This window comes from Salvelinus sp. IW2-2015, linkage group LG20 (assembly GCF_002910315.2).
Source record: "Salvelinus sp. IW2-2015 linkage group LG20, ASM291031v2, whole genome shotgun sequence".
In the NCBI taxonomy this organism is placed as follows: domain Eukaryota; kingdom Metazoa; phylum Chordata; class Actinopteri; order Salmoniformes; family Salmonidae; genus Salvelinus; species Salvelinus sp. IW2-2015.
The window spans coordinates 20,269,188-20,330,135 of record NC_036860.1 but is presented as its reverse complement, the minus strand read 5'-3'; the positions used below and the strand labels follow the sequence as shown (position 1 = coordinate 20,330,135).

Below are 60,948 nucleotides of genomic sequence, written 5' to 3'. Positions count from 1 at the left end.
AAGCCTTCAACTGTATTTTATGGGTGGAGACTTCTTACTCTGTTATAGAACATCGCCAACAGAGACGGACACACAATCAGTGATACAGAGTGGGGTGGTGATGTCAAAGAGAGAGGGAGGGGAGGGCAAGAGGACAATTCAAGGAGAGAGAGCAGACAGGATATCAGGAAGCCCAAAACCTCCTGACAGGAAACCAGTGACGTATTGGAAGGAACAAACAATTGTGCACATGCAAAGACACGCACACACAGGAATCAAATAGGTCTACCCTTGACTGATTAAACAGTCACACCAGCAGCCAATAAGTGCAATAACCCTCTAAAATAAACACAAGGCACAATTCTCTCGTTTCAATACCCATTTTTATTATCATATCAACAAACTGCAGCAGTAACAAACAAAAAAAGGTGAGAAGTTAAAATGACATTGCAAGACACAGTCCAAGATGATAATTTAATGTGAAGATACAGTCCCTTCAGATTGTATAACTTAAGTAACAGGGCAGATGTTACAGTACTAGCACAGAAGCCAGAAAACCTCAGACTCCATGTGGACAACAGCACCTGCTTGGTCAGTTATTAAGGGTTACTGTAGCCGGATATAACATACACAAATTATAAATCAGAGGGGAGTCACAAATTAGCGAAAGTGTGCGTTTGTACTGGTGTTTYTATCTCACTGGGCCCTCCTGGACATGAGCATTTCTCTGATGTTGTCCTCAGCATCCTTCACAGTGCGCTCCAGGTACGTCTTCTTTTGCTGCAGAGAGGACAAAAGGACAGATTCAGTCAACCACTCATTTACCCATCATGACCTCAGAGGGATATTTTCCTTTTTCATTTCTGGAGATGGCAGATGTCTTCACAATACTGGGGAACACATGAAATCGATACATGTCTACACAAAGATACCTACATACAGAAACACGTTCTAAATAGKATTTCCTGAAATTCAAGTGAAATCGATGGGCATACCATTTAAACCTTTCTGTACAAAGAGCTATCCAAATATCCACTCCTGGAGACAGTTTCAATGAAAAGTTACTCTACATGAAGTTCTAAATGCTGTAGGGAAAAGGCCACATGTGCCACGGACACCTGGTGAGCGAGTCGGAGAATGTGGCCATAAAGGGACTTACAGCACCTTTCACAGATAGTTTAGGATCAATTCAATACACATCACTGACACTGAAAACGCTATAAACCAGGCACATCATTTCTGTTAATAAGAATTTATAGGCCTACAGTCAGTCAAGTAATAATTAAGAGTGCTATTACTACCCAGTCAGTCTTGCTCCACAGAATATATGGGCCTATAACAGAGAATAGGGGGATGTACACTACATGACCAAAAGTATATGGACACATGCTCGTCAAACATCTCATTCCAAAATCATGGGTATTGATGTGGAGTTGGTCCACCCTTTGCTGCTATAACAGCCTCCACGCTTCTGGGAAGGCTTTCCACTAGATGTTGGAACATTGCTGCGGGGACTTCCTTCCATTCAGCCACAAGGGCATTAGTGAGATTGGGCACTGATGTTGGGTGATTGGGCTCGCAGTCGGGAGTTCAAATTCATTCCAAAGGTGAACGATGAGGTTGAAGTGAGGGCTCAAGTTCTTCCACACCGATCTTGATACACCATTTCTGTATGGACCTCACTTTGTGCACGGGGGCATTGTCATGCTGAAATAGGAAAGGGCCTTCCCCAAACTGTTGCTACAAAGTTGAAAGCACAGAATCATCTAGAATGTAATTGTACAGTGGCGAGAAAAAGTATGTTAGCCCGTTAAATACCTGTMTTTCTGCATAAATTGGTCAGAAAATTTGATCTGATCTTCAGCTAGGTCACAACAAGACAAACAGTCTGCTTAAACTAATAAAACAAACAATTATACGTTTTCATGTCTTTATTGAACACACCATGTAAACATTCACAGCACAGGTTGTAAAAAGTATGTGAACCCTTGGATTTAATAACTGGTTGACCCTCGTTTGGCAGCAAGAACCTCAACCAAATGTTTCTGTAGTTGTGGATCAGACCTACACAACGGTCAGGAGAAATGTTGGACCATTCCTCTTTACAAAACTGTTTCAGTTCAGCAAAAGTCTTGGGATGTCTGGKGTGAACTGCTCTCTTTGRGGTCATGCCACAGCATCTCAATCGGGTTGAGGTCAGSAYTCTGACTGGGCCACTCCAGAAGGCGTATTTTCTTCTGTTGGAGCCATTCTGTTGATTTACTTCTGTGTTTTGGATCATTGTCCTGTTGCATCACCCATCTTCTGTTCAGCTTCAATTGGTGCACAGATAGCCTAACATTCTCCTGCAAATGTTTTGATAAACTTGGGAATTCATTTTTCCGTCGATGATAGCAAGCTGTCCAGGCCCTGAGGCAGCCTCAAACCATGATGCTCCCTCCACCATACTTTACAGTTGGGATGAGGTTTTGATGTTGGTGTGCTGTGCCTTTTTCTCTCAACTTTAGTTAAATCTGTCCACAGAATATTTGCCAGTAGTGCTGTGGAACATCCACGTGCAGTTTTGCAAACTTCAGACATGCAGCAATGTTTTTTTTGGACAGCAGTGGCTTCTTCCGTGGTGTCCTCCCATGAACACCATTCTTGTTTAGTGTTTTACGTATCGTAGACTCGTCAACAGAGATGTTAGCATGTTTCAGAGATTTCTGTAAGGCTTTAGCTGACACTCTAGGATTCTTCTTAACCTCATTGAGCATTCTGCRCTGTGCTCKTGCAGTCATCTTTGCAGGACGGCCACTCCTAGGGAGAGTAGCAACAGTTATGGACAATTTGTCTTACCGTGGACTGATGAACATCAAGGCGTTTAGAAATACTTTTGTAACCCTTTCCAGCTTTATGCTAGTCAACAATTCTTAATCTTAGGTCTTCTGAGATCTCTTTTGTTCAAGGCATGGCTCACATCAGGCAATGCTTCTTGTGATTAGCAAACTCAAATTTTGTGAGTGTTTTTTTTTAATAGGGCAAGGCAGCTCTAACCAACATCTCTAATCTTGTCTCATTGATTGGACTCCAGGTTAGCTGACTCCTGACTCCAATCAACTTTTGGATTAGCCATTAGCCTTTTCCAACCTATACTGTGAGTGTTAAAATGATGTATTCAATATAGACAAGAGAAATACAATAATTTGTGTGTTATTAGTTTAAACACACTGTTTGTCTATTGTTGTGAGTTAGATGAAGATCAGATCAAATTTGATGACCAATTTATGCAGACATCCAGGTAATTCCCTTCACCCGAACTAAGGTGCCCGAACCATGAAAAACAGCCCTAGACCATTATCCCTCCTCCACCAAACTTTACATTTGGCACTATGCATTGGGGCAGGTAGTGTTCTCCTGGCATCCGCCAAACCGAGATTTGTCTGTCGGACTGCCAGATGGTGAAGCGTGATTCATCACTCCAGAGGACATTTCCACTGCTCCAGAGTCCAATGGCAGCGAGCTTTACACCACTCCAGCCGACGCTTGGCWTTGTGCATGGTAATCTTAGGCTTGTGTATCAAACATCTCTGGAGAGACCTGAAAATAACTGTGCAGCGATGCTCCCCATCAAACCTGGCAGAGCTTGAGAGGATCTGCAGAGAAGAATGGGGGACACTCCAACATTTTTGCTTTGTCATTATGGGGTATTTTGTAGATCGATGATGGAAAAAAAATCTATTTAATCAATTTTAGAATAAGGCTAACAAAATATGGAAAAAGTTGAGGGGTCTGAATACTTTCCGAATGCACTGTAGTGTGTATAATTTTCCTTGTTAAAACACGTGCCCTCTCACCAGTGTGGAATGCAGGAAATGTTGAGCCTTTTGTTTATTCACAGATTTATGTTACGGTCAAAAACGAACGTAGCCGAGTGACGAAGCCAAGGGGCCATCCCATTAAACAAGAATCGTTAAGAACGCCCTATTGACCTCAAAACAGGCAGTGTCATGGAGTCAATATACCCTCATCTAATGTTGAGCTTATGGAATCAATGCTGGTCCTCTTGCATTTGTGAGTGGCTGTCAGGTCAGTGAGTCTTGTTGTACAGTGCATGGATCCTCTCATGTATGCGATGACCAGCTCTGAGGACTTCAGCCAGGGCAACAATGACAAGGTAGAAAGACTGCACACAGACGGAACAACAAATAGACCCGTTGTCATGTTGGGTCCCCGCAACAGATGCAGAGGAAGCCTATTCTGAACTAATGCACGCTTGATGTTATCGAAGTTTCTAACAAATGTCAACAGAACAATTCTGCCAATGATTACTTGACATTTACTGATGACTCATATCCCTATTTACTGTGCCTTAAGAACGTATTCATACGCCTTGACCTATTCAACATTTTGTTGTGTTTCAGCCTGAATTCAAAATGGATTAAATAGACTTGTTCTCTCACCCAATACCACATAATGACCAAGTGAAAACATATTTTTAGAAATTGTTGCAAAATGAAATACAGAAACATGTCATATATTTTTCTTTCATGAGACCACGCCCAAATCCCATCATTCGCCTAAAGAAAAGACGGAGATACAGGGGGCGGAGGTCGCGGTGCCTTGTGAGAATTTGTTGGCGAGTGGGTAAACTGCATCTACCATCCATCCTATTGGCCAACATGCAATCGCTGGAAACTGAACTGGATGTTCTATGATCAAGACTATCCTACCAACGGGACTTTAAAAACTAATATTTTATGTTTCACCGAGTCGTGGCTGAACGACGACATGGATAATATAGAGCTGGCTGGGTTTTCCGTGCATTAGCAGGACAGAGCAGCTACGTCTGKTAAGAYGAGGGGCAGGGGTGCGTGTCTATTTGTCAATAACAACTAGTGTGCGATGTCTAATATTAAAGAAGTCTCGAGGTATTGCTCGCCTGAGGCCGAGTACCTCATGATAAACTGTAGACCACACTATCTATCAAGAGAGTTCTCATCTATATTATTCATAGTCGTCTATTTACCACCACAAACCAATGCTGGCACGAGGACCGCTCTCAACGAGCTGTATAAGGCCAAAAACAAACAAGAAAATGCTCATCCAAAAGAGGCACTCCTGGTGGCCAGGGACTTTAATACAGGCAAACTTAAATCCGTTTAACCTCATTTCTATCAGCATGTTAAATGTGCAACTAGAGGGGRRAAAAAATCAACTTTAAACCACCTTTACTCCACACACAGAGACGCGTACAAAGCTCTCCCTTGCCCTCCATTTGGCAAATCTGACAATAACAAAACTAAAGAAGGAAGTACCAGTGACTTGCTCAATACGGAAGTGGTCAGATGAAGGGGGATGCTACGCTACAGGACTGGAATATGTTTCCGGGATTCATCCAATTGCATTGAGGAGTATACCACCTCAGTCACCGGCTTCATCAATGAGTGCATCGACGACGTCGTCCCCACAGTGACCGTACGGACATATCCCAACCAGAAGCCATGGATTATAGACAACATCCGAACCGAGCTAAACGCTAAAGCTGCCGCTTCAAGGAGCTGGACACTAATCCGGACGCTTACAAGAAATCCCGCTATGCCATCAGACGAACCATAAAAACAGGCAAAGCGTCAATACAGGACTAAGATTGAATCCTACTACACTGGTACTGACGCTCGTCRGATGTGGCAGGGATTGCAAACTACTACAGACTACAAAGGGAAACACAGCCGAGAGCTGCCCAGTGACGTGAGCCTACCAGACGAGCTAAATGCCTTTTATGCTCGCTCGAGGCAAGCAACACTGAAGCATGCATGAGAGGACCAGCTGTTCTGGACAATTGTGTGATTACGCTCTCCATAGCCGATGTGAGCAAGACCTTTAAACAGGTCAACATTCACAAAGCTGCGGGGCCAGACTTATTACCAGGACGTGTACTCAAAGCACGCACGGACCAACTGGCAAGTGTCTTCACTGACATTTTCAACCTGTCCCTGGCCAAGTCTGTAATACCTACATGTTTCAAGCAGACCACCATAGTCCCTGTGCCCAAGAAAGTGAAGGTAACCTGCCTAAATGACTACCGCCCTGTAGCACTCACGTCGGTAGCCATGAAGTGCATTGAAAGGCTGGTTATGGCTCAAATCAACACCATCATCCCGGAAACCCTAGACCCATTTCAATTTGCATACCGCATATGTCAATTGTACTCCACTCTGCCCTTTTACACCCRGACAAAAGGAACACAAATGTGAGAATGCTGTTCATTGACTACAGCTCAGCGTTCAACACCATAGTGCCCTCAAAGCTCATCACTAAGCTTAGGACCCTGGGACTAAACACCCTCTGCAACTGGATCCTGGACTTCCTGACAGAGGTGGTAAGGGTAGGCAGCAACACATCTGACACGCTGATCCTCAACACGGGGGCCCCTCAGGGGTGCGTGCTTAGTCCCCAACTATACCTGTCTCTTATACACATCTAGATGTGTATAAGAGACAGGCATCCGACCACAAGGCCCAACAGAAGGTAGTGTGTACGGCCCAGTACATCACTGGGACCAAGCTTCCTGCCATCAAGGACCTATACACTAGGCGATGTCTGAGGAAGGCCAAAAAAGACTCCAGTCACTCAGGTCATAGACTGTTCTCTCTGCTACCGCACGGCAAGCGGTACCGGAGCGCCAAGTCCAGCTCCAAAAGGCTCCTTCAATTTCAAGCCATAAGACTGATGAACAATCAAACGGCTACTTGGACTATTTACATTGACCCCTCCCCATTTTTTTTAACGCTGCTGCTACTCACTGTTTATTATCTATGCATAGTSACTWCACCTCTACCTACATGTACAAATTTCCTYGAGTAACCTGTACCCTTGCACATTGACTCGGTACCAGTACCCACTGTACATACCCTCGTTATTGTTGTTTTGTGTTACTTTTTACTTTAGTTTATTGAGTAAACTCCATTTCTTGATCTGCATTGTTGGTTAAGGGCTTGTAAGTCAGCATTTCTCTGTAAGTTCTACACCCGTTGTATTCGGCGCATGTGACAAATACATTTTTATTTGATATMATTTACWTAAGTATTCACACCCCTTTTCTATGAAACTCCAAATTGAGCTCAKKSRMMTCCAATTTCCTTTGATCATCCTTGAAAATGTCACTACAACTTGGAGTCCACCTGTGGCCAATTAAATTGTTTGTAAATTATTTAGAAAGAAACACACCTGTCTATATAAGGTCCCACAGTTGACAGTGCATGTCAGAGCAGAAACTATGCCAAGGAACTGTCTGTAGATCTCCGAGATATAATTGTGATGAGGCATAAAGCTGAGGAAGAATATAAATATGCTATTCATCGGCAGGGACTGGGAGACTAATAAGGATAGAGGGAACAATGAATGGAGCCAAACGCAGGCAAATCCTTGATGAGAACCTGCTTTCAGAGTGCAAATGACATGCTGAGGTTAAGTTTTACGTTCCCAAGTACCCCTTACTTTATTATTATGCATTGTACTGACTCTTGCACAGGCTCGATGTACACTCACTGGACTCTAACCACACACTCACACATACTGACACTCCAACACACACGCATATTGTTGCCACACAGGTTCCTTCACACACGCTGCTGCTACTGTTTAATTATCTATGCATAGTCACTATACCCCCTACCTACATGTACATATGACGTCAATTACATCAACTAACCCGTATCCCTGCACATTGACTCGGTACCGGTACCCCTTGTATGCAGCCTCGTTATTGTTATTTTATTGGCAGTACTATTTTTCCTTAGGTTTATTGAAAATCTGTGGAAAGTAGAGGTCAACCGATTATGATTTTTCCAACGCCGATACCGATTATTGGAGGACCAAAAAAGCCGATACCGATTAAATCGGCCGATTTTATTTGTAATAATGACAATTACAACAATACTGAATGAACACTTTTATTTTAACTTAATATAATACATCAATAAAATCTATTTAGCCTCAAATAAATAATGAAACATGTTCAATTTGGTTTAAATAATGCAAAAACAAAGTTTTGGAGAAGAAAGTAAAAGTGCAATATGTCCCATGTAAGAAAGCTAACGTTTAAGTTCCTTGCTCAGAACATGAGAACATATGAAAGCTGGTGGTTCCTTTTAACATGAGTCTTCAATATTCCCAGGTAAGAAGTTTTAGGTTGTAGTTATTACAGGACTATTTCTCTCTATACCATTTGTATTTCATATACCTTTGACTATTGGATGTTCTTATAGGCACTTTAGTATTGCCAGTGTAACAGTATAGTTTCCATCCCTCTCCTCGCCGCTACCTGGGCTCGAACCAGGCCGAACCAGACCACACCGACAACAGCCACCCTCGAAGCAGCGTTACCCATGCAGAGCAAGGGGAACAACTACTCTCAGAGCGAGTGATGTTTGAAACGCTATTAGCGCGCACCCCTCTAACTAGCTAGCCATTTCACATCGGTTACACCAGCCTAATCTCGGGAGTTGATAGGCTTGAATTCATAAACAGCAGAGCTGCTGGCAAAACGCACAAAAGTGCTGTTTGAATGAATGCTTACGAGCCTGCTGGTGCCCACCATCGCTCAGTCAGACTGCTCTATCAAATCATATACTTAATTATAACATAATAACACACAGAAATACGAGCCGTAGGTCATTAATATGGTCGAATCCGGAAACTATCATCTCGAAAACAAAACATTTATTATTTCAGTGAAATAAGGAACCGTTCTGTATTTTTCTAAACGGGTGGCATCCATCAGTCTAAATATTCCTGTTACATTGCACAACCTTCAATGTTGTCATAATTACGTAAAATTCTGGCAAATTTGTTCGCAATGAGCCAGGCGGCCCAAACTGTTGCATATACCCCGTGCAATGAACGCAAGAGAAGTGACACAATTTCACCTGGTTAATATTGCCTGCTAACCTGGATTTATTTTAGCTAAATATGCAGGTTTAAAAAGATACTTCTGTGTATTGATTGTAAGAAAGGCATTGATGTTTATGGTTAGGTACACGTTGGAGCAACGACAGTCCTTTTTCGCGAATGCGCACTGCATCGATTATATGCAACGCAGGACACGCTAGATAAACTAGTAATATCATCAACCATGTGTAGTTATAACTAGTGATTATGATTGATTGTTTTTGTAAGATAAGTTTAATGCTAGCTAGCAACTTACCTTGGCTTCTTACTGCATTCGCGTAACAGGCGGGCTCCTCGTGAGGCAGGTGGTTAGAGCGTTGGACTAGTTAACCGTAAGGTTGCAAGATTGAATCCCTGAGCTGACAAGGTAAATATCTGTCGTTCTGCCCCTGAACAAGGCAGTTAACCCACCGTTCCTAGGCCGTCATTGAAAATAAGAATGTGTTCTTAACTTTTTTTTTAAACGGCTAAATCGGCATCCAAAATTACCGATTTCCGATTGTTATGAAAACTTGAAATCGACCCTAATTAAATCGGCCATTCCGATTAATCGGTCGACCTCTAGTGGAAAGACRTGATTGCTTAACAGAGCTTGAGAAAATCTGCAAGGAAGAATGGGAGAAAATCCACAAATCCAGACGTGCAAATCTGATACAAACATACCCAAGTTGACTCAAAGCTGTACTCGTCCCCAAAAGGTGTGACACGGTCGCCAGGTGTACGATGTTTCCTCCGACACATTGGTGCGGCTGGCTTCCGKGTTAAGCGGGCATTGTGTCAAGAAGCAGTATTTGCTCATGGTAAAAGTAGTTTTATATMATTTAAAAGATTACAAACAAGGGTGTAAAAATGGTCTTCTTATTTACCTTTAAAATATATATTTTTTCACTTTCTTAGGGTGTAGATTAGACCCTATTTTACATCATCCGAGGTGTTTGTGTTGTGCCTGCACACTCTTGAATACAGACTGGGTGTCATTTCAAATCGTAGAAATAGAATTCATACAATGGACATATCCCTTCAGACCACTGGCACATCATTGAAATTGAAACTTCAAAATAGTTCCACAAAGATTGCCATTGGTCCACCCACCATTGAATGTCTGTTCTACTATCGATGTTATTATGATTTCAATWGGTTTCCTATGGATGATTGACAGTATATTTTAAAACTGATATTCTCGTTCAAGTCAACATTCTCTGATGTGTGGACCTCCAACCATCTATGTGTTGCCAGTTAATTTCTATTTMATTCCCATTTTAATACATTTATCAGCCAAAACATGGCACCCACGCTGTATTCAAGAGTATGTTGTGTCTCAACCGGTGGCGGGCACAACACAAACACCTCAGATTATGTAAAATAAGGTCTAAGCTACATATGCGTAAATGAAAAGAAATCACGTTGAAGTTTATTTAAAAAAATAATAATTAAAAAATATATATTTTAACAAATTGTTTAAGAATCTATACAATAGTTTGCCAACTCTGTTTGTAAGCTTTTAAATTATATAAAACTCAACAGTTTGTCTTTTCCAGTGATGAAGAAATGGATGGTAGGGTATCCAAGAGGGGCTCAAAGTTGACTCATTTATCTCCTGAATGTTTTGGCATTCAGGTCTAAAAAGTTACTTTCTGACCACTTCTACCATGTGCAAATATGTATGGACATTTGTTAAAATCAAAATGGGTGCGGTCAAAAAGTGATTGAAATCAAATGGAATGACCCCAAAACAAAGGTTTCCATTTCATATGTGGATGCAAATCACATTGGTTCTTTGAACAACATGAGGTTGCTGCTGAAGTGTTAAATGGCTATGCAACCAACATCTCCCCATCCTCCCAAACCCCAGGGGTAATAATAATAAATCACCCCTTAATAACCTGTTGAAAAAGAGAAGAACTATAACAGAGGGCACTGACAGTTGTTTAAAAAGACATGTCATCACCCACCACAGAYGAAGTACAATGACAGTCTGTACAGTGGCCAAAGCAGTGCCTCATTAACGCCATTGTTAGCGCAGTCATCACACATACCTGGGTATCACGAGGGGAAGCAGGCCCACTGGGATACTGATGACATCATGTAACCTCATAAATGACCAGTGGAACCCCTCCGAGATGAGTTCATGCACGGACACGAAATAACTTCCAGGCTGCATCTAAATAGTGTGAATGGGTCCATTGGTGGCAACCCTGGGCTCCCGAGTGGCGCAGCGGTCTAAGGCACTGCATCTCAGTGCTGGAGGCGTCACTACAGACACCCTCGTTCCAATCCAGGCTGTATCACAACCGGCCGTGATTGGGAGTCCCATAGGGCAGCGAACAATTGGCCCAGCGTTGGCCGGTGTAGGCCGTCATTGTAAATAAGAATTTGTTCTTAAGTGACTTGCCTAGTTAAATAAAAAGGTTTAAATAAAACATTTAAATTATTTTTTTTAAATACAAAAATGGGTCTCTGTACACAGGTGTGACAAGAATGAAATGACATCCCAAAGAGTAAAGTGACTCAGGGTCTGAGTTAAGGGTCATTCACTGACGGTGGGAAGCAGTTAGCGTTTACAAACAGAGAGCAGTCTTGTTTTTGGCAACAAACCCACCACGTATATTGAACAAAGAGGACTTTCCAAAAGTTCAAAAACATAAATGTGGTCTGCTATTTGCAGTCTTTCAGCTGACAAGCAATTTGTTTTTGTAGCACTAGCCACACAGTAACCATGGGAAACAGAACAGACTAATGAAACAGAAAACGGCTGGGAGGCGTTAGTTGGCAAAAAAAGGAAAATAACATCTGTTTGACATGCCAGTTTTATTACAAGTGAATGAGGCTATGACCACAATCCTGTACCATAAGAGGGAAACCCTGGGCATCGCTCCAGAGCCACGAGACATAGAGTTGACCAGGGGGATGTCATGGGCTTGTCTGGGATTACACCCCACCACTGGACAAGGCCACATTCAGACCCAGACAATCGAAGACCCTGGGCCAGAAACCATACATACAGAGCTTTCAGAAAGTATTCACATGTTTACAAATTAATTAAAAACGAAAAGCTGAAATGTCTCGAGTCAATAAGTATTTAACCCCTTTGTTAYGGCAAGCCTAAATACAGTGCATTCAGAAAGTATTCAGACCGGTTGACTTTTTCMGATTTTGTTGCGTTACAACCTTATTCGAAAACGGATTAAATTATATACAATTTCCCATCAATCTACACATAGTATCCAATAATGACAAAGCAAAAAGAGGTTTTTGAAATTTTTCGCAAAGGTATAAAATTGTTTTTAAAATGAAATACCTTATTTACATAAGTATTCAGACACTTCGCTATGACACGCAAAATTGAACTCAGGTGCATCCTGTTTCCATTGATCATCCTTGATGTTTCTAGGCACACACCTGTCTATATAAGGCCCCACAGTGGACAGTGCATGTCAGAGCAAAAACCAAGCCATAAAGTCGAAGGAATTGTCCATATAGCTCCGAGACAGGATTGTGTCGAAGCACAAATCTGGGGAGCGGGACCACCCAGGTCACCACAGAAGTTAGACTTCCCTTTGTTTGCATAGAACACAACCGCAGTAGCTCCCTTTGATACACAAGGCCCAATGGAGCACCTGACAACATCCCTTCCCTGAAATATACAGTTATATTCAACTTTGCACTTATGTTACATTGAAGAGTGGAAAGGTGCCTATTGATTCAAACCAACTGCTGATTGATATAACAAAGGGATATCCCACTGAACACAATGCTCGTTTCCACAAGGACGAAACTAGGAACTGCTCTTCTGATTGAATGCAGACAAAAGACCACAGTGAGAAACATTAGTTAAAAATGTAAAAAATCCAGCGGGCGGCATTCTTTGTGACCAATATTTCCTATGATACAGGGTGGTGTATGGGAGTTTTGTCCTTGACTGGTCAGGCTGGAAAGTCATTCTGACATGACACATCTCACGCCGCAGGTTCAATCAAGGTCTTTGACACTAGTTGTTGGGGTAATAAACTCCATGTTATTTKCATTTCTACAGACTTCAGAAGTAGAGAAATAGGAGTGAAACCCCAACTCAACACCCAGGAAAAGCTATTTGTGTCTGCTAAAACTTGAGTCAGGAACAGCTCGTGGAGTTCCACTTAAAGATGCTACAGAGAAGGTGTGGGAGTGTTTAGATATAGAAAGAGACATAAACACATAGGGGAGAAAATTCCATGCTTGCTGCGCTAAAGAGGTGGTTTTCTCAGTCACTTCCGTCATGGCCTGATAACCCAGTGTCACTGTCAAGTTGCTTAAAATAGACACAGGGCCATTCACACAGCCACCGACTTCATAAGGGAACACATTTGTATATTTTAGAAGTGAATAATATATTATTTGCACCATTTGTATTTGGCAAGCATGAGATGCCTGTTTTTTCAGGTATCTGTTTCAATCAAATATAAAAATGCCCTTAAGCCATCATTCATTTGGTCTCAAATATGAATAGCATACATGGTACAGAAAATGCTACAGGCTATATTGGAGACTGCAGAGAGAAAACAAATATCCGTTTCAGATTTTTTTTAAAGAGCGGCTGTGGAAGGAATGCAAGAACTGGTTTTAGGGCGCACAGTGTCTTGACTACAACATCTACAGTAGGGTTTGGRTCAATTCAGAAAGTGACTGGAAATTCAATTCATGAGTTGCATTTCAATTCACTTCCTTAACTGAGGGAATGTAAAAGTGAATTGATCCCCAACACTGAYCTACAGGAAGTCTTAAGCTAAGTGGGAGAGATGTCGAGGACTGAACCTTTGAAATGTTCAAAACTGTCTGGATCCATATGCACACATAGGCRGCAGGTAGCCTAGCGGTTAGAACGTTGGGCCAGTAACCGAAAGGTTCGTGGATCAAATCCCCGAGCTGACAAGATAAAAATCTGTCSTTCTGCCCCTGAACAAGGCAGTTAACCCACTGTTCCTAGGCCGTCATTGTAAATAATATTTTGCTCTTAACTGACTTGCCTAGTTAAATAAAATTTAAAATCTTTGCCAATATTACTGCATACCTCAAGCTCCTTAATTTTCTCATCTGCTGTCTTCTGTTTGTAAGTCAGCTGTGTGTTGATATCTTCTTTAGACTGCAAGATGAACCTGAGAGAGCGAGAGACAGAGAGGAGAGCATGAGGTCAGTGTGTGCGGTGTCTCAAAAACCCAACCCTAGGCAATAGCAGAGACTAGGGTCTGGTTTGTTTCAATGACGGACTCTTAGCATAGAGCAGGGGTCTCCAACAGGTCAATCGCAAGCTACCAGTAGCTCGCAGCCCACATAGGAGTAGCTCGCMAAACAACTCAGAAAGTACATGCAATATTTCATGTTTTCTACTGCAAACTGTCATTAACAAATCTCACACGTATCAGACACCACAAGCTCCCAGCTACTATCTAATCAAAGCAACATTGACATTATCCCACACCTGGTTAAACACTATTGGCGTAAAAAGCCAAACATAACACAATATCTGCCAATTAATTTCCAGCAATATAGCCTGTCTGTGTGGTGCATGCGTTACTCTATCACTCTGTGTGTAACAGAAATACTTTCCCCAAAACCKTTTCRATTAAATGTTAAGTGCAAAGTAGGCTTACCTGGCAGAAGTATATCATGAGTAAGTATATCATTTGTATCTACTATGTTATTTGCTAACTGACATGAAATGAGCAGCAGCCGTACAGAACCATTGCTAGACCGGCACATTTCTCACTTGCTAGATGCACAATTAAAAAGGCCCAGATGCGCAATTACACACACAATTAATTTTTTGTTTTCTTCAAGACCAAAAAAAATGATATAAAGAAAATGTATTTCAGAACAGATTTTTTTTTTAATATATAGTTTTATATATAAAACTATCTGTTCTTCTGAAATACATTTTCTTTATATCATGTTTCTTTAGAACTGACTAAAATAAATAATGGATTTATGGTGATGGTGTATATTTGGCATGACGGTGGTCTTTTGCATGACAATAACTAGTTGACAATTTCATGCCCGCCACAGCCCTAGCTGGGGTCGCAAGAATTTTCAGATATGAAAATGGGGTCGTGGGCAAAAAAGTTTGGGAACCCCTGCATTAGAGTATATGACAAGATAAACAGTCATCTACAACAGTGGTTCGYAAACTGTGGGGCTTGCCCCCTAGAATTGCAAGAAAATATACGTTTTAAAACTGCAAAATGTTCTTTGCACCCCATGACAAAATGTGTAGAATTTAAGGAAATCAGCTTTTAACCTGCAAAATTCTCTCCACCATCAAGAGTGATTTGAACAGTTTGTGTCATAACCAGTGCTTGTCCCCATTGAAATAGACATGGTGAAAGCATGCAGGGGTGGCAGGAAGTTCCCCAATGCTGGAAGGGRGGSCCCCATTATAACAATAAAAATATATAACATTTAATGTCATTACTCATAACTATTTATAACTACTTATGACAAATGTTACATATATATGTATCTGTTATAATTCATATAAAGGCTACATGAATACATACATAAGGATTACCTATGTTTCTTCATGGGAAGTGTTCTATTAGTGAAAACCAATAGTCAACAGCCAGAGAATACTACTCACATGCGTCCTACTCCTTCATACATGCGGGTGTTGTCTGGTAGGGTTTTGATTTCTGCATGTGTCAGGTTGGCATGTTTCTTCATGCGAGTGAGCTGGTCGATCTGAAGATCTGCCAGTTTCGCCTTTTGTTGTGTGTCAATCATTTTCGATTGCAGCTCTGCAAAGGCCTGCATGAACAAATAAGACAGCATTATTTCAAACATCAAAAATCAGACCTGAGTTTCTATACAAGACATATTTGAAATCGCTTGCACAATTGCTTGAACAATTGCTTTAGGCTGCCTGCAGTGCTCGGTGGGTGGGGTTTACACTTTTAGGACTTTTCTATTGCAACAGGCAAGCTCAAGACTAGCATAGTTTTAGTAAGTATTTGAAATGATAGCAAATAGTGAACCTAGGTCTGGTCAAAATGATCCCATTGTCCTATCACTGAGGAACCATCTCTGCTCATTATAGKTAGCGTTAGTTAGCAGGCTAGCTATAACAGCCTTGTGCTTTGACTTGTTTTAGTTTTGTTTGACTAGCTAGGTCTAATATTGGCTGATAAATGTAAGTGATGACTAATCGTGTCAAATCTTTCATCTAGCTAGTATCTACACACTGTTGCTAGATAACTAACCAAACTGCCACGAGCTAGCTAGCTAACTGACAGTGCATGAATTCAGAAACTAACGTTGGCTAGCAAGCTAACGTTAGCGCACTAGCCATGCAGCATGACTCAATCACATCTTAACGCTTTGTTATAAATAACACATACATCATTTTTGAAAACTGTTGAAACATGTCCCCATTACACTTAACTTATTCGACCATTGTATTTGATAGAAAGAATGAAAAGAGGATTAAATGATTTACCTTCTTCAGCTCTAAATCTATGGGGGCCGCCATGTTGAACACGAGAACGTACCAACGAACCACGCCCATAAAAGTAGCCGACAGTTTCTGCCTTGTTCAGCCGGCCCAGAGACGTACTTTTACCATGCATCATTTTATTTGACAGATGGATGGCTGAAAAACATTTAGTTTAATGATTATGGCTGGTATAATGTCATATTTTGCCAGCATCATCAAAGCTGTAATACATGTTCTCTGTATGTGAGAGTACTATGGCCTCTGCCTTGAGGTCTATATGACACATATGGTAGTGAATMAAAWAAAAWAWTATTGGTCACATATTTATTTAGCGGATGTTATTGCGGGTGTAGCGAAATTATTATGTTCCTTGCTCCAACTATGCAGTAATATCTAGCAATACAAGCAAATCTAACAAGTAAAATAATGGAATTAATTCAAATGTAAATATTAGGAGTAGCCAGAATATAAATAGAGTGCAACACTTTTTCCACATTTTCTTACGTTTACAGCCTTATTCTAAAATAGATTAAAACATTTTTCTACACACAAAGCCCCATAATGACAAAGCAAAACATTATTTTTTTAAATTAGCTAATTTATAAAATGAAAAATGAATAAAAATAAAAGTATTCAGACCCTTTACTCAGTACTTTGTTGAAGCACCTTTGGCAGCGATTACAGCCTGGAGTCTTCTTGGGTATGACTCTCCCATTCTTCTCTGCAGATCCTCTCAAGCTCAAGTCAGGTTGGATGGGGAGCGTCGCTGTACAGCTATTTTCAGGTCTCTCTAGAGATGTTCGATCGAATTCAAGTACGGGCTCTGGCTGGGCYACTCAAGGACATTCAGAGACTTGTCCCGAAGACACTCCTGCTTWGTCTTGGCTGTGTGCTTAGGGTCGTTGTCCTGTTGGAAGGTGAACCTTTGCCCCAGTCTGAGGTCCTGAGCGCTCTGKAGCAGGTTTCATCAGGGATTCCTCTGTACTTTGCTCCATTCATCTTTCCTTCGATCCTGACTAGTCTCCCAGTCCCTGCCGCTGAAAAACATCCCCACAGCATAATTCTGCCACCACTATGCTTCACCGTAGGGATGGTGCCAGGTTTCCTCCAGACAGACGTGACACTTGGCATTCAGGCTAAAGAGTTCAATCTTGGTTTCATCAGAACAAAGAATCTTGTTTCTCATTGTTTGAGAGTCCTTTAGGTGCCTTTTGGCAAACTCCAAGTGGGCTGTCATGTGCCTTTGACTGAGGAGTGGCATCCGCCTGGCCACTTTTCCATAAAGGCTTGATTAGTGGAGTGCTGCAGAGATGGTTGTCCTTCTGTAAGGTTCTCCCATCTCCACAGAGGAACTCTGGAGCTCTGTCAGAGTGACCATCAGGTTCTTGGTCACCTCCCTGACCAAGGCCCTTCTCCCCCGATTGCTCAGTTTGGCTGGGTGGACAGCTCTAGGAAGAGTCTTGGTTAATCCAAACTGCTTCCATTTAAGAATGATGGAAGCCACTGTGTTCTCTTCAAATGTTATTTGTCACATGCGCCAAATACAATAGGTGTAGACCTTACAGTGACGTATGGGTGTGAAAAATAACAAATAACTAAAGAGCAACAATAAAATAACAGTAACAAGGCTATATACAGGGGGTACCGGTACAGAGTCAATGTGCGGAGGCACAGGTTAGTCGAGTTAATATGTACAGTACCAGTCAAAAGTTTGGACACACCTACTCATTCAGGGGTTTTCTTTAGTTTTACTATTTTCTACATTTTAGAAAAAGAGATGGCAGAGTGAAGGAAAAGCAGTMAACAACTGCTCAGCATATGTGGGAACTCTTTCAAGATTATTGGAAAAGCATTCCAGGTAAAGCTGGTTGAGAGAATTCCAAGAGTGTGCAAAGCTGTCATCAAGGCAAAGGGTGGCTACTTTGAAGAATCTCAAATATAAATTATATTTGGATTTGTTGAACACTTTTTTGGTTACTTCTTCCATATGTGTTATTTCATAGTTTTGATGTCTTCACTATTATTCGACAATGTAGGAAATAGTAAAAATAAAGAAGAACCTTTGAATGAGTAGGTGTGTCCAAACTTTTGACTGGTACTGTACATGTAGGTAGAGGTAAAGTGACTATGCCTAGATAATAAACAGAGTGTAGCAGCAGCTACAGCAGCTAGTACGGGTAGCCATTTGATAAACTGTTCAGTAGTCTTATGGCTTGGGGGTTCAAGCTGTTTAGRAGCCTTTTGGACCTAGACTTGGTGCACWGGTACCGCTTGCCGTGAGGTAGTAGAGAAAACACTCTATGACTAGGGTGGCTGGAGTCTTCGGCAATTTTTAGGGCCTTCCTCTGACACTGCCTGGTATAGAGGTCCTGGATGGCAGGAAGCTTGGCCCCAGTGATGTACTGGGCCATACRCACTACCCTCTGTAGATCTGAGGACCCATGCCAAATCTTTTCCGTCTCCTGAGAAGGCATTGTCATGCCCTCTTCACAGCCACAACTGTCAGTAAGAGTGTCCATCATTGAGTCTTTGAATGAAGAGATGGAGATAAAACTGTCMAATTTTAGTGTTTTTTGCAGCTCGTTCCAGTCGCTAGCTGCAGCGAACTGAAAAGACGAGCGACCCAGGGATGTGTGTGCTTTGGGGACCTTTAACAGAATGTGACTGGCAGAACAGGTGTTGTATGTGGAGGATGAGGGCTGCAGTAGGAGAGGATCTGCAGAGAAGAATGGGAGAAACTCCCCAAATACAGATGTGCCAAGCTTGTAGCGTCATACCCAAGAAGACTCAAGGCTGTAATCGCTACCAAAGGTGCTTCAACAAAGTACTGAGTAAAGGGTCTGAATACTTAAGTAAATGTGATATCAGTTTTTATTTGTGATAAGTTTGAAAACATTTCTAAAAACCTGATATTTCTTTTTTTATTAATTCCATTATTTTACTTTTTAGATTTGCTTGTGTTGTTAGATATTACTGCACAGTTGGAGCTAGGAACATAATCATTTCGCTACACCCACAATAGCATCTGTTAAATATGTGTATGTGATCAATAACATTTGATTTGATTTGATTCACGGCCCCCGGGGCAAAATGAGTTTGACACCCCTGACGTAAAAGTCTATCAGGCCATTATCATTGTGTAATTGAAAGACACTCTGTCACTAGATTCTCGGGGATGTGCATCCGCCTTCAGTTTGACCTTCTCCTCATTGTCTAAGTTGTATTCACCTTGCTTATGATACCTGATATGACAATGGATAAATACTGTAAATATGTGCCATTCGTGGACAGGACAGGTGCACAGAGTTGGTGATCCTGAAACATCTCAAACCTTCTCAAAGATAGAAACAGGCACTGAGGCACACTGACCTGATGGCCATTACAATGGTCATGACTGTCAGAAACAGAAAGGACAGAACCACTGCTACCACAGTCACTGCTACTGTCCTGTTGTAGCCTTTTGCCTCCTTTGTCATCAGCAGGCTGAAAATGTGACACCGCATACCAGAGTATCCCAGTAGACATCTACACAGAAATACAGTAAACAGTGACTTGAGTCTAGAAATAACACATGCATGATATAACCACACACACAGGGGCATAGTCTAGCCAGCTATCTAAACTTGCAGTAATCATGGTCGAATTACAGACTGGGGGGAGGCCCATTGATTTTGTTAGTAACTCTCACTCAGATATCATATTCAAAACTGCWAAAAATTCTCTTCACCCAAATGGCAAAATATGTAGAATTTTGGGAAATTAGCTGTAAAACTGCACATTTTTCTCTCTGCCCCATGGGAAAATAAGTAGAAAACTCCACCCAAAAACAATATTTTGGTATTTGTTTCATTAGTCCATTGTTGATATYGTCACAAAATGTTTTGCTTGTCAGCAATCAAGTTTTCAAGATATGTAACTTTGAAAATACAGAAAGGATACCCTTATGCTGCGTTTTGCATCATACGGGGATGATTTCTGTATTTTGAACATTACATATTTTGAAAACTTGATCGCTGACAAGCAAAACATTTTGGGACTATGCCAACAATGGACAAATTAAACAAATAACAAAAGATCATTTTTGGGTGGATTTTTTCTTTAACAGGCAGCATAGAAATAGCACACATAGAACAGATCTACTGCTTTTTAGACTTGCTTTCAATGAGAATGACCCAAAAAGTAACATAATGAGGTATATTAAATTTTTTTACTCCGCTGTCAAGAGGGGGGCGCTAAAATGTTTTGCTCTGACTGCATGAGTAGGTATGGATGTCGTTACACAGACCCAAGAGCCACTGCGGCCCCTCATGATGAGTTCAGATTTTTTTGTGGCCCCCACCCCATCAAAGTTGCCCATTCCTGGTCTAGAGGGCTTATTGCATGTGTTAACTTCATGCAGGAGAGAGGCAGCTGTGATGATATTTTTTTGTTGATAATTGTGTAGCTGGGAGATTGATTAATTTCAGTTTGACCTTTCATGCCTACTTTTTTATCAAAACAGTTTTTAACTATGTATGTTGCTGGTTATTATTACAGTATAATAACTATTATAAATTGAAAATATTATGTTAAGTTTCAAACCATACAGTATGTAGWGCAGCAGTAGTAAGAACCTGACATAGGGGAATTGAGAAAAATACTAGGAAATATATTATGCAGTAGCAGAAAAAGAGTACAAAGTGGTTGTTTAATTGAATATATCCACATTAACAGTCACACTGGTATTCAGTACAGTATGAATGGTCATGGCCCTAAGACTGATTGGACTGTATCAGAGCAAGTGCCCCTCTGCAAGGCCCCCCTTAGCAGTGTACATTTGCCTATTTCTAAGTTAATAKTTGTCTATATCCTTTTCTCGAAAGGTACTAGAAATGAGCATTTAAAAATTTGGGGGCATACACCCAGACCCGAGTAGCAAAATGTGTCATCCCCCAATGTCAGAGTCACTCATAAACCCCTGCGCACACACAGATGCAATGATGGGTGTCTAACAAAATACAGATAATGCGCTAAATGAGGGGATGGGGCTCACATGCATGATGGCTCTCGTAGTTCTCTCAGGTATTGGCAGACCCCATGAATCAGTGTCTTATATTTCCTCTGACAGTGGTTCCTCTTCTTACCATTGCCCTTTCTCTTGCCCTCCCTTCTCCTGTCTGTGAAGGGAGCCACGGGCAGATCTTTCGGTTTGGTGGAAAATGCCACTGGAGATTAGCGGGAGAGGAAAGTAAAATAATGTACAATGTATTTATACAATATAATATACACAGAGCATACAAAACATTAAGAACACCTGCTCTTTCCATAACATAGACTGACCAGGTAAATCCAGGTGAAAGCTATGATCCCTTAATGATGTCACTTGTTAAATCCACTTCACTCAGTGTAGATGAGCGGGAGGAGACAGGCTAAAGAAGGATTTTTAAGCCTTGAGACAATTGAGACATGGATTGTGTATGTGTGTCATTCAGAGGGTGAATGGGCAAGACGAAAAATGTAAGCGCCTTTGAACAGGGTATGGTAGTAGGGGTATCAATGGTCCTCCAACCAAAGGACATCCAGCCAACTTGTCGAACGCTTTCGACACCTAGAGTCCATGCCCTGAAAAATTGAGTCTGTTCTGAGAGAAGGGGGGGAGGTGCAACTCAATATTAGAAAGGCGTTCTTTTTGCTTGGTATACTCAGTGTATATGGTCCATTTACATTGTAAATAGGTTTACTACTAAACTATGTGAATCTTTGCAAACAGTTTCCAGTTTCAGAGAGGCTGATGAATACGTACAGTATATATAAACTGTGGTAACCTACTGTACCTCTTGGAAAGTGCATTTCATAATCCCCAGACAGATGGTCATCTTCACCATGTTCATAATAGTATTCCTCCTTCTTGTCATATTCCACCTGTTCGTCTGTTATTTTGTTATCGTTGTGGAGGAGACTGTCCACAGATATCTGGGCAGGGACTTACCTTCGTGCCCGTCAATGGCATTGACAGAGGCACCACTGGATAGCCTGAAAGACACTGGAGACACACATGGGACTTTTATTTGAATACTATTAGGGAATAAGATTGAATGCAGCCACACAAGGTAATACCTCCCGAGTGACAGCAAAAATAGTCAGAGGAAACATATGCTCTGACTCCAGTTAATTTACATTTGAATACTAGAATATACACCTATTTTACAAGCATGTTATGTTTATATTTATCATATATTCCTAGAATATACAGTCGTGGCCAAAAGTTTTAAGAATGACACAGATATAAATGTTCACAAAGTCTGCTGCCTCAGTTTGTATGGTGGCAATTTGCATATACTCCAGAATGTTATGAAGAGTGATCAGATGAATTGCAATTAATTGCAAAGTCCCTCTTTGMCATGCAAATGAACTGAAACCGAAAAAACATTTCCACTGCATTTCAGCCCTGCCACAAAAGGACCAGCTGACATCATGTCAGTGATTCTCTCGTTAGCACAGGTGTGAGTGTTGATGAGGACAAAGCTGGAGATCACTCTGTCATGCTGATTGAGTTCGAAAAACAGACTGGAAGCTTCAAAAGGAGGGTGGTGCTTGGAATCATTGTTCTTYCTCTGTCAACCATGGTTACCTGCAAGGAAACACGTGCCGTCATCATTACTTTGCACAAAAAGGGCTTCACAGGCAAGGATATTGCTGCCAGTAAGATTGCACCTAAATCAACCTTTTATCGATCATCAAGAACTTCAAGGAGAGCGGTTCAATTGTTGTGAAGAAGGCTTCAGGGCGCCAAGAAAGTCCAGCAGAAGCACCAGGACCGTCTCCTAAAGTTGATTCAGCTGCGGATCGGGGCACCACCAGTACAGAGCTTGCTCAGGAATGGCAGCAGGCAGGTGTGAGTGCATCTGCACGCACAGTGAGGTGAAGACTTTAGGAGGATGGCCTGATGTCAAGAAGGGCAGCAAAGAAGCCACGTCTCTCCAGGAAAAACATCAGGGACAGACTGATATTCTGCAAAAGGTACAGGGATTGGACTGCTGAGGACTGGGGTAAAGTCATTTTCTCTGATGAATCCCCTTTCCGATTGTTTGGGGCATCCGGAAAAAAGCTTGTCCGGAGAAGACAAGGTGAGCGCTACCATCAGTCCTGTGTCATGCCAAAAGTAAAGCATCCTGAGACCATTCACGTGGTGTTGCTTCTCAGCCAAGAAGAGATGGGCTCACTCACAATTTTTCCTAAGAACACAGCAATGAATAAAGAATGCTACCAACACATCCTCCGAGAGCAACTTCTCCCAACCATCCAGGAACAGTTTGGTGATGAACAATGCCTTTTCCAGCATGATGGAACACCTTGCCATAAGGCAAAAGTGATAACTAATGGCTTGGGGAACAAAACATCGATATTTTGGTCCATGGCCAGGAAACTCCCCAGACCTAATCCCATTGAGAACTTGTGGTCAAATCCTCAAGAGGCGGGGACAAACAATAACCCACAAATTCTGACAAACTCCAAGCATTGATTATGCAAGAATGGGCTGCCATCAGTCAGGATGTGGCCAGAGTAATTGACAGCATGCCAGGGTGGATTGCAGAGGTCTTGAAAAAGAAGGGTCAACACTGCAAATATTGACTCTTTGCATCAACTTCATGTAATTGTCAATAAAAGCCTTTGACACTTATGAAATTCTTGTAATTATACTTCAGTATTCCAAAGTAACATCTGACAAAAATATCTAAAGACACTGAAGCAGCAAACTTTGTGGAAATTAATATTTGTGTCATTCTCAAAACTTTTGGCCACGACTGTACACCCATGATTCGCCTATACGTTATAACTATAGGCTGGGCTATATAATATAACCTACCCCCAAGATAAACAGACCGCTGCAACATTGTAACAGTCCCAACTCACTCACCTGATCTATGAAAAAGAAAAAGAAAAAGCACAAATCGTCGATATACAATGTTCATTGTTTTTTTTTTGAGCTACTGAAAACAAACTCAATGCACCATAAAACTTTTTAACTCAATTCCACAGCACCATGTATGTCCGGTAAAATGTTTCTATCTCCAGCAAAGGTGTCGCTGCTTCTCAGCTAGTGGCTTCTCTATCACRGTGCTTGGCACAGAATTTGGGAAAAGAACGGTTAATTCCCCAGTGACGCAATAACCCTATGGATGTTGCCGCCCAATGATTCATGGCCACACCTTTCAATAATAGAGGCAGAGCCTAAACTGTAAAGTATGAATTTCATGGCATATACACTACATATACAAAAGTATGTGGAYAGCTCTTGAAATTMGTGGATTCTGCAATTTCAGCCACACCAGTTGCTGACAGGTGTATAACTGCGAGCCAGGCCTAATCGACCTACCTCACTAATGCTCATGGTTGAATAGAAGCAARTCCCTGCAGCAATGTTAGAACATCTAGTGGAAAGCCATCCCAGAAGAATGGAGGCTGTTATAGAAGCAAAGTGGGAACCAACTCCATATTAATGTCAAAGAATTTGGAATGAGATGTTCGACGAGCAGATGTCCACATACTTTTGGTCATGTACTATATCATATAGGCCTATTCATTGAATGGACATTAAAATGTTACTTCTGACATTATGTAGCCTCCACTGTGATGAGAACATATGCTGCATTATCCTATAAAGGAATCCTTTACAGTAGACCTAATAGTCATGACGGATTMAAAAAAAACATTTGAAGACTTTAAATGAGGATGGAAGTTACTAGAATATTATCAAAATACATGGACCAGGATAATGTGTTTACTGAAAAGCAAGGCGAGCACATCAACAGGTTGGCACAAATACTGGTGCGCGTTCTGTAGGCCTTCGCTAGGTTTTCTACAACGCTCTGAGCTCGAGGTTCTGACAGGTGACAGGTGGTATGCACCTTTCACTACTGAATGGTGTTCCTTAACTCTTCAMCATTGCTTAAGATAACACCATAACTTGACACTAGGGTCCCCTGGAATGGATTAGCCTACAAAGCACAACAACTGAGGAAACTGCCAGCCAGTGCTAGAATGGAGCAGATATAGGGACAGCAGTTTTTYTTGCCAATTAAATCTAACAGTATGATGCCAATTGAGCATACTTTKTATTACAGTACTATCCTTTAGCTGCACCTGGGAAACCATTCCATGGAGTTTAATCCCACACAACTATAATGTGCCCCAAAATACACTGCTCAAAAAAATTAAGGGAGCACTTAAACAACACAATGTAACTCCAAGTCAATCACACTTCTGTGAAATCAAACTGTCCACTTAGGAAGCAACACTGATTGACAATAAATTTCACATGCTGTTGTGCAAATGGAATAGACACCCCCAATAAAGGAGTGGTTCTGCAGGTGGTGACCACAGACCACTTCTCAGTTCCTATGCTTCCTGGCTGATGTTTTGGTCACTTTTGAATGCTGGCGGTGCTTTCACTCTAGTGGTAGCATGAGACGGAGTCTACAACCCACACAAGTGGCTCAGGTAGTGCAGCTCATCCAGGATGGCACATCAATGCGAGCTGTGGCAAGAAGGTTTGCTGTGTCTGTCAGCGTAGTGTCCAGAGCATGGAGGCTCTACCAGGAGACAGGCCAGTACATCAGGAGACGTGGAGGAGGCCGTAGGAGGGCAACAACCCAGCAGCAGGACCGCTACCTCCGCCTTTGTGCAAGGAGGAGCACTGCCAGAGCCCTGCAAAATGACCTCCAGCAGGCCACAAATGTGCATGTGTCTGCTCAAACGGTCAGAAACAGACTCCATGAGGGTGGTGTGAGGGCCCGACGTCCACAGGTGGGGGTTGTGCTTACAGCCCAACACCGTGCAGGACGTTTGGCATTTGCCAGAGAACACCAAGATTGGCAAATTCGCCACTGGCGCCCTGTGCTCTTCACAGATGAAAGCAGGTTCACACTGAGCACATGTGACAGACGTGACAGTCTGGAGACGCCGTGGAGAACGTTCTGCTGCCTGCAACATCCTCCAGCATGACCGGTTTGGCGGTGGGTCAGTCATGGTGTGGGGTGGCATTTCTTTGGRGGGCCGCACAGCCCTCCATGGGCTCGCCAGCGGTAGCCTGACTGCCATTAGGTACCGAGATGAGATCCTCAGACCCCTTGTGAGACCATATGCTGGTGCGGTTGGCCCTGGGTTCCTCCTAAYGCAAGACCTCATGTGGCTGGAGTGTGTCAGCAGTTCCTGCAAGAGGAAGGCATTGATGCTATGGACTGGCCCGCCCATTCCCCAGACCTGAATCCAATTGAGCACATCTGGGACATCATCTCGCTCCATCCACCAACGCCACGTTGCACCACAGACTGTCCAGGAGTTGGCGGATGCTTTAGTCCAGGTCTGGGAGGAGATCCCTCAGGAGACCATCCGCCACCTCATCAGGAGCATGCCCAGGCGTTGTAGGGAGGTCATACAGGCACGTGGAGGCCACACACACTACTGAGCCTCATTTTGACTTGTTYTAAGGACATTACATCAAAGTTGGATCAGCCTGTAGTGTGGTTTTCCACTTTAATTTTGAGTGTGACTCCAAATCCAGACCTCCATGGGTTGATAAATTTGATTTCCATTGTTCATTTGTGTGATTTTGTTGTCAGCACATTCAACTATGTAAAGAAAAAAGTATTTAATAAGAATATTTCATTCATTCAGATCTAGGATGTGTTATTTTAGTGTTCCCTTTATTTTTTTGAGCAGTGTATATTGCTTTATAAGGATGAGACAAAAATAAAAATCAGTGAATAAATGTTTATTAATGATGCCCGTTAGCAGAATCAAAACAGTGAGCGGGGATGAGACATCTATTACAAGGTTTAAAACAGCAACCAAAAATAATATCCTGTTTATAAAAAGAAGCAAATTCAACATGCCCTTTTAACATTATAAAAATCCCTCTGGCTCTAACCAAGTTTATAGGAACCATGAAAAAGGAGCAGAACATTTTTGCAGACTCACGAGGAGTAATTACAAGCAGTCATGATTACCATATTTACAAAAGCACACGTGGCTTCACAAACAGCATCCAGTCATTCAGAGTTGAACTACATGTATAACCAGGGKGGAACCAAATCCTTCACCCTGTGCTGTCTCATTCAAAAAACCAAAAAACATAACATACTGGCTCCAATGATAAGGTTAAGAAAGGCCGTGGTAAAAACGTCTTCCCCTCCAGCTTTCATACATTAGAGCTATACCACTCCAATCTGTACAAAATCTGTAACCACCGCGAAAAAAAATTCTCGCCATCAGCGAAGAACCCCCTGGATCTCCTACATGCCCCATCCGGCTCCCATGCTCATGCTGCCATTCATGCCCACGGAGCCACGGCTGCTGCCATAGTAACTGCTGCTCATCCCGCTCTGATTACCTAACAGGAGAAAGAAATATCCACATTAGGACCGATGCAGGCTTACCTTCTCCAAAACAAACTATGCAACAAATACGCATGGATGCACATCACAATGGTAAAATGTAAACAAGATAGCAGACACGTCATTGAGACATGTTGACACAGCGGCACTACTGTAGATCGCAAAATAGTGTAGAAGACATTGGCTAACAAAATGTAAACCATTTTAGCTGGCTAGCTAATCTCCGTTAAACATAGGGCGAAACAATTGTTATTTAACAGTATTTAGTCACTGCAAATCTCTTTGCCAGCAAACATGACACCGTCTCAATAACAGGAAGGTGTCAATGTTTACATTGATGTTCTATGATGTCTCCACTTTCCTAGCGATATATTTTGGTAAGAGATGCAAATAGTGAACTGTGTAGGGCCAAGAGTTATTCTCATCTGATATGGAGTTTGAAAAATAAATAATAATAATAATAATAATAAGGCGTAATAATGTTAACTAGGGCTGTGGCGGTAATTACATTTTGTCAGCCAGAGACTGTCAAGCATTAATAGCTGGCCTCACAGTAATTGACCATTAATTAACAAAAACGTTTTGCATCTCCTGGCTTTCACGCATAGATCTGCGTCACTGGCATCTGGGCTAAGATTTTTGGTTTTGTTTCAAAGTCTAACAAATCCACTTAATACAGCCTACACCATCGCAAACACATTTTAGACAGGTCTAAAGAAGATGTGATCTAGTAGAACAGTATAACACTCTTGAGTTGTCCTTATGCTAGGCCTGATATGGATGTGGGYTACACTAGCTAATTTAGCAGACAMGATTTGCTTAGAATTCAKTGGCATTATTTTATAGTATATAGAATACAATTGAACGTCGCTGAATAAAATAGGATATTTYCTCCAAACGATTCCCAAGAAAGTGAGCACATGCGTCCATTTTGTGTYGCGCAGTTAACAGGTCTTCCTACAGTGCATTCGGAAAGTATTCAGACCTCAACYTTTTCCACATTTTGTTACATTACAGCCTTATTCTAAAATTGATTACATTGTATTCCCTCAATCTACACACAATACCTCATAAATGACTAAGCAAAAACAGGTTTAGAACTGTGCAAATTAAAAAAATAAACTGCTCACATTTACAAAAGTATTCAGACCYTTCACTCAGTACTTTTTTGAAGCACCTTTGGCAGAAATTACATCCTCAAGTCTTCTTGGGTTTGACACTACAAGCTTGGCACACCTGTATTTGGGGAGTTTCTCCCATTCTTCTCCGCAGATCCTCAAGCTGTGTCAGGTTGGATGGGGAGCGTTGCTGCACAGCTATTTTCCGGTCTCTCCAGAGATGTTGATCGGGTTCAAGTCCAGGCTCTGGCTGGGCCACTCAAGGACACCGGGACTTGTCCCAAAGCCACTCCTGCATTGGCTGTGTGCTTTGGGTCATTGTCCTGAAACTTCGCCCCAGTCTGAAGTCCTGAGTGCTCTGGAGCAGGTTTTCATCAAGGATCTCTCTGTACKTTGCTCTGTTCATCTTTCCCTCGATCCTGACTAGTCTCCCAGTCCCTGCTGCTGAAGAACATCTCCACAGCATGATGCTGCCACTGCGCTTCACCGTAGGGATGGTGCCAGGTTTCCTCCAAATGCGACGCTTGGCATCCAGGCCCAATAGTTCAATCTTGGATTCATCAGCCAGAGAATCTCATTTCTCATGGTCTGAGAGTCCTTTAGGTGCCTTTTGGCAAACTCCAAGCAGGCTGTCATGTGCCTTTTACTGAAGAATGGCTTCTGTCTGGCCACTCCACCATAAAGGCCTGATAGGTGGAGTGCTGCAGAGATGGTTGTACTTGTGGAAGGTTCTCCAATCTCCACAAAGGAACTCTGGAGCTCTGTCAGAGGGATCATCGGGGTCTTGGTCACCTCCCTGACCAAAGCCCTTCTCCCTCGATTACTCAGTTTGGTCAGGCGGCCAGCTCTAGGAAGGGTTTCGGTGGTTCTTGGGGACCTTCAATGCAGCAGAAATTKGTTGACTTTTTCAACACAATCTTGTCTCGGAGCTCTACGGACTATTCCTTCAACCTAATGGCTTGGTTTTTTCTCAGACATGCACCATCAACTATGGACCTTATATAGACAGGTGTGAGATTCAAAATCACGTCCAAKCAAATGAATTTACCACACATGGACTCCAAATAAGTTGAAGAAACATCAAGGACGATTAATGGAGTTCAATTTCGAGTCTCACAGCAAAAGGTCTTAATACTTACATAAAAAAAGGCTTATAATTCATTAGCAAAAATTCCTAAAAACCTGTTTTCGCCTTGTCATTGAGRAAAATATTTAATCTAATAGAGAATAAGGCTGTAACGTAACAAAATGTGGAAAGGGGTCTGAATACTTTCCAAATGCRCTGTAGGTCAACTTTTGTACTATGGGGATTGTGTCGAGGAACAGATCTGTGGATGGGTACCAAAAAACCTGAAAATAGCTGTGCAGCAACGCTCCCCATCCAACCTGACACAGTTTGAGGATCTGCAGAGAATAATAGGAGTAACWCCCCAAATACAGGTGTGCCAAGCTTGTAGCGTCAAACCCAAGAAGACTCGAGGCTGTAATCATTGCCAAAGCTGATTCAACATAGTACTGAGTAAAGTGTGAATACTTGTTTTTTTCTTTCATACATTTACAAATGTTAATGGTTTGTCATTATGAGATATTGTGTGTAGATTGAGGGAATACAATGTAATCAACTTTARAATAAAGCTGTAACGCAACAAAATGTGGRAAAAGTAAAGGGGTCTGAATGCACTGTATTCCACTGGTCAACTTATCCTTCTGTGCAAGAAATAAATRTTGCAARYATGCTCTGGGACAGTTGTGGGACGCAATAGATCCCAAATTAATACAACCAAAACGATTAGGCTATTTCTTCACGTAAGCCAGCAATGCGCACACGGCAGTAGGCTGTAAGCAACCAAAAAGCAATCAATTAGCTGGAAAACACWTCAAAGTGACCGCAGATGCAACTATGCATGTAATGCTTTATTATAAAGGTAAAGGTTTTTATGGTGAAAATGTTCTTCCCCAACTTGAACCTCACGTACTGCGTATGTATGCCAGTCGGGCTCTACACCGGTTGTAAAGCGGATTAATGTGCTTAATTTAAGACGTTATTTGGCCACTTTAGTTTTGAAACAAACCTTCTCCAAACATATAGGCCTATGGACTAGACTACATGATGCATGTGACTGATTTGAAAAAAAGCACAAGGCATGAGCTGTTTGCCTTAGTACACACAGTGGGCATCATTTAAAAGTGACAATACATAATTCACAAGTGATAGTCTGATGGGTGACATAAGCCTATTCTTAATTGTGTTGTCTTTACATGGATAAGAGCGTCTGCTAAATGACTTAAATGTAAAATGTAAATGTACATATGCTGCTAAATAATATGTGTGAAATTAGTTTTGATTTAGAATGGATCATTATCATGCACCTGTCAGGAACAGGGGCATGGAAAAAATATACATGTAATCTATGCACTTTAATAGCGAATGGAGGACGCTTTTCCCGTTGTTCATTTTCATACCAGMCAGRTAGSCTATACTCCTGTCTTAAAGCAAAGCAATGKGCTTAATATTAGGAAAGTTGATAAATAGGCCTAGCACAGAGGCTATCAAAACTGTACTCACGCAATTGCATAGCCTATAGAAATGTTGCGCATGTTATCGAAAACATTTGCATTGATGTCAGAGTGATTAGCAGGACAATAGAGTGCCGAGTACCAGGCAGTTAACCAGTTTGTGTAGGCTACTAATGACCATCAGCAGCAGAGCTTGGAGAAGCCTAGTTACCGTGACTAAACAGTCACATGGAATTTGACTGCGGTCATGACTCGTGACCGCCGGTGTGGCAGTAATAAGGTCACCGTAACAGCCCTAGTAACAACCCTCCTGTGACAGGCAGCAGAGAGCTGACACTTACTGTAATCATTGTACCCCCCCATGCTGGACTGGCTGCTGTAACCACCCGTGTAACCAGCGCTCATCTGCTGGCTGCCTCCATAGGAAGATTGGTTGGCTGTGGAAAATAGAACTCTCAAATAAAATAACTTAACAATATGGTGTTCGTCCAATTAATGCCAAATTCTGCACAAAGAACTCTACCCCCGTTGGCCCAGAATATCCACTTTTATACCTTAATCTATCCCCAGCTGAAAATACTCACCTACAGCGCTCATCTGGCCACCATAGCCTCCATTACTGCCCCCTGCTGTTGAGTTGAGGAACAACTCAACATAACGGTGCTCTGATAAGGAAGAGCGAGAGGGCAGAGTTACATCAAACTTCTTAATTGGATTAAGAAGCAATGCAACTATCCAGACAGGAAGGGTAAATAAAGTAAAATCATGTAAAGGGCGATGACACATCAAATTACTGCCGACTCACGCATGTTGGCTTTATCCTTTGACATAGCTGCCACAGCATCCTCATGTGTGGCAAACTCCACATCAGCCTCTCCAGTCATCCTTCCATCTGGACCAACCTCGATGTGCACACGCACTGGGTTCAATGGCGAGAAAAACTACATGGGAGGAAATTGAWACAATTAGCATTTCCAGTCAGTAATTGTTCACCTTTCCATCAGTGACCGTCAACAGATGACTGTATATTATGTAACTAGTTCTGGTGCTCACACTGTAGACATCAGTCTCTGTTGCCCGGTAAGGAAGCCCCCTCATGTGCACACAGTGTCCAGTCGTACTCTGAAAACTTGAACCACCATCGCCATAACGATCTGAACCTATAGTCATTAGGAAAGTCGACAGAGGTAGAAAGCTTACAAATTGTTTCACCTACGAAAACATTAGAAATACACAAACTCAAAATAACTCMAGTATGCTTTCTACCAGGGATTGAAACCCAAATTATTTTTCAATCGTTTCATTCTGTACAGAACCACAATTTTCCCCCCCCACTGTTCCCAACCAGCAAAATAAAGTTTTGAACCGGTTGAGCTAGCTAGCAAGCTTGTGTGCAGACCGGTACCAGAAATAAAAACATTGTATCCTTAACTTGCATTGAAGTTCGTCCAGTAATCTCAAACTAATTAAAAAATCTCTCCCCATCTTCTGAATCAAGCTTGTACAGTAGCCTATGCTTCGGAGGGGCAGTTAGCCAGCACAGGCACAAGTTTGTGTGAGAGTGAGGGCTTTGCATAGGTACTTTGTTGCATTTTGTTGAGGGACTAGAAAAAGTGTCTAGAAGGTAACATTTAGTTTTTAACTGGTTCCTACGCTTCTTTAAATAATGGTTCTGTTTCAGAACAATATGGATCACTTCCGTTCCTGGTTACGTTTCTTGTCCTTTAAAAACATTCTGGTCTTGTTCCCTGAACAGGTTCAAACCCTTGCATTCTAATATCCAATGCGTTCCTCAAAAAACATTTTAAGTTTCCCCTTGCTGCTATGTCCCATCACCACTCACCTGAGATTTCCAAAGAAGATAGAACAGAAACCAGAAAAAAAGTGTAGGAGAAGGATGGAAGGGACAAAGTACTTTATTCTCACATAGCCTTTATTCTCACCAGCCTCACCTCCGCCGTAGCCCCCACGGCGCATCCTGTCAAAGGAGCCTCCGCGGCTCATGCCATTGTAGCCACGGCCGCCACCACCACCACCAGGCCTGTCGTAGGGGCCTGGTCTCTGCATGCCACCCATCGTTTTGCGTGGGGGATCGTAATTTGTCCGCACCTCTGCATCGCTGCTCTTGAATATCTCAATATACCTACAGGCACACAGACAAGCATTAGGCCAGGGTCCTGGACCCAAAAGGTTTAACAGCTACTGAGGAGAATACTGTACATGGAGCAAAAAAATAAATATCTGCCAGTACTAAGGACATAGGTCTGTAGCATGTTCGTCCTGTTGCTCACAGCCATGCATGTCAATCATAGTATCTATAAGCTAATTGATGCCTCTGAAACTATGTATTTTTACTGACTGAACATCGATGTCTCTTAAATGTTAGGGTTAATGATAAACATAGCCCCTGGAACGATAAAGCTATTTTSCTGTTGATGCCTTAAATAAACTAGCACTGAGAAGTCAACAAAAAAAACATAGAGAATAAAACAGAGAATTACACTTGTCAGTGTAGAAATGCCACCATTGACCCCAGACAACCAAAGCTTTCCTTGTGACTGCAGGATCCATGGTCCAAGGAAGACTGGGTCTCAGTTACACATTGTGTGACATGAGAGTCTGTGGATTAGTGCTGAGTGAAAAATTGTAACTTCTAGGGGGGGGGGGACACCATGATATCAAGGTGCATTTTTAAAAAGAGCGATGCCACATTTAAATTACATCCAAAATTAGCATATTGGATTGGTGTGTAGATCAAAAGCATGTGTTTTTATCCGACCCAGTTTAGTGAAATATTGTGAATTCTTTACCTACCAAAAGTGTTTACTGACCACCTTGAGTGGAAGTCAATCGAAAACTCAAAAAAAMCAAGTCCAGGACAATCACTCAGCACTAAAGTATTTTTTGGCAAAAAATAAGCGAATCTCTGAATTCGACGAGGCTATGGTTGATGATCTCAAATGGATACATGTATGAATGTCCTTGTTGAATGTGTAGGTTCTTGACATGTGTCATTACGACAGAAGACGATTGTGGCAACAGATGAATACCATAAGAAAAGCAGCTTAGCCAGCCAACCATCCATCCCCACCTGTGCCCTATTCTTTCCTTGTGTTTCTTTAGAGCCTTTTCAGCTATATCCTGTGAAGCAAACTGCACGAAGGCCTCCCCCGTACTCCTCCCCTGGAAGTCCACCGGCAATGTTATCCCATTTGGCACGATTTCCAACCCTTCAACCCAAGGACAGATAACCCCAGCGGGGGACATATTAAATGACATGCCCATTCAGTGTTGCTCTTTTTCTGCTAAAACAAAATGAAAACACATCAGACACGAGAACCCTATAAAAAGAAAAGCCKTATGAACAGCGAACCAGATGGGTGTCACCATTTTGATCATTAACTTACTTTTTTTGTACTTCATTCTGGGAACATAAAWGAATTAAAGGGATCCATAGAATATTCGGGATATTAAGTTATTATACCAGTTTCAGGTGATGCTACCGCTGAATGTACGACAGTCTGAATTTAAAGTAACTGCCCAGTGTTTCCAGTTATATATAACTAATTACAATATGAGTGAAATAKCCTTCCTTTATGTAAAAATAAATACATTTTGTGTTGAATGGTGTGGGCATAACAACAGCAAAATTGTGTGGGTGTATACCGGTCAATAAAAATAAGTAAACAACTGATTGGCCAGCTCAGCCAGTGAGCCAATGCGACGTCTCGGCCAAAAACATATGAGGAAATCGCAAGCATTTACAAAACGGTCTGTTTGATAGACAAGTTTGAAGTGGGGTTTTTGGAAGTGTTTTTTAAACTCATGTATGCTTTGGCCACAAAAAATGAACACAAGCTTTTAAAAGTGAGATTCTCACTGGACAGTTACTTTAAGATGAATCCAAAACAGAAGTATCCATCTTTAATCTAATCTGTCTCAGCTCTTTTTGACTATCATGGTGAAGTAGGTTTCTATCAAAGAGTTCAGATGCCAATTCAATGTCAAGAGACCTTTGAGATTAGAATTTTCCCTCAGCCAAATCTTGAACTACAGGCAGTGTATTTTCAAAGTCATGTTGATATCAACTACGGGTGATTATCTTAAAGCATGTGTCACATGAAGCAATCGGATGCAATATATGTGGCGTGCAAAACAAGTTGCATCTGTGTTGCTCAGTGTCAGCCTGCAAAAATGGCCTGCATCTTGGTTGCATTGCATGAAATAAAAATCTATCCTATTGTACTTAATGTCCAATCAGTGAGCAGAAAAACGTTTACATGACTTGTCATATCGTTCCATTCGCAACGCCGACCCAGTTGTCATGTCAACAGCTGTCAGTGCTGCTACAATCCGCAAATGAYTGGCAGTCAATAAAATGCAATTTTAATAGTGAATCCAAACTGTTTTGTCCAGTTTCAAATGTAATTGTCCAACATGAACTGCACTAGCTAGCTAATCTCGTTTCCAGCTTGGTTAGCTAGCTAGCGTGGTAAAACATGGTTAGCAAATAGGCTACATTTTGGCTAGCTAGCTAAATTGAACAGCAAGCATTGTCTATATCGTTAACGTTATAATTACCAACCAGTTGGATAAACATATMATTTATGAAACCATGATGTATGACAAGATTGGATGTTGCATGCAATTTCAATTGCRTTTGYTTTGCTTAATGTGACACAGGCTTAAGAATTAATCAGAGTGGAGGGAAAAAGGGCACCAAACACACCTGAGAAGAACTGGACAATCTCCTCCTTGCTACAGCCGAAGGGAAGGCCACGCAGCCGCACAAGCCCATCCCCCTCAGTCTCTGGGCAGTTTGGACCGGTGTGCTTCATGACCCAGTCCATCTCCACATTGTTCGATTTGAATACTGAAGGAAAAAAATGAATGTGAGGATTCTTTGGCATCTAATCCTCCCAGAACATGATGTTGGCACAATCACCTTAACTTCTTGACGCTAGGAGGCAGAATTTTTATGTTTGGAAAAATAACGTTCCCAATGTAAACAGCCTATTTCAGGCCCAGATGCTAGAATATGCATATAATTGACAGATTGGGATAGAAAACACTCTAAAGTTTCCAAAACTGTCAAAATATTGTCTGTGAGTATAACCTGTCTCTTATACACATCTAGATGTGTATAAGAGACAGCCACAAAGGGCACCAAACACACCTGAGAAGAACTGGACAATCTCCTCCTTGCTACAGCCGAAGGGAAGGCCACGCAGCCGCACAAGCCCATCCCCCTCAGTCTCTGGGCAGTTTGGACCGGTGTGCTTCATGACCCAGTCCATCTCCACATTGTTCGATTTGAATACTGAAGGAAAAAAATGAATGTGAGGATTCTTTGGCATCTAATCCTCTCCCAGAACATGTTGGCACAATCACCTTAAAAAGACAAGTCACTATTGGAACAGGGAGACAAAACCTTATTAATACCTTCCACATATCTGTGACCCAGGGTCTCTCGGTCTTTCTTGACTGCAATCTTCAGGTCGTCCTCCGACTCCAGCTCTACGAAGGCCTCTCCGCTTGGCCTGCCCTCACGAGTGTAGGTGAAATGGATGCTTGTGCCGTTGTTTGCAACTTTACAATCTGGAATATTTKATACCAATTTAGTCACCTGTAAATAGGTCAGACTTCCTTACAGGCTCATTTTCATTTAACATTATAAGTAGCCAGGTTCTTACCAGAGAAAAATCTTGACACTTCATCCACAGCGCAAGACCAGGGAAGGCCACGAATACGCACCACAAATCCCTCTCCATCTGCCATGGTTGGTTGATGGTCRGTCAGCCCTTTGAGACAGAATCTACAAGTTACTATACAGTCATCTAGATAGGCCAATATTTAATGAAAATTACCATATTCCAGATGACCATGTAGTTAAAGGTTGTAGCTAAATATAAATTGGCCAGCTGGCAAGAGTGCCAGACTTTGTTCTCCTTAGTAGTCTGTGGTTCAGCAAACGGGTCAGGACTGCACCAYCTGGGTAGCCAAAAGGCCGGCAGATGGTGATACACAACATCCCGAACTAGCAKTAGACACTGTAGCATGGTGGTGGAAAGAAAGTATGCATTGTCTCCCCTATGTTTTCCCGCCTTCTCACCATTATATCGAGTTAATGAGGAAATCGACRGMTTTCAAATKACATTTTATTTGTCACATACACGTTTAGCATATGTTATCGCGGGTGTTGCGAAATGCTTGTATTTGCAGCCTGAATGGAGAATGTTTTATGTACGAACCGGTCCACTGGGGATAATAGCCGGTTGTATACATTACCTTTGGATGATAAGATAAAACGACTCAATATCGCCACCTGCCGGGATTTGGCTTTTAGATGTAAAGCCAGCGCGCATCACTCAATATCTTCAAAGCAGAACTCGAGAAACGCAGAATCTGAATCAATTTAAATTTGGGAAAGACTAGGTACTACGTTTAGAAAATGAAACAATTTATTCAACACTTTCATCAATGGCATAGCCATTTGAGTTGCTAACTAAACAGTAACATTTCATTATTTTAATGGGCTGGCCTAAAAAAAAAACAGCAACTAGGCGGCTCGCGAACATTTTAATGAATGAGTATAGTTAGGGAGTTAATATTACCAGTTGTTAGGCTCTGATATTATTMTCTTGGACGCATGTTATCTAAACTATAAAGTATGTAAGTGCCTGAATCATAATTTACGAAACCAGCAACAATAGTTTGCAATCATTCTTAACTAGTCTTAAACACGTTACTGGCTAGTTAGACAAAGCATGCTATCGGCACGCAGACAAACACGTCGCAGGCCTCAAGGCTTATCCAGTAATCGACGTCAGTCTACAATTAGAAAACTCAAGTATAAATACTTGAATCATGAATAATTACAAATGCATTAACTTAGCCAACCTTTCATGTTTAATATAATGCAACCAAAATGAAAATACCTTGATTTCTCTTTTCTGATTAAGTGGGTGTTCGGCGATAGCTGCTGTCTTGACTTGCGTTCCACTTCTGCACCAGAGCGCATGCGACGTCCACCACCGGAAACGCAAAGCCTACTTCTTTTTTTGGGTTGGCATCCAATATTTTGCATTACCGCCCCCAGCTGGACTATAATAYAAATCCATCATACATTGTGATTCAAAAGGGGAAAAGGAGAAAAAAATAACAATTACACAAAAATACACCCTTCCAACTAACCCTACACTCATTCCACTACCTTGACCTTATCTGCTCCTGCGCCATGCCAATGGCCTGGGAGGACTGGACACCAACACTCAACACACCCTGTAACTCTTCTGAAGTCAAATCTCGAATACCAAAATACTTCTCTGCAGCTGCCAGAGATCTACATTCCATTTCTGAGGTACAGTTGATAACCATTGCCATGAACGCTAAGAAGCCAACCTTATTGAAGTATATATCACTCATTGGCCTATCCCTCTGTGCTGGCACAGATCTACTATTCACATGGATCCTCTCATGATCCCTCACACTTGACCCATCCTCCTCTACTTTCTTCACTGCCTCAGTATACGACACCTTCTGCACAACTACTCTAGCCACCTCAACCTGCCTCTCTCGCACCGGACACTTCCGATCCCCAGCAACATGGGCACCCCTTCAGCTGACAAGCACAACTTTATCCACTGAAACTACACAATCCTCTATCCCATGCCCTCCTACGCACTTCCCTCATCTAGGAATCTCCCTCCTACGAACTGCTGCAGACATGACCATAAACGTTGCACCTGAAACAGCTCAGTAGACTCTGCACAAAAGCTCTAACAGGATAACTGATATATCCTAACACGACGTTGTCAGGTAAAGGCTGACTCAAAAGGACTGTCAGTGCCTCCTCAGTTTCACCACACTCACCACCGGGTCTGCGTTACACCAAAAGGAAAGCAATCTTCAACTTCAATTGCTTAATTTCCCCACTCAACTGCACCCAACTCCTTTCCCACCCACCCAGAAACCACAAATGGATCCGCCAAAAGGCAAGGATCCACTTTCTTCAAAAATCTCACTCCTACTTGACCAGATTGTTCTTTATCATGCCCATTGATGGCAGGCATCGGGTTCCGAGCTCTTCACCACACATTCCACCTGACTTAACTCGCCCTCATTCACTTTCATTTCACCTCCAGAACTCGGTCTGGCGCACTAGTCACTCTGTTGGCGCTTGACACCAATCTTCCCTCGACACCCMATCTCCATTTTTATCTATCTCAAATTCAAATCCAAACTCTGCTTTCCTCATTCTCTTCRACATCTTCTYCCCAACTCCATCTCATAATCATCCTGCTCACCYCGGAAACATGTCTTCTCTGGGCGCCGACATTTTGAGAGCATGAGCAGTGGCCACACAGAAAAAAAAGTATTCTCAAATTCCTCTCCTCACTACTTAGTTAAACGCGGAAGAGCGTTGAATAGCCTATGCAAACCATTTAATTGGGGTTTCCACTAGATAGCGTAGCCAAGGTCAAACTTGGCTAGGCTCTATCGTAAAAACGTATGTAAACAAAAATGTGCTATTTGGTCTTAATTTAAGGTTAGGGTTTACGCATAAGGTTGAGTGTGGTTAAGGTTAGGGTTAAAGTTTAGTTTAAAATCAAATTTTAAGAAGATAAATAGTAGTAATAGACAGGGTTTATTACTTTGTGGCTATGGTAACTACCAACCCAAAGATTGTGCTGTATCGCCTTAGTGGAAACCAAGACTGTTCTTAGGGCAGGKCTGCCGGTTTCAACCAGCAGAAGTGACTTTTCGTACCAGGTTAGGAGGAGCTGGTTCTAGCCTTTTAGGGGCCCTAAGTGAGATTTGGTTGGGGAGCCCCCCCACCTCTCTGAAAAACATGATCACATGWTGACTGAATTGCTCATCGCAAAGTTTTAACCAAGACTTTGAACAAAACTTTTTAAATATCTGGTGTGAATACCCATTGTTGTCTTAGTTAGCATTTACAGGTAAATATYACAAGTTGAAATGTCTTTCCTACCCTACCGGCTACCGATGTAGTTCTATTCTGTAAGCTGCTCCATGCAACAACCAGTTGAGATCTGCTAGCTTTTGYGGCCTTATTCTGCAGAAATTTACAAGGCGTTATACGTGCCTATATCTAGATGTAATATTCAACTAACAACTGATAAGGCAATGCCGCAATTGAGTGATTATTGGAAGAATCAAACCATTCATGCAACGAGAACTGGAAGCACCAACTKCTAGGGGAGCAACCTGGTCTCAGAGCATTTCGTATTATTCTGTACGTAAGTYCGAGCCACTCTATTTAGTAATATGCAGTATGTTACGTTTCGTCTGGTTACACAAGACAGATGATTACTTAAGGCAAAAAACAAAAGGAGGATGGTTGGTCGGTGTATAACGCATACATCTAGCAACCCAAAGGTTGCGAGTTTGAATCTCATCACTGACAACTATAGAATTTTAGATAATTAGCAACTTTTTAACTACTTATAACTTTGTAGCTACTTTGCAACAACTTAGCATGTTAGCTAACCCTTCTCCGAACCGTAACTTGAACCCTTTTAGCTAACCCTAACACTTTAGCCTAACTCTGTCCCACCCTGATTTGTTTCACATGTCTTGTGCCTGTCTCCACCCCCCACCAGGTGTCTACCATTTTTCCCCATTATCTCCTGTTTATCTATACCTGTGTTTTCTGTTTGTCTGTTGCCAGTTCATCTTGTCTTGTCAGGTTGTACCAGCGTGTTTACCGGTTTCCTGTTCTCAAGTTTTGCTTCTGGTCTTCCCGGTTCTGACCTTTCTGCCTGTCCTGACCCTGCCTGCCGTCCTGTACCTGCCTGACTCTGATCTGGTTATGAACCTYTGCCTGCCCCCTGTGTTATAATGAATATCTGAGATTTGAACTATCCRCATCTGGGTCTTACCCTGAGCCGTGATAAACTCATAAACTTCACCCTAACCCCTAGCCTAGCTAGCGTTAGTGCAATGACTAGCCTAGCGTTAGTGCAATGACTGGAAGTCTATGGTATCTACTAGCATGCTAGCAGTTACCATAGACATCCACTCATTGCACTAACGCTAGTTAGCAACTTCCTTGAAACTGCATACAGAGACATAAAAATGGTATCGACAAGTTCATCTGACTCTGGGGAAGTAGATTGCCAAAATCCTGAAATATCCCTTTAAGCAATTTTAGCAGCACCAAATCACAACATCCAACCTCTTACCTTCCATTCCATCCCCTAGACTACACTARCTAGTCACTCCACATAAGCTTCAAATCAACCTTCTTTTTCTGTGGAGTTTAACGGCAGTTGGCATCCAACATGTTTGTCATGGATCCCCCGGTACTGCTGCTCATTCCGTTCACCAGCTCCGGAGGTCTAGGTCACCGGCCTTCTAGGCGTCACTGAACTGGATTCATTACCACCAGCCCCGGACTGTCTTGTCTCATTACGCACACCTGGTTYCCATTCCCCCTGATTAGTATGTGTATATATGTGCCCTCTGTTCTCCATTGTCCTTGTCGGTTATTGTTACCATGTCCGTTGGCCCTGTGAGTACCTGTGCTATTGTATCGGCGTCCATGATACGTGTTATTGTGCACTTGTTTTACGGGTCTCGTCCCCGTGTATTCTTTAAAGTTTTACACCTCGCTCTTTTGTTTTGGTGGAGAAAATAAAACCCCCTATTACGTATTCCTGCTCTTTTCTCCAATCATTAGACAACGTGACAGAATAACCGACCTCCAAAAATARAGACAGCAGAACGACTTAGCTGTCGACCATCGTAGAAACAGTCCAGCATCAAGAGGACTGTCTCTCCAGACTCGGCAGCACCATGGACAACGTGCTSGCAACCATCCTACGTTTGGAGGGGAATGTACAGTCCCTCCAGTCTCCTGCACTGGTTCCGGCACCAGCCCCCACACCACTATCTGCCTCCGTCCCATCTGAGCCGGTCCGTGGAATACCCCTGTCCCTCCTGGAATGCTTTGACGGTGCGTCAGCGAGATGCAAAGGGATTCCTTTATGCAATGCGACCTGTACCTTGCTCGCTACGCCGACACTGTCTCTGGGAGAGTCAGGGTTGCCACTGTCATCTCGGCACTGACTGGACGGGCCCTGGACTGGSGTGCTGGGAAACGGGTGGCCCCGAGGTCGAGTCCTACGAGCGCTTCACCCTCCTCTTCCGCTCTGTGTTTGATCATCCTGTGGAGGGCCGAGAGGGGTGTGAGCTTCTACTCTGACTACGCCATGGATCTAGGACTGCCTCAGAGTTCGCCCTGGAGTTCCGGACCATCGCGGCCTCCACCGAATGGAACGAGTCAGCTCTGGTGTAGATGTAGTTAACCTGCCGTGATGACAACCTGTCACTCGATCAGCTCATAAGCATGGCGATTCGATTGGACAACCTCCTGCAGTCCAGACGAAGAYCTACACGGAATCTGGAGCCCATGGCTACACCTGCTCCGTGGCCAGAGCTTATTGGCCACTGCATTACACATTCCTTTGGTTCCCCTACAGTCACTCATTCCAATTCGAGTCCTAGATAATCGTCAAATAGGGACAGGGCTATCATCACCRTTCCCGTTTCTCTGCTGACCCATGACACTCATTTAGAACACATCACCTTTTTGATYATAGGCACCCAGTTGTTTTAGGTCTCGCCTGGTTCAGTTGGCATAACCCTGTTATTTCCTGGTCTGAGAGGAGACTTCTGGGTTGGTCGCAGGAGTGTCAGGGGAGGTGTCTCGCGGTGTCTGTCAACAACACTATGGTGGAAAGTCCGGACCACGCCCCTCAAGTGGAGTTACCAGGATCTGCACCGGGTTTTCTAAGACCCAGGCTACACGCCTGCCTGCCTCATTGCCCCTGGGACTGTGCCATTGACCTGCTGTCTGACGTAGCCCTTCCGAGAGGATACGTCTATCCCCTCTCCTAGAGACCGAGGCCATGGAGATCTACGTACAGGAGAACCTCCAGCAGGGTTTTATCTCCAGCCTCAAGCTTCTTWAAAAAAAAATTAAGATGGGGTCTGCGCCCCTGCATTGATTATCGAACTCTGAATAAAGCCACCGTTAACGTATTCCTCTTACCTCCCTGCTGAGAGGAGGTCCCTAGGGGCTTCGTTGGATGGCGGAGGCGAAGAGGGCGTTCGAGACACTGAAGGCACGCTTCACCACTGCTCCCATGCTAGCACATCCCGACCCCTCACTTCCCTTCATCGTCGAGGTGGATGCCTCCGAAGTAGGAGTTGGGGCAGTGCTGTCCACCATAGCTAACTCCATCTGTACCTCCTCCCGCAGTCCGCTGCAGAACATGGTGACCACCGGAACCCCTCCAAAGCTGCGCCCTGCGCCTTTTACTCCAAGCTGCTGAGCCCCGCCCAGAGGAACTACGACTTAGGGGACCGAGAACGGTCCTTGGCGGTCAAGAAGGCTGAAGGCGTGGAGGCACTGGCTTGATGGGTCCAAACACCCTTTCCTGGTGTGGACAGACAACTGCAACATGGAGTACATCATGGGAGCGAATAGGCTAAACCCAAGACAGGCCAGGTAGGCTCTATTCTTCGCCAGGTTTCAATTCACGTTTTCTTATAGGCCAGGCTCGAAGAATGTGAAGGTGGACGCCCTGTCTCGCCTCTAGGACGCAGAGGAGAGGGAGAGGAGACAATATCATCCTGCCATCCCGTATTATWGCGCAAGTGGTGTGGGATGTGGACTCCGACAACACAGCAGGCCCTGTGCACGGAACCCGCACCTGTACAGTGCCCAGAGAATTGTGCCCACAAGTGTGCRGGACCGCCTCCTTGCCTGGGTGCACACGGCACCTGTGTCGGTTCATCCTGGGATAAGCCGTACCATCGCCTGCTTGACGGAGAAGTAATGGTGGCCCACCTTGGCTAGGGACGCCCGGGTTTATGTCTCTACCTGCTCCATCTGTGCTCAGTCAAAGACACCCAGAGACCTCTGGGTGTCACAAACACCAGGAATCTTCAACTTAAATTGCTCCTATGCGCAAAGCAAAATACAGTTCTTTCCCCAAATTGCATCGCATGGAGTGCCTGCTCCCTCTGATCTGAAGAAACAAACAAACATCACAAGTCCACTTCAGGTTACCTTTACCGACTCAACAGCACCCACCATCTTTTTCACCCAACCTGAAACCACCCATGGATCAGCCAAACGGCCTGGTTCCACCCTCTTCTTCTCACTCCCACTGGACCAAACATATCATTATCAGAACCATGTCCATCAACGCAAGGATTGTGCTCCGAGCTCCTCACAACACCGTCTACCCATCCATTTCACCTCCAGAGCTCGAACTAGCATCCGGCTCACTCTGTTTGAACTTGACACCAATCTTCCTCAAACATACCCTCTCTCTTGTTATTGCTTGCTTCAACAGATTCAAACCCATCCTCTGCCTCCCTTGATCTTTTCGACCTCCTGTTTCCTCCAATCATCCTCCGTTAGCCAATTACCCGACTCCTTCTGAAAATATTAAACTTTTCCAAGCCGGAATCTCTTTTTAGCCTCCTCGAGAGACATGCTAAGCCCTGTACTCCCTCCACTTCAAACTCAAGCCATCAGAATCTTTGTTGCACCACCATCCACGCAACCTTCCATAGCGGCCTGGATGTAACATAGTCAACCTAAAACTGGGACACTGAAATTAGTATGGTATGTTAAGTTTGGTATGGTTACATAAGCCAGATGGTTAAGGTTGGCTTATAACACGAATGTCTAGCAACCCAAAGGTTGCGAGTTCGAATCTCATCACGGACAACTTTAGCATTTTAGCTAATTATCCAGTTTTCAACTACTTACTACATTTTAGCTACTTTGCAACTACTTAGCATGTTAGCCAACCCTTCCCCTAACCCCAACCTTAGCTATTTTAGCTAACCCTGACCTAAACCCTTTAACCTAACTCCTTAACTTAACCCCAACATCTAACCCCTAGCCTAGTTAACGATAGTCAGCTAGCTAACATTATCCACCTAGCTAGAATTAGTAACATATCATTTAATGTCTGCTCCCCCTCTCCCTCCCCAGCTCGGTTCCCCGCTGCTGCATTGATTGTTATTTGTCTGTATTACTTGTCTTCTGACGCTGTTCCTGTCTCATTCCATATTAAATGTTTCACTCTCCGTACCTGCTTCGCCTCTCCAGCGTCATCCCCTGTGACATATCATACGTTTAGAAAATKTGTAACATATTGTACATTTAAGCAAATTCTTAATATATAATACAAATCGTAATTTGTAACTTATTTTACGAAATGGGTGATGGACATCCACAAATTAATACATACCTGTCACGTCCGTTGTTAGGAATGGACCAAGGTGCAGCGTGGTAGCCGTACATATTCCTTTTAATAAATGAACACCAGACAAAAACAACAAAATAAACGAAACAAAACGTGAAGCTATACAACAAGCGCTGACAGGCAACTAAACATAGACAAGATCCCACAAACACAAATGAGGAAATGGCTACCTAAATATGATCCCCAATCAGAGACAACGATAAACAGCTGCCTCTGATTGGGAACCATATCAGGACATCATAGAAATCCCAAAACACCTAGATGACACACCCAAGTCACTATCACGCCCCAACCAACACAGAGAATAAACAGCTTACTATATGGTCAGGGCGTGACAATACCGTACAAAACATAACATATACTAAGTGGAATGTCTAGGATTTGCCTACAGAATAATTTGAAATGCTCTGAGACCAGGTTTTCCATAGCAGTCTGGGCTGTAGTTAAACATTGTGCCACCCTCTCCCTTTGATACTAGTTGCTAGAATGATAGGGAGAGAAAGAATGAATCTGGGGAATAACTTAGCCTCACATGGTATCTGATTATCACAATACTTTAATTTATGCATGGTGTCATGAMATATTCTTATAATGAGATACAGCTAAGTTAACAGTTGTGTGTSTGTATCTTTATAGTGGCAGATACCTGAGCTGATTCCAGACCAGCTGGACAGGACATGCTCCTATCAGACTTCCAGGGGAACCCTTTAGCTTTTGTCAGTTTACACACACAAGGTTACAACATGTCTCTGCATCATAAATTACAGTGTCTTCCCCAGCCCGGTCTAGTGACCACCATCCTCTGAACTCATCCTTCCTAAACAGACAGGTATACCCATCACTGGGACATTGTCATTATATTATCATGACGGACAWTACCACCTTATGTAATGGTGGATGTGTACTGCACTGTTGAGAAGAGCCCATGAGTAAGTATTTCATTGCAACGCTTAGCCTACATCCTGTATCCTGCGCATGTGACCAATAAACTTTGATTTGATATGATCACATCTGATATTCAGTACAAATCTTGATTTCCATCTTTCCAGACACAATACTAATTGTATTGTGTCTGTATCTATGTTGTGCAGCACCTGATTAGTATCCAGTGATCCGATGTGAGATTGACAACATAAGAAGAGGTGTGCTTAAGAGGATGGAAACCTAGAGTTCAACATGAGGGCCATTTTCCACAGGAGATACCCAGACACACACATCTATGTTGAGGTTAGAAAGTCACACACACACACANNNNATATATATATATATATATATACAGTAACCATGTGCAAAGGGTTCTACCTAGAACCATCTATGATGATTTTATAATCTTATTCTACCGATAACCATTTTATCTTTGGAGGGTTCTTCCTAGAACTGACTGAACAAATCCACCAGCCTTATTAGCCTTTAAATGTATTTATGACAATAATTACATATCATAAGGCCTTTCTTTGAGGGCTTTGCTGTACCCTAACAAAGGGGTGTTAGTTAACTCCTGGTTTACAGGCCACATCAGGCCTGCAAGTCACATTATGGTGGCTTGCAAAGTGATGTGTAATTCCTATTGGAATCAAGCCAGAGTTAAAATATCCAACAAGTAGTGCTAAGAGATTAGTGCTTTTTGAGGTCGGTTTGGTTTTGGTGAAAATAATCGTTTCTTCGATTTCGGTTTAAATTATTTCGGTTGAATACTGTAACACAGAATAAAACAATTAATGAAAGTCCCATGATGGTAGTGACTGCCCATTACGGCTCATCACTTATTAAACATTTATTCACATTACTTTACTTTAATAAAATATTTCAGTTGTTGTGTATATTACATTTGTTTTATTTGATGACTTTATTATTTCATTCCAAGTCAACATCTCACCTCTATAGAGCTGCTGCCTATGTTTTCTGACAAAATCACTATTTTGTAGTTCTTCAAAGTAAATAAGGCATACTTTTTTGACTGCTGATTTCAATCAATCAGTTAGATCAGGTATTTTCAGGTAGAGATACCTCGGGAAGCAAGCTCTCTATATCCCCTCACAATCGTGCATTCTTCTGCCTCTTCTGTAGCAATACAGAAGAAACACAGACCGGGCAAGTAGATGCGCAATGGATTATGGTCATTGTAGTTAATTACCAAATTTTATGCACTAAACTATGTTGAATATTTTGGTTAAAAGCTCAGCACGATCAAGTGGAATATTTAATCACCCGCAACCTGCATTCAGAATGGCTGCCAGGGTTGGGAAAACTAGGTACTGAGATTACCTCAATTATTTAAACTGGAACAACCATCCCAGTAACGTGTGCACTAAATGAAACTATTACCAGATTGGATTAGTTTAGAAAAATGTATGTTATTTATCTTTGTGTAGCATAAAATTAATTAACCAATCAATACAGATATTTAAACAAACAATTCTGAAAATCATCCTGCAATAGAGCATGCTGGGATATATGATATATGGTTCAATGTAGAACCCTTTTCGCCTTCCAAAGAATCATTCTTGGCTTCCAAAAAAAACAACAAAGAACCATTTCTTCCAAAAACGGTTCTTAGGATGTTAAAAGTTATAGGTAGAACCCTTTGCCTTACAAATAACACTTTTGGAACGCTTTTTTCAGAGAGTGCATAGACTCAACATTTGGCTAGCCTGATCCCAGATCTGTTTATGCTGTTTTGCAAAGTCCTACTGTCTGATTGTTACTATAGGAGTTTTTTACCTAGGTAAATATTTTGGGAAAGCCTGGCTTCTCTTGGCATCCATGAATACACACCACTGGTAGGCAGAGACGAATAGAGAGAGATGGGAATAATATGTGATTCAGTAAAGTGGGTTTCTTAGCATCCAAAGCCATGGTTGTCAACTGTACTGAAGAAATGGAACGTAAGTCACAGAAAATCGAGGTTCTGGTGGTAGCTGCAGAGATGTTATTGGGATTGCGAGGTTTTACTGTAGGGAGTTGCAGGGGGTGTTGAGTGGTAGTGTTCTGTCCTCCAATACCTAATCCTACTCCAAGCCTGGAGGGTTATATAATTTAATGGGTGGTGCTTTTTTGTGTGAGGGCTAATAATTGGCAAGGTAATTTTCTTTGTTCGCAATTTTGTGTTACCGGAATGTAATGTAGGTCAGTGGATCCTGCTTCGGGAGGATGGCTCATAATAATGGCCGAAACAGTGCAAATGGAATGGCATCAAACACATGGAAACCATATATTTGATACCATTCCACTTATTCTGCTCCAGCCGTTACCACGAGCCAGTCGTCCCCAATTATTGGTCTACCAACCTCCTGTGATGTAGGTAGGCCGTGACTAGCCTCACACTCCAGTACAATAGATGGCGTGTATGCAACAAAAAGTTGAATGCAATTTGCCAACCAAATCCCAAAGAAGAAGAAAGACGGTGAGGGCAGGTGTTTGGTAGACGGGAGCAAAGAACACAGTGTTTTACCTTAGTCAGCTAGTCCTAAGGAGGACTCCGGTACACAGCAGGCGGGGGCGATGCCGTGTGCTAGTACTGCTTTCTAGTTAGCACACCTTGTCGCCCCAGCCTCCCGCCTGCTGTGCTAGCGGGAGGCCGGGACTACCGGTTGACAGTGTCCTTTGCCCCCACCTGTCGAGCATGATTTTCTCCGGTACACAGTAGGCGGCAAGCTCGTTAGCACACGGTGTCACCCCAGTCTTCCGCCTACTAGTCTTCCGCGGAAAGCTAGTTAGCRCACGGTGTCACCCCAGTCTTCCGCCTGCTGTGCTAGTTCATGAGGGAACCAATGGGATGCTCGAGTGGGTGCATTCCTGCAGATACAAGAATGCTCACATGCAGGAATGCCCCGAATTGCAGGCTGCAGTTCCACGCTATTGGATTGTCCCGCCACTCTGCTCCTGTGACCCTTTGCCCAAGGCTTTTGTACCTGGGCTGTCTAGGTTTTGCGTTTATAACTAGCAAAATAATTTAGCTAATATATCTTTCTTTTTATAATGGGAACACCTCCWGTGAGAATATGTTCATGACAACAGTTTTGAAAAAATAACTAAGAAAATATCCAGAGGAAACATCAGTGAGTTTGCACAGCCAGAGCYGGCTACAACTTTGGCTAGCTAGCTACACAATTTCATTTTTATTAGTTAACTATCGATAGGATCATCATTTAATTGGTCTTCACATAACTCTTATAGAATTTGCACGTGGACGGGGATATTGGAAATTTAATCGAAGTTTACTGGAGGACAACTTATTTTTAACTAAGACAAAATAATTTATAACTGAATTTTTCCAGTATAATATAGGTTCAGCAAATACCCTTATTGTTTGGAATACCTTTAAATGTACCTTCAGAGGTCATTCAATTCAATATTTATCAATAATAAAAAAGCAGTTGTTGGCTAAAGAGACAAGACTAACAAGGGAAATAAATGAACTAATAGTACAGGTAGATACTACAGAGATACAAAATAAGTTAGAGGAAAAACTAAAAGAACTTGAGGAACTTATTCTAGAACGATCTAATGTAATCTATTACAAAAATAAAGCAAACTGGATGGAATATGGGGAAAAATGYACAAAATTCTTCCTGAATCTCCAATACAGGAACACTAACAAAAAGATTTAGCAGAAACTCGTTACTGAAGACGGAGTCATCTATGATTCTCCGAATTATATTTTAAATGAGGAAGCTAAATGTTTTAGGCAGATGTTCTCTTTTCCATCTCATCCTCTCTCACTGAATGAAGATTACGGTAAGGAATTCTTTCCAAATAATATAAAAAATGGAAATTTAACAAATGTACAGAAAGATCAGTGCGAAGCCCAAATTACAGAGGAAGAACATTTTGAGGCTATTAAATCCTTTCAGTCTGGAAAAACACCAGGGCTTGATGGCATACCGGTAGAGGTATATAAAGCCTTTTTTGATATACGAAAAGCTCCATTGTTAGATTGTTTTAACTACTCCCGTAGAAATGGCAGTCTGTCAGGTACTCAGCAGGAAGGTCTGATTTCTCTATTATTAAAACAAGACCCAGATGGCAAATATAAAGACTGAGTCTATCTAAAAAACTGGAGGCCCCTTACACTTAGATATTCCATWAAAAATCAGCAATTTCCACTGCCACAATAGKCATTTACAATATTAACAATGTCTACACTGTATTTCTGATCAATTTGATGCTCTTTAAATGGACACAAAATGTGYTTTTCTTTCAAAAACAAGGACATTTCTAAGTGACCCCAAACATTTGAACGGTAGTTTATGTTGTGTAGAAATCCGAAGAGGGTGGCCAGCAGAGATAGTTGGGATGGGCTGACGGAAGCTGAGGATTGAGATRTGGAATTGGAGACAAGTTGAAGTGGAGTTGCTTGTGCAGGAGATAGAATGATGGTCAAAGAAAAAAGTAAAAAATGAAGTAAAAATCAAACATAATAAAAACTACATTTGAATGACATTGAGGGGCATAATTTTTTTTACAGCTGAAAAATGCCGGTTTGCCTGAGGCTGATGCCATGCAGGTGTTTGTATATATACATATGCACACACTCTCATTCAAATACACGCATACACGGACACACACGGACACACACACATAGTGTCAGACATGCACTCAAACATATACAGTTGCCATTGCTGTTATGATTTTAGTTGTCCTTGATGTCCTTTTTTTTGCATTGTTGTTTGCTGTTTTTTTGCTGTCTTTTTTTTCTTTCTCATTAGTTAATTTTCTTGGTTGTTGGTGCATTGGGGGGTGGGGAATAGAGGTGGGGAATGGAATTAATTGTATTATTATTTTTTTTTAATTCTTGGGGGGGGCTGTGGGAGGCGTCTCGGATGGTTGAGGGACAGCTATTGGGGAACTGTGGGTGGGGGTCTTGGAGGGTTTGGGTTAATGTTTTTTGGCCTGGTGGGAGATCTGTCAACGTGCCCTTGAGCAGGGTATTGACCCTGGATGCTTCTGTGTGTCACTCTGAATGGGAGTCTGTTGGATGACTGGTGTGGTGTAGTTCACTGAAGGWATATAGTATGTTTCGGATATTCAATAAAAAAAAAATATATATACTTTCAAGTACTTTACTATTTATATATATATATATATTTTCTTTTAAATTTTACCCCCTTTTCTCCCCAATTTTCGTGGTATCCAATCGCTAGTAATTACTATCTTGTCTATCTACAACTCCCGTACGGGCTCGGGAGAGACGAAGGTCGAAAACCATGCGTCCTCCGAAGCACAACCCAACCAAGCCGCACTGCTTCTTAACACAGCGCGCCTCCAACCCGGAAGCCAGCCGCACCAATGTGTCGGAGGAAGCACCGTGCACCTGGCCCCCTTGGTTAGCGCGCACTGCGCCCGGCCCGCCACAGGAGTCGCTGGAGCGCGATGAGACAAGGATATCCCTACCGGCCAAACCCTCCGTAACCCGGACGACGCTAGGCCATTTTCTGTGCGTCGCCCCACGGATCTCCCGGTCGCGGCCGGCTGCGACAGAGCCTGGGCACGAACCCAGAGACTCTGGTGGCGCAGCTAGCGCTGCGATGCAGTGCCCTAGACCACTGCGCCACCCGGGAGGCCCTACTATTTATATTTTTGACAACTTTTACTTCACTACATTCCTAAWGAAAAKAATGTACTTTTTACTCCATAAATTTTTCCTAACACCCAAAAGTACTCGTTWATTTTGACAGGAAAAWAGTCAAATTCACGCACTTATCAAGAGAACATCGCTGGTCATCCCTACTGCCTCTGATCTGGCAGATTACCTAAACACAAATGCTTCATTTGTAAATTAATGTCTGAGTGGTTATCCGTAAATAAAAAAATATATAAAAATTGTGCCGTCTGGTTTTCATAATATAAGGAATGYGAAATTAATAATACTTTTACTTTTGATACTTAAGTATATTTTAGCAATTTAATTTATTTTTGATACTTACAGTTGAAGTCGGAAGTCTACATACAACTTAGCCAARTACATTTAAACTCAGTTTTCACAATTCCTGACATTTAATCAGAGTAAAAATTCCCTGTCTTAGGTCAGTTAGGATCACCACTTCATTTTAAGAATGTGAAATGTCAGAATAATAGTAGAGAGAAGGATTTATTTCAGCTTTTATTTATTTCATCAACCTTAAAAATCTAAATGACAATGATTCAAATCTAAAAGATAAAATTCAACCAGAGTGCCCTTAGATCATGTGAAAAGGCTGCACAATGACCGTTACACTTGAATCGTTCCCACTGTGAATGGTAAGGCTCGCTATGCTATGAAAMCACACACTATTGCAGAGACTTTGATATTACCGGCCGCAATTAATATGGTGAAAACAATGTGTGGGAAGGCAGAGGCACAGAAACTCACGTCAACACATTTGTCAGATAACACTATTAAACAAAGAATGTATGCTATTGCCAGCAATCAAGAGGAAACTCTGACTGAAGTACTCAAATTCCCCAGCTTATGCTCTCCAAATGGACATTCGCTGTGAGGGGCGAGATGCCCATGCATTGGCTTTTGTTTTCTATACATATCGRGGGATGCTATTCACATGGACATATTGTTCTGTCTCACGATTCCCGAGCATGAAATGGAAAACAGATTCCATGGGATCGAATGGTGGGCTTTGGCACAGATGGGGCTCCATCTATGGTGGGATGGTTGGCAGGCCTCCGCACTAGTTATGAATGTCTCCCTATGCCATATGGACACATTGTATGATACACTGAGAGCAACTGGCGGCAAAAGAGTTGAGCACAGAACTCTGAGATATACTGCTGCAGGTAACTTTGATTGTAAACTACATAAAACCACATCCACTGCGTGCAAGTGGCTTGGTGGTTATCGAGGTGGAGTGTTGGAAAGATTTTTTGCTTCGAGAGAGGAACTGTTGACATTCACAATGGATGATTCTTTTTTGTCTTGGTTGACTTTCGGTGTAATAAAAATGCGTCTCCTTGCCTATGTAACAAACATACAGTTTTTGGGAAACTGAACGATCTGAATGCAAGCATGCAGTGGAAATACAAAAACATTCTACAGATGAGTGACCGAATCAGTGGATTCAGACTAAATCATTTTTATTRGATTTWTTTTTTTAAGCTTCCCTTGGCTGTGTATGTTTCTAACAGAAAACCGCATCAGTAAGTGTCCCACATGAGTGATGACTRCTCATGTCCAACACTTGGAAGAGCACTTTGGGACCTATTTCTCAATCCGTTTGACTGTGATCCTGGCACAGTTGGCATGCGGGTAAGTGAAATAGAACAGCTGATCAAGCTGTCATGTGACTCAATGCATTCACGGGTCACTACGGAGGAGTTTTGGTTTCTTTCGTCTCCCTCTGAACATTAATGCCGCGTTCAAAACAACTGGGAACTCGGARGTCTCCAACTTCAACTAGTTCAAGACAACTGGGAAGTGTGAAAAAACTAGCTTTGACTTGGAAGAATAGTTTAGAACGTTCATCCAACTCGGAATTCCAGCTCGGGTACTCAGGCCTCTTTCCAGAGCCCCGACTTTCCGACCTAAAGATCACTGACGTCATGATTTGACCTCATATTCCTCTGAGTTTCCCAGTTGTCTTTAAAGCACCAGAAAACAAATTTTACCCTTCACCAGATCATATCTCTGTGAAGCTGGATTCAGTGCTCTCATCTGCATTAAAACCAAATATCGATCCAGGTTGGACGTGACATCAGTGATGAGGTGCGCTCTTGACCACGACCCCTGACTTTGAAAAGCTCTGATGGGACAACAAAGGCAGAGCAYGCCACCATTCACATCAACGGGGCTGTAGTGGAGTGGGTCCACATCACTAAGGATCTATCATGGTCCACAAACACCAACTCGTTACTGGTACCTCATGTAAATAGCCAAGTTATCGTTACTCATTGTGTATTTATTTTTACTTTTATTATTACGTGTTATTACTTTTCTATTATTTCTCAATTTTCTTGCTCTCTGCCTTGTTTTGAAGGGCCCGTAAGTAAACATTGTACTGTTATTCTACAACTGTTGCTAACGAAGCATGTGACACATTCCATGACACATTCCAGGGGTTGGATCACTATTATATTTGTTATGTTCCACTGTCTGTTCCRACCAGTAAAATAAAGTTATGAACCGGTTCTAACCAAAATGAAGTACAGTTTATATTGTTCCTTTCTGTTCCTTTTTTAACCCGTGAAATCAACAGTTGTTTACATTTAGCTCTTTAATTACTGTACCAATCAGTGCAGWTAGAGCAGGCAAGCTTGTTGTTTACATGCGTGATATACAGACAAGTGTGACTGCCAATTTTTACATTTATTTCACCCCTTTTTTTCTCTCCCTAATTTCGTGGTATCCAATTGGTAGTTACAGTCTCGTCTCATCGCTGCAACTCCCGTACGGACTCGGGAGAGGCGAAGGTTCAAGAGCCGGTCGTCTCCTGAAACACAACCCAACCAAACCGCACTGCTTCTTGACACAATGCCCACTTAACTCGGAAGCCAGCCGCACCAATGTGTCGGATGAAACATTGTGCACCTGGCGACCGTGTCAGCCCAGCCCGCCACAGGAGTCGCTAGTGTGCGATGGGACCAGGACATCCCTGCCGGTCAAACCCTTCCCTAACCCGGACGACGCTGGGCCAATTGGGCGCCACCCCATGGGTCTCCCGGTCACAGCCGGCATCGACAGAGCCTGGACTTGAACCTAGTGCGATGCAGTGCCTTRGACCACTACACCATCCGGGAGGCATGACTGACATTTTGCTGTTGGGGAGAGAAAGGCTTTAGGAGGAGGCTTAAAGCACTGGGAATCTTGTTACGACATGTATTATCTGAATTAGGTYCACAGAATTAAACCTAGGAGGAGCTGCTTCTATGGATCTTCTTTGAATGTCCTTTGAGCTAGCTAGCTAACAAGCATCATCTGTAGTTGATAAATCCAACGTGATAASTAGGCCTATAGAATCCTTATCTAGCATTGAAAARGTTTATCCATTMTTTTCTAGTTAATAAAAAATCTCTCCCCATCTTCTCAATCAAGCTTGTAACATCAGTACAGTAGCCTATGCTKCGTAGGAGGGAGGGGCAGGTAGCCTAAACAMGCACATGTACAGGCAAAGATTTTGCAGGCAGACACTACTAAGTTTCTGAGTGACAGAGTAAGCATTTCGCTTTTTGTCGTGGGACTAGAAAAAAATGCCTGGAACATAAAATAACGTTATTAACCGGTTCCCATGCTTTTAAAATAATGTTACTGTTCCAGAACAGTAGGGATCACTTTCATTCCAGRTTCAGTKTCTGTTCCTTGAAAAATTGTATTTTCAGTTTTCGGTTATGTTCCCTGAACCGGTTCCAACCCCTGATTTGAACTATGGAGTATGCGAGCACGGTCGTGCGCTTACGCCTAGCCAATTGAGACGGTCCCAAAATGTTTTTCATGCCAGCAATCAAGTTTTCAAAACGATTTTTTTTATTCAGAGCTTGAAAATGTCATTTTCAGGCATTCATTGTGCCGCTTAATTGGTCTGTATATTTCTGCCTGACAAAGTAACTGACCAAAACATTTAATGTCTGTTACAGAGATGTATGCAGAGGCTGCACCTCAACAGGACAAGAGGAACAGGAAATTCCGTTTGACTATCTGGAGCAACTGCAGTACAAGCATATGTTCTGRCTGTACCACCGCAGTACTCAGTAAGTCTTCACCCATATGCAAGAACAGGTTTAGAACCTTAACCTTAACCATGTCTGAAGAACCACAGAATACCTCAGTGAAGCTTTATATCAATAATTGTATCTGTCTGTTTATTGATACTGGCATTACTGCACAAGAAAATGTTCCAGGAGTGTAGCATATTGTTTTCTACCTCTGTGTCATAGGCTTGATTTTGAGTACCTGAAAGATATCCCCATCTTGGTCCTAGGTATTAATGATGACTTCAAGAATGGTCGAATTGAACAAGAAGTCGGGGTGGACAAGGTAAATGTTGGTTTGTACTTGCTTCAAGATATTGCCAATGTCAGACAAATTAAAGTTTGTCTGACATACCCCAAAAGAGTGTTCAGTTCAGGCTTATAACATATTGGACAACTATCCCATCAGGATGTAATGAAAACGCATTCCAAAATGTCAGGGGTGCTGTCCTAAAGTCTGAAATGTTTCAACATGCTATAAGTTCTTACCATGTGATAAAAAAATTATCCATGTCTCCACACAGGTCAGAAAATTCCTCAGCACATTGTGACCTGGAAATGATACCTATGCTACAGACTGCACCAGTTCACTGGCCTTTCATGCCTTAAAGCTTATGCCAACTACCATGCTGTCAAAATTACACCAGCTCACTGGTCCTTACGGCCTTAGACAACACTGGTCCCTTATGCCTTCTAGCAAGGATATATCTAACTCCTGAGTCCTGGAGAGCTATAGTGGGTTTGCAGGCTTATATTCCAGCTCAGCACATTTTTTAAAATGTAACCAGGTAAGTCAGTTAAGAACAAATTCTTATTTACAATGACGGCCTACCCCRGCATAACCCTAACCTGGATGACGTTGGGCCAATTGTGCACCGCCCTATTGGAATCCCAGTCACGGCCAGTTGTGATACAGCTTGGAATCGAACCAGGGTCTGTAGTGACGCCTCTAGCACTGTAATGCAGTGCCTTAGACCGCTGCACCACTCAGGACCCCTGATTCCAATATTGAGGTTCTAGAAACTGAAGACAATCAGTTCTGGGGTGGAACAAAAGCCTGCATTCCACAGTAGCTCTCCAGGACTGAAGTTGGAGACCTCTGCATTAGTCTACACCAGCTCACTTGTCCTCTTGTGTCATTCAGACTATTGGCACCATAACGTGCATGTCCAGAGATTAACAGGGATTGTAAATGTATTTACCTGCTAATGACAGTCAGTATACTTAAAAATATATATATTTGTGGGTTGCCAGATTTAGGTGGAGGGGGGTAGATCTTCTGAATTCCTAGTGAAATTTGAATATGTGTATATTTTAAATGTAGCGTGTGTAAAATATGCTCTGTGTTTGTTTTTAATGTAGTCAGTTTACAGACTTGTACCTATTTATATTTTGGCACTTACATCTTTTTTACACATGCTTATCCTGTGTATATACATGGTTTGCTGGACAGATTAAGGCTAGTCCTTAAATGTTATTTCAAAGGAGATTCTCAATTGAGCATGAGTTACATACAAAATTGTTAGATCAAATCTGTTTCCCTTTGCATTACGTTTTTTGTGTGTAATATAGAGAAATAACATTGCTGTGATGAAATATACCACTTACTTACAATTAATATAAGTTGTTTAATGGCAGTTACATATTTGTTCCTGAAATAAATGGTCAAACATGATTGTGAATGCTATTCATATGGCCCTCAAGTATAATTGAAAAGGGGTTTGTGGTAGAGGAAAGCGTGAAACCCTGGTGTTTTTTGGGGAGTGGCTTGACTGAGAATACTCAATAGTCCCCATCCATTTTTGAATGTCTTTTTAAATGTTTTATTGCAGAAACACCAGTATACATACAATAAGTATTATAACAGAGAATGATAACATATGCTAGGGGTACAACAAATTACAGATTATACAAAGACCATAAAAGATACACACGTATTGATAGTTTTAACAGCTTTCTCATGGAAAGAATGTAGAATGGTCTTAATGTACYKCTCGAATTCCTTATAGAAAACATGGAAGAGTGGTTTTTTATTAGTGAATTTTCATTTATGAATATGACATTTTTTCATTAGCACAATTTGATTGATGAGGTAAACATTTTTTCTTTATCATTATTATATTTAAGGAAACCGAGCAGCACRTTCTCCTTATAATAAACAAAAGTCATCAAGAATATTAACAATTATAAAACTATAAATATCTTGCCATAATTTCTTTACATGTAGACAATGCCAGAATAAATGCAAAACTGTTTCTGGATGCTCAACACAAAAAGTACAGTTAATGTTAATGTCTTTTTTGAGTTTCTTCGGGTAATGATTGGCAGGGTAATASTTATGGCTCATTCTGAGAGACCTCTTTGACCTTGTTAAAGCAGGTCTTTGTGTAATAGTGCCCATCCAGTACAGWTGATAATGCATACCAGTGACACATTCTGCATATGCTTAGAGTCACCAACATTTGTTCCATGAAAGACTGTTATATGGAATATCCCGTTTGATCTTTTCATGCCCCACAAGCCTCAGCCGCGACCCATACGCCAACCTCACCGGAGGCGTTGGAAAATGGCTTGCTTTTATGGTCTATTAAAAGTGTCATGCTTCAGAGAGTTTGAGTTAACAGTGGACAGACAAATGCATTAATTGGTAGCAGTGACTGACATGAAAATGGAACAAAGTAACCACTTATTATTGCATTGGCTATGTACCCATGAGAAGTCTGTGGGCAATACATTTACTAACATAGTGCACTATTTTATTGATAGGTGCAATGATTGGCGTATCACGAAAGTTGGACTTTTTAATATAGTGCAAGGGTCAATCATCTTCCAAATATTCAGTTTTAAGGCGTTAAATAGCAAAGCCTTTTCGTAAACCTACCTTGACGTYGCGTGCGTTACTCTGACAAACCGTATCCAACCACATTCTATCCAACCATATGTCGGTATTATATTTTCCTGACCAATAATATGCATGATTCTGAATAGAGGCGGGGTAAAAAACAACTTGAGCAAAGTAGTTAGGTTGTTAGAAAGTTAATGGCTAGGTGGAAAGAGATTCTCTTCTCGATTCAGGAGAGTTTCTGGATTTTTCTGAAGTATAAACATAATTACTAAAATAGCAACAACCCCAAAGAAAGTTTAAGACAATATTGCGTTAATTAGAATACAAAATAATAAGGGAAGTATGCAGGATGCAGTAGCCGGGGCGGCAATGCTGACGGACGGCTTCGAGGACGAGATTGACTCGGTGACTCCGCGATCYTCTGGAATGGGGCTTGGAACCACACCAGGAGCCAGACTCGGGGGCCTAGGGATTGGTGTTGGTGGAAAGAAAGTCCGCTTATTTGGAGAGGCTRGTGGGCCTGCAGCTGACAGGCTTGATTTCAAACTCGCTGCGGCCGCSGTGCTTTCCTCCGGCCCCGGATCTGGCAGCGACGATGATGAAGTATCTGAGGTAAGCCACTCATGCTAGCTAACCCAGCGAAACTGGGCAAGAAGATTCATGTTAGTCAACGTTCCCTACGATAAGCCCGTTCCTTTAGACGATATTATTAACCCTCCTTCCTTTCTTCTATCAACTAAAATTGTATCAGTCAGATTTATTGTATTTTGGCTGATATTTTGCAGAGTCTATTGGCTAGCAAGCTTGCGACATGTTTTGTATTTTGACATGATATGAGCAATATTTTGGCGGAGGCTTCGACCTAGGCCTAACGTAGTACTGTGGCAGCACACACACAGCGCCATCAACTGCTAGCTAACTAGCTAGCAAATTATTGAAATGTGGCTAACTAAGATTAGGTACACGTTTGTTAGCCTGTTTATGTCAAACTAGCCAATTGTTTTGAACAGGTAGGTGAAGACAAGTCGTTCTAGCTCCTTTTAGATATAATAACTGGCATGCAATCATACATCCGCTTATTAACTGTCACCCCAGTTGTCTATTTAGTTCTAACGTTAGCTGGCTAGGCACATTTTCCCTCTCAGAATAGCACGCTAAGTAGTTACAGTAACAAGTCCTCATGACTTAACACGTAGTTTTAAGCATTTTTACAGGTACTTCGCTATGGTTGATGGYACACTTGCCAAACTCAACACAGCCTGATATGTTTGCTACAAGCTTGATGTTGAGCTGTTAGTGAAGATGTTAACTCGAGTGGTGGTGATTCAACATCATTCAGTAACTTCAGGGGTTAGAAATGCCCCAGTGATCAAATCAAACGTGACATTTTATAGTTTGCAAATTATTTCCTCTACCTATTCTGGTCTCTAACCATTTTCATGTTGACATGTTATTGTTTAGGTTTTGTAATTAAAATAACGAATCTCATATGTATGATCAATTAATGTAAAACATATTTATTTGTATGTTCAAGGCAACACACTCACACATTGGAATGGGTACCTTTTCATGTGATGAGCAAAAATGAATTACTGAATTGCCATAATTTTTTATTTGTGTACATTTAATAATAATTTTGTCGGTGTTTATTTTACCTATTTCACACAGTACAAGTGTGTGTTATACGCATGTGTTAATTTTGTGTGTGTTTTTCTGTTGTTGCATATCCCAA

At 42.1% G+C, this 60,948-nt stretch overlaps 3 protein-coding genes and 1 pseudogene across 6 annotated transcripts in view; 1 reads left to right on the top strand and 3 right to left on the bottom strand.

The window, feature by feature from the left end:
• Positions 1-340: 340 nt before the first annotated feature.
• Positions 341-16,483, bottom strand: pfdn1 (prefoldin subunit 1). The gene is made up of 4 exons (XM_024013397.2): positions 16,376-16,483; positions 15,521-15,687; positions 13,958-14,042; positions 341-759 (listed from the first exon to the last, which is right to left on the bottom strand). The coding sequence occupies exons 1-4, from the start codon at positions 16,442-16,444 to the stop codon at positions 676-678; spliced, it is 405 nt and encodes a 134-aa protein (XP_023869165.1). The 5' UTR covers positions 16,445-16,483; the 3' UTR covers positions 341-675.
• Positions 16,484-19,493: 3,010 nt separating this feature from the next.
• Positions 19,494-25,690, bottom strand: LOC111979942 (proheparin-binding EGF-like growth factor; annotated as a pseudogene).
• Positions 25,691-27,109: 1,419 nt separating this feature from the next.
• hnrnph1l (heterogeneous nuclear ribonucleoprotein H1, like) lies at positions 27,110-38,454 on the bottom strand. 3 transcript variants are annotated; one of them, XM_024011449.2, is made up of 11 exons: positions 38,321-38,454; positions 37,076-37,183; positions 36,825-36,980; positions 36,559-36,702; positions 34,474-34,612; positions 33,326-33,525; positions 32,436-32,542; positions 32,188-32,323; positions 31,967-32,047; positions 31,724-31,819; positions 27,110-27,743 (listed from the first exon to the last, which is right to left on the bottom strand). In XM_024011449.2, the coding sequence occupies exons 2-11, from the start codon at positions 37,158-37,160 to the stop codon at positions 27,646-27,648; spliced, it is 1,242 nt and encodes a 413-aa protein (XP_023867217.1). In that variant the 5' UTR covers positions 37,161-37,183; positions 38,321-38,454; the 3' UTR covers positions 27,110-27,645. The 3 variants fall into 3 exon arrangements, with proteins under 3 accessions (XP_023867217.1, XP_023867222.1, XP_070305364.1); XM_024011454.2 differs by lacking the exons at positions 36,559-36,702; positions 36,825-36,980; positions 37,076-37,183; positions 38,321-38,454 and adding an exon at positions 36,112-36,259; XM_070449263.1 differs by lacking the exons at positions 36,559-36,702; positions 36,825-36,980; positions 37,076-37,183; positions 38,321-38,454 and adding an exon at positions 36,112-36,259 and having other exon boundaries at positions 33,335-33,525.
• Positions 38,455-59,386: 20,932 nt separating this feature from the next.
• The window catches only part of LOC112081320 (ankyrin repeat and KH domain-containing protein 1-like), a 17,144-nt gene continuing 15,582 nt past the window's right edge, over positions 59,387-60,948 (top strand). For both annotated transcript variants that reach the window (XM_070449259.1, XM_070449258.1), the window contains exon 1: positions 59,387-59,828. In XM_070449259.1, coding sequence (XP_070305360.1) covers positions 59,559-59,828 — 270 coding nt within the window. In that variant the 5' untranslated portion in view covers positions 59,387-59,558. The remainder of the gene's footprint in view (positions 59,829-60,948) is intronic.

What these genes read in the sequence shown, in the direction of transcription:
- pfdn1 (XM_024013397.2), bottom strand. Translation starts at nt 16,444, where the DNA reads ATGGGCGTGGTTCGTTGGTACGTTCTCGTGTTCAACATGGCGGCCCCC. An exon ending in TAGATTTAGAGCTGAAGAAG is followed by an intron (nt 15,688 to 16,375) that starts GTAAATCATTTA and finishes TTGTTCATGCAG; the next exon opens with GCCTTTGCAGAGCTGCAATC. An exon ending in AGAAAATTAAGGAGCTTGAG is followed by an intron (nt 760 to 13,957) that starts GTATGCAGTAAT and finishes TCCTCTCTGCAG; the next exon opens with CAAAAGAAGACGTACCTGGA.
- hnrnph1l (XM_024011449.2), bottom strand. Translation starts at nt 37,160, where the DNA reads ATGGCAGATGGAGAGGGATTTGTGGTGCGTATTCGTGGCCTTCCCTGG. An exon ending in GATTGTCCAGTTCTTCTCAG is followed by an intron (nt 34,613 to 36,558) that starts GTGTGTTTGGTG and finishes CTTGGGTTGAAG; the next exon opens with GGTTGGAAATCGTGCCAAAT. An exon ending in TGGCCAGATGAGCGCTGTAG is followed by an intron (nt 31,820 to 31,966) that starts GTGAGTATTTTC and finishes TATTTTCCACAG; the next exon opens with CCAACCAATCTTCCTATGGA.